This window comes from Sipha flava, unplaced genomic scaffold (genome assembly GCF_003268045.1).
Source record: "Sipha flava isolate LNK unplaced genomic scaffold, YSA_version1 308_pilon_pilon, whole genome shotgun sequence".
Taxonomy (NCBI): Eukaryota; Metazoa; Arthropoda; class Insecta; order Hemiptera; family Aphididae; genus Sipha; species Sipha flava.
In genome coordinates, this window is record NW_020272985.1 from 344,531 (window position 1) to 406,050 (window position 61,520).

The window sequence follows — 61,520 nt, forward strand, 5'->3', positions numbered from 1 at the left end:
GGTGGAGGAGCAATTGAAGGCACAGCGGATTGATCAGAATCACCTGACTCTGTCTTAGGTCTAAAACAAAAAATAAATAATCATTTTTATTATTCATCATAATGTATTTAGGTGAACAAATTAAATACCTTATAAAAACATTAAAATCATTTTCATCTAAAGATTCGCCGGAATTATTTCTTGTAACTTTTGCTGGAGTCGACTGTGGCGCAGCTGGAATTTGATGAGTTGATAAAAATGAATCAAAGTTGTCATCTGCTCCAAAACCGATTGATGAATCTTCAAACGCTCCTTCCGAAACACTACCAAATGCATCAAATCCAGTTGTGTTACAATCTACTTGAGAATCGTCGAATTTAGCAGCAAATGCATCGAAAGCGTCATTTTCAGTAACTGCTGATTCTGGAAACGGTTCAGAAATTGCATTCACGGACGTACTTGTGCAATCTAACTGATGTGGTTCTTGCACATCAAATGGTGAAGTTGCTGTTTTTTCAGGTAATTCAAACACTGCATTAAATGACGTTTCTTGAGAACTTATTTCTTGGAAAGGTGACGGATCAGGCACTGATGGTACAGGTTTCATATCATATGCATCAAAAGGCTTCTCTTTAGCTGTTGTATCATTTTCGGTAAACGGAGGAAATGATTCTGATGGCGGTAACGTTTCATTAATACCAAACGCATTAAAAGATTCGTTTGTCGTCAACTCAACTGGTAACGTTTCAAATGCAGGTGGTGTTGGTTTCTTATCAATTATCGAGGTATCATTTATATCATTATTACTTACTGCAGTTTTATGTATTGCCGTATCAATTTCAAATTGATTAGAAGATTTTACTTGTTGCTGCGAATCAAAATCTAATCCATTTTTTTCTTCATCCCACTCAGTGTTTTTGATTTCCGTAGAATGCGTTGGAATAATGATATCTTGTACTTTCTGCTCTTGCACATTCTGATTTTCTACTTTCTGCTCTTGTACCTTCTGCTCTTGCACTTTATGATCTTGCACATTCTGCTCTTGTATCTTTTGCTCTTGAACATTTTCGGTTGGTACTAGAGTTTCCTCCACTACATTATTGAAGACTTCAACATTTGGTTTCTCTTCGGATTCAGTAATTTCTTGAATCATGCTTTCTGATTTACTTTCTTGTAATGTCTGATCACTTTGACTAGTAGGTTTTTTTGATGGTAATATTGGTGCAAAATGTCCTATATCTGACTTCCTTCGATCAGCCATCTTACTTAAATCTGGCATAATTTTTCTTGATTCTGTAACGTCATGTGATAATCTTCTCACCGGAAGAATAAAATCGTTTGAAGATTTTCTTGATTCCGGTTTAGATCCACCGACTATTGGTTGATTTTCTGGAATCGAGGGTGTTCTATTTTGTATATAACTTTCTTCTGGTTGTATACCCTCACTGATTGGAACATCTTCTAGTAAATCATCCATGAGAAAATCTATTTTCGGTGGAAATTTTGGCCTCTCTGGTTTTGGTCCTGAAGAAAAATCAATGATGTTTGTTTGTTGGTCAAAAACATTAGATGATTGGGACGTAATTGGAGGTTGAAGATCCTCACACCCTAATAGATCAGCGGTCGGTGTTGGACTGGGAGATAGTAAGTCTCTCATTGGCGTAGGACTTGGGGTCTTTGCTAGCCTATCCAGTAAATGTAACGAAGTAGCATCCATTTCTCCTGTTACACTAAGAATCAATTCTTTGGCATTGTGCGAAGGCGGTGGTGTTGGTCTTGGTGGTGGTCTTTTAGGTGGTGCTGGTCTCGGTGGTGGAGGTTTCGTTTTTGATGTATCCTCTGCAGCAGCAGTTTGGGGTTTTTCATTAATACCCAGTAGATCAGCCACTGGCTGAGTTCGTTCTGGTTTTTGCGTGAACGCCAAAAATGGATTTGTATTGTCTTGAGCAGAATTCGAAGCATTAAAATTCGAGAAAAATGGGTTATCATTATGAGATTCCAATTCTGCTGTTGTATTAGTTAAAAATGGATTAAAAGTATTACTATTATCGGTAAAAGTAGCTGTTGCATCTCCGATTAAAAATGGATTAGCCATCTTTATTTATGTATAAATTCAGACTCCAATAATTTTATTTCTGTTTGGCTGGGTACAGCGTCGTTAGCAAATGACGTATCAAAAGGATCGATTTCTTCTGGGACAGCTATTTCTGGCTCAACGGGTGTGTGCAGTACGTGAGGAATAAATTCTTCTTCGGTTAATATATCCGTACACTTGGGTTCGCTTTTCACTAGTTCACTCTCTAACAATTTCAATTCTACTTCTCCGGGTTCGTGTTTCACGTGTGATGTATCGAATGGATCGGTATTTAAATTGTCTTCGTTTAGTTGTTCTTGTGGATAATACGGAGTTAACGGTTTAGCTACATGCAATTCACCGTGATGATCGTTCGTCAACAAATCTTTTTCTAAAGCAAATGTAACTTTTGGTATACTAACTCTCTTTTCTTTTAAATTTAGTTCAGCCGGCCGAGCGATTTCTTCAGCTCTGGGATTGAAATCGTCGTCTTCTTCTATTATTATTTTCTTAATAGGTACTTTGGAGTCTTCTAAAAGTTCTTTTTCGAGTAATTTCAACTCGCTTTTACCGGGCAATAAGCTTTCGGCAATTGACGTATCAAAAGGATCAATTTGTACTGTTTCGTCTGCCGGATTACGAGGTGCAATCGGATGATGACCAATTACCGACAAATCGGTTGTACTGCCACCCAGTAAATCTCTATGTTCTAAACTTAGTGGTCTGACACTTTCAAAAAATTCTTTTTCCGCTGTCTTTTCGTCAATATATGTCTTGGCTTGTTCTGTTTTAATATTTATATTATTTACTGCGGGTACAAGGTGGTCCGCAAAAGATGTATCAAAAGGATCGACGTCCTCGGGTAGAGGAGATTTCGACAAAGACTCTGCAGCTAACGCAGCGAATTCATCATCTATATCGTCGTCTAACTGTAGCTGTGTATTTACGGTTTCCGATAAGATAAGTGGTGAATCAAATTCGTTTATAATTTGACTGATATCTTGTTGGGGAGTTTTTATATCTTCTTTGATTGGTTGTGGTTTGATCTCAATCGGCGTAACAATAGTTAATGGTAATGCGTCAGTTGACAGATCAGGATCGTCATCAAGTAAAGTTTTCACAGGTTTATCATCTACAAGTTGTACACCAGCAGTATTTTCGTCATAACTTTCCAACAATAAATTTACAGGTTTTGGTCTTTTTCGCACAGCCGTAGACCTGAAGACCTCGGGATTGATATCAACTTCTTTACCCGAGAGAACTTCAACCGCACACCCAAGACTTATGTATCTTTTATTTTTTTTCGATGGATTTGGTTGGATAACCTTGTCTACTATAGAAGTATCAAAAGGATCGAATTCTGTGTTTTCTTCGGTTGGGCTTTCTGGAATGTATGCTAGTTTTACCTCGCCACTTGTGATTACATCAACGTATGACGTATCAAATATGTCATCACCATTAACCGATTCTTCTTCTGATGATTCTTCATCAACAGGTGCGCAGGCCGCTGCTTCTTCTTGTACTTTAGCAGAATCAAGCGCTTCGAATTCGGCCTTTATTCGCAATTCTTCTTCTAATTTTGCCCGTTTTTCCGCTTCTAACTTTTCTTCAGCTGCTTTAAGTTCTGTCTGAGTGGGTTTTCTCTGGAAAAAACTGTTTGTTTTAATACGGTCGAGGTCACCTTGTGTTTTTTTTAACACGTCATCAATTCCAGCAGTGATTGCTTTGAACTTCTGCCACTCTTCTTGGCCGTCTTTTTCGCCTTCAGCTTCTTTTCCCTCTTGATGTTCTCGGCGGTATCTCTCAAGTTCTTCTTCGTTGAAAAGTTCTTCTTCTTTATGTTTGTTTTTCTTATTTTTCTTCTTTTTTTTCAAACCCTTGTGTATTTTCAGCATGTTCTGTAAGTGATTGATGGAAGATTCTAAAAAATACAAAAAAAAATTATTCGTCAACCTAAAAAATAAAAATAAAATTATGGATGTATCTTTAATAATGTACAAGAACTATAGCTCTTTTTTTATTTTTAAAATGTCGAGTATTTGCAATATTATCTATATATTAGTATAAATATAAAATAATTGTGGTAAATTGTGAGCGTATAAATATTTATTAAAATTTGTCATTACATAACGAATATTAATTAAGTCGTAATAATCTGTGGGCAAACTCGAGAAATACATTCTCGTTCATCGATTACGTTCCCGAGATTAAGTACTTAAATAATGATTATATACGTGGTACAATGTTAAAAATTGTATAAATTGAATAAATTAAACACACGAAATCAATTTTTAATGTAGTAAGATATAATAAATCACTGTTTACGTATACATTTCATAAAACTTGAATGAACTTGTTTAGATTTTAATATTAATGGTATCTTATAATAATTACTGATTACGCAGGTATACGTATTCATAATGTTCACGATGTACTTGTAATAAATTTAGGTGAAGTGCTTTTTGATCAAATCCTTCATACAGTAAGTATATTAATTTTGTTTGTTGACGTTTTTTCAACACGTGCACCAATAATTATTGATTGCATAAAAACCGGCAAACCTAAACCTCTAGTTATACTACATAAAACTTCAAGCGTTTTATTAGTTGACTTAAATATTTTTTATGCAAATGACGTATTTGTAAAACTTTATTATTATACGGAGTTAGATGTTTGTAAAGAAGAAAATAATAATTTTTGGATTAAAAATATTTATCATTGCAAGTCATTTTTCATCAGTTTTTGATAAATATTTTATTAATACTTGAATAGCACTGTTAATACTTTAATAACTTTGTTGATGTTATAATGCGAACAAATTGTACTTACAGTTTTTTTTATATATTTTATTGCAAAACATTGGTTCGATTTCAATTAGCTTTGATTCATTATCTAATACTGTTGCGGGTATTAGTATTAATCAACGTACGGTGTAATATACTGATCAAAGAATTAAGATTGAATTCGAAATTTGATTATTCGTACATCGAAATAGATGTTTTCGAAAAACGTGGAAGAAATACATTTATTTTCATTAGAAAATAATTTCTCGGTTGAAATATCGATTTGTAAACATTTATTTTTTGCCGTTTTTTTCGTGCAGCTACGAATAAATAGAAAGTTAATATAATTATAGTTTTCGTGCATTTACGTTGTTGTATGAATAAACACGAATCTTCGAATAACACAAGACGTCGTACATTATTCCTTGGATACACATTCGGATACACTGATTTCAAAATTTGTGCGTCGAAATGGTTTTCCTTTTAAGCAATATCGTTTGTTAGGGTATTGTGACTAGAGGGTTTTATTACTATTAATAATAATATAATTGGGATCCCGCATGGTTCAATTCTAGCATGTATAGCAAGTTGAGATATTTTATAATTAAACGAGAGAAAAAGGTATTATTCAAAAGAACTTGTGGAAACAGCAAAACTATAGAAAGGATTATTAATAAACAACTTTTATTCACAAACGGCACGGTTCTCAGGAATAAAAGGAAAATGAGCATCCGCGGATGGAGGGTGGCAAATATTTTATTAACTTAATGATGAATATTTTACATTGTACCATACCGGTATCAAGTGCTCGATACGAAAATATTTGGACTTTAAACACGACGAAGTATGAAAATTAAATGAATGAAAAAAGTTTTATTTATAATGAAATACTCAGACTTATTGGAATTCGGGGTGAATTGACTTGGTGTACAGTCAAATGCTGAATATTTCAGGTTCGGATTGTACTGTATTTACGTTTGGTTGCTAATTATAATAATAATAATAACTAATGATTAGAGAACGAATTTTCAAACATTTTTCAACGATTTTATCCACAGCGAAAATTCGCGTTTCATTTGTTTTATAATAATACAATTTATATTTACTATCGTATAGTTCTTTAACGTTATTTATGTTTTGTTTCTTTAACCGGATAAACATTCTGAATTTTTTAAATTATTGTAAACTGTTGTAAAAATTATTTTAGATAATATTACTTGTAGTGCTTACACACAACTGTATTATTGAATGATATATGAAATCTGTATGTATTACTTATAATGTAAATGAACTTTCGGTGGGTCACCGCTGCTCTATTTTACTCAAAATATTTACATACATATACAATATTTTTTAAATGAAACTAACGACAGTTTTTTTTTAAATATATTTGAGCGCTTGGATTAATGATATACCTACACATTTCATAACGTATTTTAATCAATTATTGTCAAATACCTAAAAAATTTATTCAAAATATGCAAACATTACAAATAATTTACCAATAAAATATGTACTTTGATTTTTATATCTTGTATTTAATTATATTGTTTTTTTTTTTTGTGGTGTTTAATGATTTTTATTAAATTATTAGTGCATTCAACAAAACTGTATTAACATTTTAAAAGTATCGAATCAGTTTTATTTCTTTGTACCTATTTTAATCGATTAAAAAAAGCACAGGCCGTTGGTTTTATGTGCATTTATCATAGGATTGTTCTACGTTCACGGCTTAATTATATTACACATGTGGTGCAATATTGTCGAGCGTTTACGAACAATGACTTCGGTTCGGCCCAGGCACGGACGGCGTTTACGGCGTGGAACAGTTGCGCTTCGAATAGAATCGAATCGCGACCCCGGTGACTCAACGAATCGACTATGTACGTACTACACTGCCTGAAATCGTTTCACATCTGCCACCACGACCGTGCGCAATGCAGAGCTGACGTGTACGCGTAACAGATTTATATTTCTAATTTCCATGCAGACGTCCAGTGATATCATTCAATCGCCATCGTCGATCCGTGTTCGCACATCGGTGTGGTAAGTGACATTTTTGGCAAAAAATCGGTTAGGTTAGGTGTGCTCTACGGTTTTTTCCTCCGTATAAGGCACATACCGGCGCTCATAGAATACGTTAGTATACTATAGAGTATACTATAGGGTTCGGCGTCACTGGCTTTGAAGTACTGGGACTTATTGGAGTGTAAACTCTGAATCACCTGTACTGAACTATTCGTTAAATGTCTCTCGTCACACTTGTGCTCTAAATCATCAAAGCGTTCTATAATAATATATTATGCTAAACGTGTTGATATTACATGATGAAATGTCACGTACACTGCGATCGAAACCGATCGTCTAAGGACGCCGAAAATTTAAGGAATAAACATATATGTTTTTCTCTCTAGGTTCGTAAGCTTGCGGATCTCGTAGACTTTTAAAGTTTTAACCATATCTCCAGAGTTTTTGACGTCAATACGTAAAGTTTCCTGGGATAATCTCAAAAATGAGACACGAATAATGCGCGGAAGGGGGGGGGGGTTATACGATTCGGTGTTTTCGTTTAAATGTACATATGACCTGGAGTCAAATTCGAGCATGACAATGAAATGAGTCGCGGAAGCAGTACCGCAATAACCGGGTGTGTTACGTATATCAAACACACGGCCCCGTGGTCCAAGCCTTTAATAGGGCCCAATGATAATATTTGAAAAATATGTAGAAAACAAGAAAATAAAACCTTTTTGTAAAAATAATTATTAATGGAGATTGAACAATTAATTGATTTTGTTTTTTACACACTATCGTACATCGACGTTTCTTTTGTGGCCTGTATAATCGAAATTCAAAATAGTTTGGTTACAATTGATTAAAGGTACGGTTTCCCTGCAGAGACCGGGCGCGGGTGGGGGGGCTTTCATTTTATTTACACACGGGTCCAAATTAGTGTAGTTGCTGCACTGCGTGGAGGGGAATCTATATATTTTCGATGTGACCTCGTGCCGTACACAATGTTGGTAGAGACGTTTACAAATAATTATATCGTTCCCCAGGAGTCAGATGATCGTCGGTTGGAATAATATCACAACGAATACGGTGTCATTTTTTTTTTTTTAAACTTCATCGTATCGATATTTTCTCATCCGATCGAATGCAATCCACGTCAACGTTATAGCGCGAGCACAATTTATTAAATGGTGTGGTACAATTGCAATATTTGTTTATTCGATTTGCAGAAAACGACTCGTCTTGAAATAGCCTCCATCGGTAATGCGTGGCGTACGAGTTTCAAAGTCAGCCGTTATAATATCTGTGTACAATTTAGGTTCTGTGACAATCTCTGCGGATGCCGGGGCGATCGTAACAGTACACACCAACGATGAAACCTGAGAACGGTATTCTGCACCCGGAATTCCGTACGGATAATCGAGCGGTATTTTATGAGACTTTTTGCGAACACAATAGGTTAACAAGTGCGCAGAACAGAACGAAAAACGGCATAACGCGTATAACTGTACGGACATCGCAAAAAGAGGAGTATACCACGATTCATGAAAAAGATACGTTTGCGACTGACTATAACGTTATTAGTGGTATGTTGGGATATGATAAAAAACGTTTTTTTATACGTCGATGATGAATTAAAACGGGTGGGGTTAGTGTTTAATGTGCTGTCCACGTTCAAAGTGTTTCGGTTAATTATATATAATCGCACAGTATCATATAATATGACGATAGGAGAATCACCAAATGACAAGTGAAAAGTGTGATTACATGGCAAACTGAAGAAACGTTTGAATATGATAAGCAGATGTACATTATCTAACCTCACGGTGGCCCCGAAAAATTGACATAAATCGATAAGCATGTTTGAAATCCTGTTATCTCACATTCGTTTTAAAGATATGGGATTTTCTAATTGCATTTATTTGCTTAGAACAAAAAAAAAAAACAAAAAAAAATTGTTCGGTACATAAAAATTAAAAGGTTATCAGTATGATGCATTCAAGAAGATAGGAAACATCGAGTTTTGTTTAACGAGTTATTTTATTGCATTTGATTGCATATAATTGCAATGAAATTCGTCAATCTTATGCCATCGTCATAATCAAGGCGCGGGAGTTAAAGCATTTGCTTATTTTTATTTATTGACTTAAAACGTAGCAGAGTGCTATAGAAGCGTATGTCAAGTTATAACAAGCACAATTATGAAATTTGAAAGAGCTTTTTTTTGCTTTTTTCAGTAATTTTAAAAAAAAAATGTTTATTTCCAGTTTTTCTGAATATTTTTACTTATTTGACCAGTTCTTTTACGTTTTTATAGTTTTCTCCTGCGAAATCGTTATTGATAGAATTAAAAATTTAAAAATAATTCTTATCTTATCTACGTTGTCACGTAATTCGTCTAAGGTAGAGGTTCCCAATCTTTTTTGACTCATGGCACCCTTTATTATTTTCTAAAAATTTGGAGGCACTCTATAGCCTATGCCCTATACTCTATAGTTTATACTGAATACACAATATTTATATATCGTATATTTAAATTTATATTTTGTAACTTCGGTTTTATTTAGCATTAAAAAACAATAAAGATAAAAGATTAAAGTCACTAGTATTTCACCGTAAATAACTTTAAAACAGTTCACATCAAATCTATAGCATCGAACCAGTATGAAAATTAAAATAGATTGAACATCTCAGTAAAAATTATGTGTTATATAATTAATACATTAAATTATTTTGTATATACCTTATTAATTATACACAATAGGTTTTATATTATATTTATAGAATATAGTCTGTTTTATTACCCACAGTGCTATATTTTTCATGAAGGCATTTAAAAATAAATAAATATATTTCAAACAGTTTACATTTTATTTTTCAGAAAAATCCTTTAGAAAATCCATAAAATGCTTAATGTAAATAAAGTCATAAAGTCTTGAAAGTGTAAATTTATTTTGATTTTTTAATTAGAATTTTATAGTTTTTTTTTTTTAATAAATATTTTTGCTTAATTTTAAATTTTTTAAATGCTTATACATAATGCTATTTTTAATCATTTTAAGTGTTAAAAGTCCCAAGCCCTGGTTATAATAATATTTTTAAAATTTATTGTACCTACTGTAATCGAAATACCTACCCGCGGCCCGTATGTTGCGCACATACGTTTTATTACTTATTTATAAGCACACAATAACGCGCGCAAACATAATACACAGTACACGCAATTGTAGTTCAGTAATTTCAATATGTTGAAGTCGAATAAACGAACCGTTTCCTCGTAAGTTACGTAGTGACCACACGGCAAACGCCCCGTCATGCACGCGTACGTGTTTTTACATACCGTCGGGAATATTGGTGCGACGACGCGTTGTGATGAGCGACGAAACCGTTTCGATATGACAATTTATTTTCCGTGCATCCGCTCCTCGATTTCCTTTCGTCCTGCGAACGCGTGCTGAGTAAACAATGCTATCGCGTACGAACGACTGCGCCGCATACCGTACTATTAATGTAGGATTTATTACCGAATCCGTATCAAATGGTGGCCTACGGGAGCTTCACAACAATACGTTACAGTACACATCGTTGTTCGGCTTTTGTCTGAAATATGTGGTGGACCAATGTGCGTTTATGTGTGTGCGTTAACTTATATCGATCCTACACGTAACGTGTGACCAGGAACACTGACGAACGTGTGCGCCAGCGTGTAGATCGCGTATATTTCGAGATTAATACATATATAAATACATGTGAACAGTATACCGATTTATATGTGTGTATGCGCAAAAAATAGACGTAACTGTGTCTTGCGCATGCGTATGTGTGTGTATATTGTATAATTGTATACATGTATTGACCGCGATCTCGCAGTGGCGGCGGCGGCGGCCTGAAATAGAAAACGGTATAAGACGAGCGGAAGTACGAGGAGTAGAAAAAAAGTAAATTCACATATGGCGCAGAAGGGATAGGTGAACGCGTGAAAACTGAAGGCGGTGGAGTAGGCGCGGACGCGTGCCGAGGTCCAAACTTAACGGACACGTGCGAGACGCACCATCGGCTTTCGCTCAGTCAGGATTATTCCCCGTAAAGAGAAAGTTTCTCCCCGCTTCAATCCAAACAAATACTACCCCGGATAATAATAACTATGACATCATGACGCGATGTTTTGTTCATTCAGGCGGTCTTTGTAGCGCTGACGGTAATCGACATGGTTCTTCACGTCTATTCGGTAGAATATGTGTGTTTTCATTTTTTTGTGTACAAAAAAACTGGTATAGAAAATTAACCACCCTCGGCAGGTACGTGTGAGACGTGTTCGCGTGTTGTTTTAACGTGGTTATAAACGATCAATGTAAAAAGACGTCGACAGCTGAGAAACGTGGTTTTTTGTGCACGAATAAAACGATATAACAACGTGCGTAAACACGAATATGTCAGGACGTGCAATGCGAAAAAAAGCACTGGGCTCCGAGAAAATCGAGTTTAAACGGATGGAAAAAAAAACCGTGTGTTGCAGAATACCCTAATGAAACGTAGTCGTATTCGTGTTATAATCAATAATTTCACGAGGTCGCGTGTATTAACAACGGAGTAGGCAGTAGTCATGTTACGTGAAAATACACGTTATGACCGTCGAAGACCGTGATAACGGCCTTTGGTGCGATTACGACGTAGCAGTGTTCGGTAATGTTATTATAATTGCTCCGGTTGGCGCGTATGTGTTCGAAAGATAACAGCGAACCAAAACCCCCTACCGCCGTCGCTAATCTTTTGCGACGAAAACAGTTAAGCATACCCCCGACGAGGGCTCGTTAGTTAAACAACACGAAAACTCACTCGGTCCAGTAGCCAGAGGTGTACGCAGGGGGGATGATGGGGGATCAAGCGTCTAGTGACAGGGAATCTGAATGGCTGCAAGACGGCCGACTTCGTCATTATCAATTATCACAGGTTTTATTATATCACTTATTATATAATATAACCATAGACCTTATAGTAAGAGTATAAGGTCTATGAATATAACTTATTATTATAAGGGCCATTTTATCAATCACCAGTTAAGAGAATATAACCTTTAGTTAAGATTAATCCCCAGTTAAACTAGAAATGTGATTTTATTATGACTTGGTTAATATTTTACCCTGAGTTTGACTGCAAATTAATTAACCTTAGATATTTGACCAGTTAAAGAGTTAAACTAGAGTTTAGCTGAAATATTATCATATTAATCTTATTTATTTTGGTATGTGAATACATTTGTTTGATTTTACTTTTAATTTCAAAGATTTTTCTTATTCGTAACTTGTAGGTATCTTTATAATTGGTAATTATTTTAATGCAAGTAGGTACCTACTTATTAAAATGACTTACTCGTATTTAAGTAGCAGTAGTAGTAGTGACAGTAGTACTTATTAAAACCTAACAGAATAAAATAAAATTTTGATGCATATTTATTGTATTTACACAAATAATATTTATAATTTTTGAATTTATTAATAAATAGACATTTATTTTGTGATTTTTTTTATTTAATAAATATACACCATAAACATTTTTACAATTCATATTCAAATAACACAACAAAGAAATTTATAGTTTGTACATATGAGAATTATGATTAGATATCTATATCTATATTTATTTATAATATATATATATATATATATATATATATATATATATATATGGGTTCCCCTAATTCAACTATGAAAACACTTAAACAGACATTAAAACACTGAGTTAATTTTACTTGTTTAATATTTAAAATAAGAAAAAGTAATCAGATACTTAACTGTCACTATTAGTATATTAGACTTATAACAAGAATGGCAATACAACTTAGGTGGAAATAAGGTAAGGGAAAGAAATATATTGAGAATAAAGTTATAATAAAATCTGTGATAACTGATAATGATAAAAAAGTCGGCCATCTTGCAGCCATTCGGATTCATATTTCTTCCCCATGGGCTTTTTTTTTTGTCTTAAATGTTTAAAAATGTATTTAAGAAATACGACGGGACAGTCACGGTTAAATGGATTGGCGTTAATGAACATATATATATATATATATGTCTCGTACATCGAGACATTCCATTATCTACAGAGCAAATAATTGATGAATTTAGTGCAAAAGCCCGACGGATGAATTTCCGCCTTGATTGCATTTTTTTTTTTGTATAATAATAAAGAATAAAGATTGAAAATAATAAATTTTTATTTATGACATCCCCATCCCCATACCAAACTATTGCGCACGCCACAGCACGTAGTCCTTGGATTTCATCTCCGTCAATTACAGAATATACCGCGTTATGGGAACCGTTTTATTTTACGCAACCGAAGATTGGTGGTTGATCATTGATGGACTATCGAACGGTCGGTATCGAATTTTATCCGCCGTCAAGTTCGCAAACAGTCCGTGTCGAAATTTTATCGCGTTATCTATCGTATTATACTAGCTGTAACTATCGTCTGTAGTACTCGATGTTGTCCTCTACGAATGTTCAATATTTTATCTCGTGGGCACACGCTCGTGCAAATCGTTCACGTGCACATCGAGTCGTGCGAATCGCGTATATTTTCAAGCTCGTCCAGGTATTGTGAAAATTAAGAATACAATGGTACAAGGGCGGATTGGCTCCTTCATTGCAGCTTGGGTAGTAACGGTAAAACCGTTGTTTAACCTATTACAATATTTTGTCATTTATACTTTAGGTGCCTCAAAAAAATAACGCAGGATTTATACTATCTGCTACAAATTAAATCTATACTTAACGCCGTGCGATTTCTTCTGATGGGGATACTCATCAATCAAAGTCACAAGTTTACCAGAACAAAGTTGGAAATGTCTTGGAACTTAAGAAAAAAATTCGTCGTGTCCTCAACGAACTTGATGGGTCAATGTGCTGTCCAGTGATGGTAAATTTGATGGAAAAAATAATCGCCTGTAGGGCTAGTAGGGAAAGTTATCTGCCCAATATTGTTTTTCACTGTTAAACCTTAACTTCTTACGAAGAGAATGACATATTTGTTATGTTTTTTTCAAAATAAATAAATTAAACTTATTGCAGATTTAAATCCCGTGTTATTTTTGAGACACCCTATAATATAGTACCTTTTATCAGTTAAAAATTCATAACATGAATATCAACTCATAATATAAATACAATGCAAACACTATTTACTTATTTATTGAGAAATTAATAGTTTATGCAAAGTGCCAAGTGGTAAATTAAGTTTTAATAATCATTCTTAGTACGACAAATTTAGTAATATTGAGCATTATTGTAAATGTATTATTTGTAATTTATAGATTTCGAATTAAGTAAAATTATTATTGTACCTATTATAGAAATCGCAGTAAAATATAATTGCAACCAAACGGGCCAAACAATTTGACTTTCCAAACTTTTTTCCAACACATCTGGAAATTTTCCTTTCTCCCGTCTGCCTTGTATTGATATCATCTCTGACTTTAGTGGAATGTTTACTGCTATGACCCGACCGAAAGTTTTGGCGAAATCGATCGGCATGTACTGTAGATAATAAGTGCGAGCATGTGCGGTGTGTGAATAAATATAAAAACTATACCCGACGGATAAAATGCAGAGGGGTGTAAAAAATCAAACTTTGTAATATAAACGTTGTTGCTGTTTTTGCGACCGAATTATGAACCTATTATGAACAAAATGTTGATATGACCGAAAAATCAGCTTCTATTTCAACTTTGAATACTAATATTTACTTTTTTCTGGGCAAAGTCATAACAAATACAATGAATCAACACACGTTTGACGCGTTTATAACGACAAAACTATTTCCCACTTTGTTCCTTTGTGTATTGAACATATTATTAGCGTTGCCTAAAAGTATAATTTGGTACGTACCGACAATGTAAAATGTGAAGTTATATCGACCAACTGACGTCCACGTGTTGCCACGAAAATGTCTCTACACGTATTTTTCTAGACACGTTTAGGCGCAAAATAACAGTATAGTACACACACAAAGCAAAATAATAAAATACGTTTACGGACGTGCGTTTGTTCGTACACATCAGTCACTGTGAAAACGAATAAAAAGCGCATTAAGTGATAATAATTGTATCGTTAACGTTGCGACACGAACCGTGTTTAGTACCTATCGCGCACCTTCGGTTACTGGTAACGACGGACGATTCGGACAACCGAAATGACGGTATTAATTACAATAATAAAATTATTGATAATAAACGCGATTTAGCGTTTGGAATACGATATCAAAAATATGTTGTCCGGGGGAGGGGGAAGGACATTCGATCAACAATACGAACGTTGGGCACATCCGTTGTACTACGTATTTCCGAACGAACGATCACTTCTGAGTAAACCAGATACCGTGATAACAAGCATAATAGCTCGGATAAATGATTTCCTGTTCGGACGCAACGTGACTGCGCGTCCATCACTGCCTAAAACTTTGGCCACGAATAACGCGGGGAAAAATGTCGGGGGAGGGTATTTTGAAAATACTTGAAACGTAAAATATTGATGAAAATAGCGTGCTTTATTAACATGAATGTATATGCTTCACTTGCAAGTTTCACGGGAAAACTTTGAAATAACTATTAGATTTGTTGGTCCAAACTTTGTTGGATGCAAAACGTTAATTGTTTTTAAATGTTGAGTTAAGAAAGTGCATGATAAAATCTTACTTATGGGTGTTACCTATTCATATAAACGATTACTTGTTAACAGTAAACGAATACTGTAGAATCGATTAACGTTAAACACTGTTAATATCCGTTCGAAGAAATTCCGCAGAAAGCATAAGCTCGTATTCAACTGCAGAGTACGTCGTGGATTGCCGAAGTTTATTTAAAATTAAGCGCGTCGTTTGAAAAATCAAACATTTTAGACTCGGGATAAAATATTGTACGCGTAGTACGCGGCAGCCACCGGTGACATTGTTCTGTATTAGGGCTATGAGAATACTATCAACGACGACCCTCAGCAGGGGCGTATACAAGCGGGGGAATGGTAGCAGCGGGCGGAAACGGTGTCGGGATCTTCTCCGGGAATTCGACTTTTCGGAGATGCGCTCGTTTGAACATTTAACGCGTGCAACGTTTAGCGAGTGCCTGAAAGTATTTCATCAACTCGTGTGCACATCGAACTATGTTCGCATTTCAGCAATAGGTACTACGATAACATTATGAGGCTCTTGAGATTATTAGACATGAACGTGAAGCGTTGCGCCGATACAACTCCGATGTGGACGATTCGAATGTGATGTACGCGTTTCGGGAAACGGGTCCGTCCGACGACTTATTTTCGAATGGACGAATCGCGAACGATAGTGTGTGTTCAACGATGAAGAAATATAATATTGTGTTCCGCAGTTGTTCCGCCGAAAGCGGTGGAGGCATGTTGAGAACAAATAAACATGATTTATATTATTAAATAACGCTAGCGGTTTCGATGCTTTTGAAACGTTTGTTTTTGTTTTTTTTTTCGCTCTTCACGTAGTCGACGGCGAAGGCAAGCTAAACGACCTACCATCCCCTGTTCCCTTTAATTTAGTGATATCATTGTTTCCGTTGTCGTCTCGGCTATGGGATCTGATCCAAACGTTTTCGTCGGGGATCGCGGGATACTCGAAATAAATCCCGACGACGTATCCGACACGGTAATGCGAACCGAAGGTCGTGCGCGCAGCACCGCTGTCACACACACACACCTTGCCGAGTGACCCAGATACGGCGACGGCAGCGTAGGCATATCGTCGCCAGCGGCGGTGGCTCGAATTTTTTTTCTCACCCTCCTGTCACTCGACAGTTCCGGTCTTTTCCCGAGACCCTCGAACACACACCACCCGCCCGTCAACCGTTTTTATCACTTTTTTCCGTCATCATTACGTACCGTTGTGGCCGTTGCCCGTGCTTTATCGTCATCGGTTGCGTTTGGATTATAATTACGCGGCGATTGTTGCAGACCCGACGACGGGGTATTCGTACATCACGCGATTCAAACGCGTTCGTTGTTCGTCGTGAACAACAATACAACAACAATAACGATAATAATAATAATGAAAAAAAAAACCCGACTTCTTAGCACCGGTATTTCTTACTTGTGCCGTGGCATTTGCGACGTACCGGACTCGGACCAACGACATCGGAGTGCGGCTACGCGCGTGCAGCAGTGGACTCGCGGTCGAGATCGATTGTCCGGATAGCGGAAGTACAACGAGAAAAAAATCAAGTAAATTACCGTCGGATACGCATTAGCCCGAACGAGTTGCTCGTAGTGGACTTGCACGAGTCGCGGTACTGCGCGGAGGACTCGAACGGACGCGACAGTGTTGTGACACGGGAAACGGCCGTAGGATCGGTTGGGGGCGCGCGTGCGCGCACGACATGGGCACCCTTCGGCGGGGACGGCGATGGGCGCAGGACGGGTGAGAAGAACACGCCGAAGCGAGGCCGATATTCCGCGACGGCCGCCATCGACCGGCCGCTACGGGGCGCGACGTACGCGTGCCCCTCCCTCCCACCCCACATAAGCGGCATCCGTTCGGCAGCGCGCGAGAGGGGGGCGAGCTATTGATTGTCCGACCCCGCCGCGGGAACGGCGTGTGACGCAAGAACAAAAATACCAGCGCGCATTAGTTTCGTCGCGGGGGAAATATTGATTTTTCACCGAGTCGACCGTTTCGCGTCCACGCAGTGTTACGCTGTACGCACACACGCGGCGCTCGCCCACACGCTGTATCTATCTACCTACTTATTTGCCCACCCCTGTGCACCGTCATGGAGAGTTACTCCGGGTAAAGTACGCGGTTCGAATGGGGGTGGAACGTACAACGGCCGTGTTTAATGTTCAATGGTGTCGCATCGCTGTCGGACGAGACAAAGTTCTTCTATAGAAATCTAGTGCGATCTTTTTATTGGATGGTTTTACTTGCAGCCAAACACCCCGTTAACGCCCGTTACCGTGCACTGAAGTTAGCCGACCACCGTTTCACCACGCTTACGGGTTACCGACGGCCGTGTTGACCGAGTAACCAGTGCTTGATCAGTGACTTAATATAAATGTATACTCGTAGGTCCCAATCGTTTTCATCAAAAGCCCAAACGAAATAGATATATTGATTTAGCGCAGGAAACAGCGTGTGACGGTGAAACCGAGTACTGTATACAGCTACGGTCAAATCAGTAGACCGTAGTCATGATCCCCGTAGGAATACGCGTATCGGATACCGAACCCTTTTGCGCCTATAAAGTCGAATACACTTGGATTTGGATGTTGCGGTGGTTTTTCGATTTAGCTTTCGGTCTGCTTTAACATATAAATATTGCAATGCGACGACGGTGAATCGGCTGTTACATTTTGTGTTGAGCTTAACTCGGAAACGGTTCCAGTCACGATGGGACACGTACACATGTGTCGCGGTAGATTATAATTACAACCCTTAAAACGTTAAAATTATAACCGTTTTGAGCGAAATAAGCATATTCTACACATGTTTGTTATTACGACTAGTGCTAGTAGTAGAGATAAACCGTTCGTTTGACGATGATATACAGAAAAGAGCATAATTACATTGTTATAGGTACACTTGCGTGTTACGAAAACTCGAATGTAATCGCTTAGTTTTATTGCGAGCATAAGTCTTGTATTATTGATTGCGAATTACCCATATTCACATTGATGGTGGTTTCGACATTCGATTAAATTTTAATTCGAACATTTCATTAGAATAAACGCCGTTCATTATTTATCTACTGTTGGGTGCGTTATTAGTAAGGGGCGTTTTCGCACAATATTACACGATTTAATTTAAAAGACCAAAACCAACGAATTCATCCGTTTCACTTTAAATGTTTTTTTTTTTTTTTTTAGCACGGGTAATTTAAGTTACCTACACGTAATTTTCCCAAGCGATTTGTTATGTACAGAATCTCAATTTGTGATAATACTGTCAGTGTAACTACCGACTACGTTCATCATTAAAACGTTGTCAAGATAAATATGATGATTCAATAATTTTATAACTTCAGAATAACAAGTTTTTTACTTCGACAAAAGCTGTGTAGTTCCTGAAAATTATATTAATCAAAATTGTTCATTTCTAGTTGAGAATATTTCCAAAACTATAGTTCCTGTTTTTGATAGCTCTCCGGAAAATTGATATCAAGATGACAATCAGTTACCAAACTGAAAATGTATTCAAAATCTATAAAATATAAATCAATGTACAGCTAAAATAATTTATTGTTTAAGAATATTTAAGAAAGATGTAGAATTGAAGAGAACAATTTAAGAACTCTTTATTATATACTTGGTGAATCGACCATAAAAGTTTACTGGTACAATGAATTATATAAAATAATATTTTATATTTGATACCTAATATTGATACACACTCTAGATCCATGCATGTAGTGGCGTGCCCACAGGGTTAGCTTGGTAACGCCCAGGCCTATCCTGTTTTTAAATAGTTATTATTAATATTTTTACATCATTTTTATTTACATTTTAATATCTTAAAATATTATTAACAAGTCAAGCAAAAATAATTGTGTTTTATTATATTTAATTTTAATTTTTAATAATTAAATTTAAAAATGTTATAAACAATTCACAAAATCAAATAAAATAATGTCTGCCTATATAAATTAAAAAAATTATAAGTGGGCCTGTCCTACATTTTGATCCTGGGTACTCCTCTGCGTGCATATATACAGAAGTAAACTACATAAGATGGATTAATGAGGAATCTATAAAATTATCCGTTTATGACAAGTTTTTGACTTATTCAAGATCCGATACAGAGTGTATAGTGCAGTCTTCGCTGTCTGTACATAGTTTATGTTACTTAACTATTGGGAATTGTGTTTAAATTATCTATTAAACAAATGAACAATTTTGTTAAGTATTTTTTATAACATTATACCATTTCCAGATAACTTTGCTCATAAAATATTTACTCAAAATATTGTTTAGGTCCATCGGTCATATTTACATAATACTATGACAGATTTTTCATCTTTTAGGGCAAGAAAACATGTAGATGAAAATGAAAATGTATCTATTCTTAATACTTAAGACAACTTAATTTACTTTTATAATTTTAATAATAAATGCTTAGTAAGGCCGTAACTGGAAAAAAATTTGGAGGGGGGCGGACCCCTGAACCCCCTCAGTTACGGCCTTGTTGCTTAGAATATAATAGTAAATTATTATTTCGTGAAAATTTATTGATAAAATTATATAAATACAACATACGAAAATAAAATAAGCTATGAACACAAAATGTACAGAAATTAAATTCTTGTGTTTTTATTTTAATTTAAAAAACTTTAAAAAACAATGTAATCGTCTCAATAATTTGATATTAAATCTTCTTAATTGGTAATTATAGGCCGTAAAATAAAATAAATGTTAATAATTTTGTATTGAGACAGTCAAATCGTAATATAAAAAATATTAATCAGTTATAATATTGACTGTCACTCTCTATCTTTTAATTAAGTATTTTTGAAATGTTAGAAATTAAAAATGCCTACCATAATAATATTAATGAAATGATAAACGATCGTGTTTGTAAAATATTGATCGATAGTAATTATAACATAATATAGGAGGTAGGTATTAATTTTATAATTGCTATTTAAATATTAAATATAAATATAACATATTTACACTATATTTGTATAAAACCACGAGTTTTGAAACGCTTAATTCGTAATATATTTTATTCGAATATTTAAATGCATGAAAAAAACCATACTTGTAATATATGTATATTAAAAATTCTAAAAACTAGCTACTTAATGAATAATAGTGACCTAACCCTTCTCCTTACATAATGACGGTATTTTTCTTATATTCGAATATCAAAAAATACGTAAATAAACAAGAGGAATCATCGGATTTCACAATAAAAATCCAATCTCAATCGGAGTTAACACTGAATTCATAAAAATAGCGGAACTCTAAAATAAAATATAATACACCACATTGTAAATAATTTTTTTAAATAATTTTTATTTTTATTCTATTAAGTTTATCGTATTCTCCATTAAAAAATGTATAATAAGTAACTGGATGTTTAACTTTAATTTAATTTTGTTTATATGAATAACATGTGACATAATTTAGTCCCAATAGCCAATATTGCAACAGGTAATAAGAAATATAAAAAAAAAATAATCCAAAAATCATAATTTTCTGTTATTATTACTGAAAATTCCAACGTTAGTATGAGTATATTGGGGGGGATAAGATTTTCTGAAAAATTATAAGACTAGATGAATAGTAAAATGCAAGTATAACGTATAACTTTTAAGCAATAAAAACATTTCATTTATATTCAAAACTTTGTAACAAGAAAGGTTTTATGATTATTTTATTATGGTTAAGAAATAGTGGATTAAAATTTTAATAGTAGTCACATATGAGTACTTATAATGTATGTACTGAGTTGTCATACAATTGATCTTCATTTAGATAATTTTTTCGATACCTGATCTAAACACATTTCATCAACAGGATGATGACAGCTATCATATACGGTTTCTAAGAATTTTACATTTTCAAGCCATAGAAAGTCATTTTACGTTACCTGTTACAATCGTCAGTGGCGGAGCTAGGATTTTTAAATGTGAGGGGTTAAAAACTTTTTTTGATAGGTTAGGTAAAAGAGAATTTGAACCATGAATTAAATTGATATGCTATCGTATCGAACCGGAAAATGAAAGTTCCTTTCATTGGGATGAAAAGCAACAAGAAAAACGAACCTTTCCAAGAATATAAAATGAATTTCTGTTAACATCGATGCTAAACAATCGCTAAGGGAATACCATGGAAACAGTGTAGACCGACTGGTTGAATAAAGGATAAAGGACGGGTCGTACTTGGTTTCAGGTCGTTTGACGGAGAAATTGAATTTCGCCCAAGTTTTTCCAATATTGTCAACTGCGCCAAACAGAGCGAAAAACGGAAAGATCTGCTACCGATCTGTTAACGAAATATGCAACGTGAAATCGTTTAATATCACGTCAGCCTTCAACCTATTTCTCTGCGCGTCGGGTGCTACTAATAAAAATTCAAAAAGTTCGGCGACAAAAAACTCTATTATAGTACTACTGTTTTGCGAACAGTCCGTGCTCTCCGGAACGAATGAAAACATTTCCGGCGGTTTTGATGAGACAACCATCAAATATGCCTCGAGCGATCGTTACGTGCAGATTCGCTAAACGTCCTGTGATTATAATTTCGTTCAATTTTTATACATGAATATACAGAAATAATGTTATGACTTCAATGTGAAAATGGTAAGGTATTGTTTTATTTTATTTCATATTTTCTCAACTTAATGTCTTTTAAACGTTTCTTGTTTGTAATTTATTTATTCGTACAACCGTTTTATTAGATAACAAGTCTTACATGACGTTAAATTGGCTTCAGGCTTTAGTTGCTTTGATTGTGCATAAACAAAAATTTAATTATTATAATGCACAATTATATGCTTCAGAAAATCAATACTAAAGGCTGATACTAAGATAATACTATTTAGCCGTATGTGCAATGCTTTATTTGAAATAATTTTGTTTTACTGTGAAGATTGTTTATCAAACAATTTCACTGTGATTTACGTATATATATATATATAGTTTATTTTGGTACCGAGATAATGTTTCTGCGTGTAAAGTGCATCGATTACGTTTTAGGCCGCGCGCATATTGGATTCGTTTTCGTACGATTTTGATTACGAACTATTTTATGGAAAAAAACGTATTCAGTGTACGCTCTCAATTCTTACGTTTTTGTACGAAACAAATTCGTATCCAATGAGCTCGCAGCCTTATAAGTAAACCAAAAAGTGTTAACGAGGTATAGATTCGTACAAATACTCGTATAACATTACTATGACGCGTATAATTTTTGAATTGAACTTTTATAATGGTTAAAATATAATGAAAGTCAAACAGTTTAAATTATTATATTGCATATAATTTAATTTACAATACATCGTTATCGTTTATTAGCTTTACTAAGATTTTTTCTTGTCACACATCTTTGAAGAACGAAGGACATGTGATTAATTATTATCGATTACAATTTATTTATTGTCGTTTTGCTGTACAATATTCCCCGACCGTGTAATAAATAATAATAATAAAGTTTCGATAAATCGTTATTGGGCGGCAATATGATCGTATTGTGTTTTGGACGTGTGGGCCCCAAAAAGAGTGTGAGGGAGAAAGGTAGATCAGGTTTTACTTTTGAAACGTGTACAAAATAGTTCGCGAAAGTAATATGAATTTTACGTTCCGTAGCACTCAAACTCAGATGATAATGTGTTTAGCGTGATCGGCGTGTTTACGATTATTTTTATTTTAGCTTGGAGATGAATACAGAAATGATGAGTATAAAAAAATCGTTTACACGATTTTCGAATTTTTTTATAGTTCAATGTGGAAGATTTATATTAAAAAATCATTGTTAAATAATACAGCATTGTTATCTCACCATCAATATTGATAAAGTTTTGAAGGATGAGACGGCGTTTCATTTTTCCACTGGTCTTGTTTTTTTGTATTATATTGTATTTTGTATCGTTTTAAAAAGCGTTCACGTGTAATAAAAAAGTTTGAAAAAAAATCCTCGAAAGTATTCTCTACCTACATATTATTGTAATTGCAAATAAGTTACTCTCAGGCGACGCATAAATGTGCAACATGCTAATACGTAAAGCATTATTGCTCGTGTATGTGTTACGGTTAATTGTTATAATATTATACCATTTGTATTTATAGTACGACGCATGATTAGTCGTATGTGTGACAAACTTAAAGTTTAATTCTCAGCATCAGGTATGTTTTCCATGTGAATCAAATAGCGATTTATTCACGTTTATATATACTCGTAGTTCATAGGTTCCCAAAGTGTGCACAGCGGCGCCCCGGTGCGCCGTGATGTCTGTATAAAGGCGCCGCGCCATCATGAAATACTATCGGGTCTAACATTTTCCTTATGATTAGTCATGCTATGACTTAGAGAAGGGCGCCTTGAAAAAACTTTAAATCAAAAAGGGCGCCGTGAGTCAAAAAAGTTTGGGAAGCACTGTCGTAGTTGGTAAAATCTATACAGACTGTAACGCGGAAAACTAATCATATTTTAACCAAGGACCAGAACCGTAACCGTAAAGAACTGGTACTAGAACCGGTTAACCTTTAAAATTTATTAACTGTAACTGAAACCGGAACCTTTATTTCCAAAAATGAAAAACCGCAACCATAACCTTAATTATGAAACGGTTAATTTATGTCAGTTATTCAGACCAGTGAAACTATGTTAATGACTATTTTGTTTGTCCATTTGTCGGTTCAGAAAAATAAAAGTCAAATTTTATGATTTTATTATTTTATGTTATAAACTGTAATAGTGTAATTAATATAATAATTATATTAATTACACTATTACTAATTATTAGTAAATTTGTAATATTATTATTATTATTTTTGTATATTTATTAATATATTACAATTTACAATGACTATATCAGCGTTTCTTAAACTTTTTTATCCGTGGAACCCTTTTTAATGTCCACATTTATCGTGGAATTCTTGCTTTTTTTTAACTTTTTAGCTTTTTTTAGGATTATTTGTAAATAAATTATAATCATTTAATAATATTGTGTTAAGAGGACGCCACACCGAAAACAAAACGCATACAACGACCGAGAGAACGCGCTGTTAGGTGTTTTCACGATGCGCATGCACGCGACGTTTAAGCCGCGCCCACCACTCGTCATCGGCGGCCGGCCGACAATTGTGCTCATTCGGGAGCGACGCTTATTATTTTCTCAACCTTCGTCTGTGGCAGATTGCGTAAATATAAAATGCATACACGTAAATGCCGCCGTATTATTTTATGTTCAAGCTTACCCATGATCTACTGATTACAATTTAAGTCACTGCTTACCTTAATATATGTAACATTGTATAGATCATATAAACTATATTATAACAAAGCTTGATTTGTATTTATTGAATAATTACTTTTTCAAGTATAATTAAATAAAAAAACTACAATATTAGCTATTGTAATCATTCGTAAATTCTTTTGGAGTAGATACATATTACTTTTTGTTTAAAAAAATCAAATATAGGTATAATTAATTAAAATTATATTAATACCTATTATATATTATATTATATTATATTTTATATATTTTTTTTATTGAAAGTTACTGCTTAAATAAATTTATGCAGCAATACATTATTATAGATAGTAAAAACGGTAATACAACATAATATATTGACTCACAGTTATCGAATTATTATTGATAATAATGTATATACTGCGTTGATATAAATGTCTACTGCATGTAAATAATTATTTTGCAATATTTTTAATATCTGCACGTATTCACTATACTGTTTGGTCATTATAATGTTATAGACTAGGTAGAATTGTAGAGTGTAAGCATACTATAGGACATAGGTATGTAAAAAAATCTAAAAATTAAATAAATAGTAATATATATTGAATTATATTATAAGCTATACTATTATATAAGCCGTGCTAATTCCGTTTTTTATCTTTTGGTTTTTTCTTTTTTCTTTTTTCTTTTTCATTTAAAATGTATCTGGGTTCTCTGATGTCAGTTAATTCTAGGCGTTTTCCATAAAGTGGACATGCAATTTCGGGTAATAGACAATCCAAATAAAACCTAAATATCACATTAAAATATTAAAATTAATGTTTTTTTTTTTTTTTATCTTATCCATTATCATAGTAAGTAATATTTACGTTTTCAATTTTTCCTCCATTTTTGTTTTCCAAAATATCTCATCAAATTCGATTTTTTGAACGTTTATCCAGTTTGGAGTAAAAATTACAAAATGACATATAGTACGATTAGTTATTCGCAATTGCCCTATAACTTGGAAATAGTATTTATGGTTCTTTTTTAGTTCTACAACATTATTTTCGACTGTGCAGCACTGTAACTAAATATTAAAAATGAACAAGTGGTAATTATTAGTTATAATATGAAATTTACTAAGAGTAATTATTCTTACTAGTTTATTTTCTATGGCTTCAAGGATTGTAGTGGTTTCTCTTGCTACATATGGGCATTTTATTTCTATAATACAATTTTCGTCAATTAGACCATCTAAAAAAAAGCATAATAGTTGATAAAATTATAACTAAAATAAATAATACCAACTATTACCAGGACTTGCAGCTAGAAAAGGGAATTCTATGTCAGCAAACAATCCACATGCTTCAACTGAAACACCATATAATTTTTCATACTTATTTCTGGCAAGACGTTCCATTTCAACACCATATGTCATTTCTTTAGTCATTGTATTTGGTCTATAAAGTAGGGAGTAAACTTTTTTTTGGCAACTTGTACTTGTTCGCATTTTACAAACATCGCCAAAGTTGGATGCAGTTAGCCTTTTTTTTCTTTCAGTGTACCACTCTTGACTATGGCTTTGATCTTTTGTAGTACGTTCTAGCTCATATCGATCAATCTTACCCAACTTGTCCAAAAAAAATTGTTTTTTTATATTTAATTCTTCTTCTGTTGGAATGTTGTCTAAAGGTTCTGCCAAGCCATAGTGTATGTCTGATGCATTAAATCTAACCGCAGTTGATTTATTTCGCTTTATACCTGTTTCAAATAATTTCCTTCTCCGAATTTGTGTATTGCTCCTTATTCTCTCGACGTTTTTTTGAATAACGTTTACCAAATGTACCTGTTAATTGTTGTAAAATTAGCTGTACCTATATTTAATTAGTTATTTTTTTCTAGCAAAATATTCTCTAGAAATAATTTATATGACAAAACAACGTTTGTCGGGTCAGCTAGTAATTAAATAAATAATTAATAATTAAATATTTTTTAATAATTATAATGATTCATTTTTACTTACATAATTGGCGAAGCTATAGTTCTATCGGTTTCTAATAGATCAGTCCCTTGAGTACTAGGTTCCCTGTGTATAAAAATAATATAGGTACGTGTACGTAATAAAATAACCAATAAGTAGGTACAAACTGTATAGTAGTTGAATAAAATAATTAATATTAATAATAATTACTTACCATTTTGATGATTTTTTCCTTAAATTATTTAATCTACATATATTTATTTTTTTACGACTTTTAAGCCTTGACTGTGCTGTTCGCTTTTTTTTGCACTCCAGAAAGTCGTCCATAATTGTATTTAATAAGAATTTTTTAAAAACAGCAAAAAACAAAAAGTATCTTGTCAACTGATGACATAGGATTGACACACATAAAACAATTAGTATTGTCTGTCAAAAGTCTAAACTCGTCAAAATTTTGACGATAAATAATTTCTAGATAAACTGATAATCATCGCAATCATATAAGGGTTAGTAGAATATTATTAGCACCCATCGCTATCGCAGTAGTTTTATTTTTAATTTCTATCAAGATTGTGGTACGAACTCATTATTGCGTTGTAGAGTGGGAATGGACGGGGGTCGCCACTATTGCAATTAACCGCACAGCGTTTAGCTGGCCGCGTGGCAGCGCTACTAGTCGGTGAAAATAATTATAAACTTTCTTGTGAAACCCTTTTCGAACTTCAAGTACTACGACGTATTGAACGATCTGAGACGCATAATTAATACACCGCTGGAAAGAAGATATAATTTACTATGTTTTGTTGGTAACCAATTTTTGAAAAAATGATTCACAAGCGAGCTTTAAGACATTACAAAATAGTACAAAAGAAGTTTTTGATTTGCGAAATTTTGCAGAAAAAAAGTACAATTTAAATAATTTGATTCCAACAAAACATAGTAAATATTATCATCTTTCCAACGGTGTATTAATAATGTCTGTATGTTAATTGAAGACTTCGTAGCACTTGAAATACGAACGCACTATTTTGACTATAAAATGTACATGTGTAGCGTCCTCTTAAAGATATTTAATTCAAAAAATATTTCAAAATAAAAATAAAAATAATAATAATTGTATATACATATATAATAATACTTTAATTAGAGTAAATATAAATTTAGATTATTCCATATGGCTTAGACACTGTTATTTAATATACAAAGATTTTTTTTCTATTATGCAAACATTTTTTCATCATTACTTATCTTTAGTTGGAAATTTTAAAGTAATTTTCTTAACATTTTTAAAGAAATTACTTAAGTTTCGCAGAACCCTGAAGTGATACAAATGATACAATTACAATTTAAATAAGAATAAATAAATAATTTCATATTATTTTTTTGATAAATTTTTAATAATCAAAATTAACCAAAATTACCGGTTCTCGAACCCTTACTCTTTTAAAAAACTGAAATCGGAATCCTTAAAAAATTAATTGAACAACCAAACCCGAGATTGGAACCGAAAAAACCTATAGGTTCCAGTCCCTGACTTTAACACAGTTTCAATCGAATTATTTCAGAAGATTATATGTTTAATTTTTCGTGCTCCGAAGTCCAAAAAACTAACATAAGGTGTCTTTTTTAAAAGATTCTCATTTTTGTTTTTAATTGAATAGTCGGTATAATTACTTACTTTCGGTTTCGGTACTGTTATACGGCAACCTATTATTGTTTAAATTTGAAATCGCTATCTTATAAATATTATCTTATGGGACGTATTTTATTGTACTCAATTTAAATCTGTACGAACTGCGAAATAACTTCAAATCTGATAGCAAAAAAAAAAAATTGATGTGTACTTGCAGTTAATACTTTATATAAAGAGATGGGCAACTCAAATTAACGAAGGCCAATTTATAGAGCTTTAAAATCTGACGGACCAGAATAAAGAAAGTTAAAATTAAAAAAAAAATCATTAAAATTGACAATTAGCATTTATTTTATGTAATTAAATTTAATGACTAAACCAATACAATTCTTACCCAATACCTATAGCTACGTTAGTTATGCCAATATACAAGTATATACCTATTTTATACATTTAATAAATTAGCTGTAGTTCAATACTAGAGAATAAGATAATATTTACATTTTACGATCAACGTGATCAAATTAATTACTGATAAATACTGAAATGTTATTAAGTAATTTGAAAATGTAGCGCGGGCCAGATAAAAAAATTACGCGGATCGAATGCAGCGCGCCAGTTATCCATGATGGGTAACCCATCCCTACCTTATATGATTATAGATAATGAATCTTTGGTCAATTGGTAAATTAGTTCGATACTAAAAACATTTTGAGAAAAATAAGAATCTGTAAATGTAATATACTCATTATGTTACTTAACGCTTGGAAATTAAAAAGTTAATAATGATTTATTTAAACAGAGAGGATAAACGATTTATACAAATAGGCACAAATTTTCCTATATTAAAACCAGAACGTTGCTGTCCTGTATACTGTTACAAGCATAGACTCTGAAGATATTCAAAAACTCTACATGCAAATCATACATAAATATAAATAAATTATACAATGTGCAAAAAAAAAGTCATACCCGTATAAGCAGTTGATATGGTTTTTAGGCCAAACTTTAATTATAATACATGTCGTATGTTCCGAAAAGCTAACAAGATTATTTATTTCATTTCGTGGTCTTTTTAATGAAAAATACTAAAACAAAATGAACTATTTCATTTAATTATAGTTTCCATCATGAAATTATTCTTCATTTAAAAAGTCACGCATCAAATGAAAAACATATTGTTCGATATAATACAAATTTTAAATAATAATTTTAAGTGTTGTGAGTGGGTATATTTTTATCTCAATATTAAAATCACGATAATTTTTAATTAACATTATTGTTTGTAATATTTGTGATACAATTTTTTCAAATATCATTATTTCTCTCTATTTCGTTCGATTGAAAGCCACTGAATAATTTTACTTTAAATATTGTCTTAATGATGCACCTTATTATTTTCATTATTAGTTTATTCGCTAGCATTGTCGCTATAACTTGCACTAACACTATCACCAGCACTAGCACCAGCACTAGCACTATCTCCGTCATGTCTTTCTATCGGACTTCTACCATTTTTTTTTTTACCATTATTTTTTTTTATTTTACTTTTTTCTTCCGACTGCTCTTCGTAGTCGCCACTGTTTTCTCTCTCACTACTCTCTTCGGGAATACTGTCATTTTTAATTTTAGTTTTATTCTTCCTAGGGTTATAATTATTTTTCCTAATGTTTCCTCTGTTTCTAGATTTTTTTGCACTTTGTATTTCTTCTTCTTCTTCTTCTTCTTCTTCTTCTTCTTCTTCTTCTTCTTCTTTCTCTTCTTCCTCTTCATCACCATCGTCATCATCTTCTTCAGTTATTCTTTCTTTATTTGTAATTATTTTCCCCACATTTCCTTGATTGATTCCATTGTCATTATTGACATGAATCATTGGCGACAATTTAGTTGATAAAGGCGACACAACCGTTGAAGCTAAATTTTTAAAAAAATTAGCTCCTTTATTCCAAAGCAAATTCGCTCTTGTAGTCAAAAAGTATTTCTGACCACCAACCGTAGTTACTTTAGGCAATGCTACTGTAATAGGGCCTTGGCCAACAGACGGGTAGCCATAATTTAATGATGGTAAGGTTGTAAGTCCTGAAACAGATTAGAAAAAATATATTTTTTTCGCTTTGAAAATTCATGATTGTAATTAAAAGTTTCTTTCGCTTTAATAATATCTAATAACACATAGTGTTAATAAATAATAATGTATATTTACGTATATATTCTACCATATTATATTATACTATATTATATATTTCATCTACTTGTTATAAATATATTGTGATCTCACAGGCACGGATTCAATGCTAAAGTCTGGGGGAAATTGCTTAAACTACAATAAATCAAATATACACATATATATTATAAATATATGTATATCAGTATCTTATTATATACACATTATATTTTAATAAAACCTTTATTTATTAAAAATTATAATCAACAAAAAATAATTAGGTATAAACTTGCTTGTTAATAGAGTAACACAAGCAGGTATTAAATTACAATATCAACATGCCTATTAGTACTCCTTTAAGTAAAACGAATATTAAGTTAACATTTAATTCCCTACCTCAATGAATATTTAATAAACATAATGAGGTAAAACGGTAAGACGATCTTCTTGCATCCTTAAATGAAGCTAAGTTTTACTCCCCTTAAAGTGGTGATAGTTCTCTCAGAAGTTGCTACAATTATAGATAACATACCAGGTGAGAAGTTTAAATATTGTGGGAAATATATTTTTATCGCATTCACTTAGTGCATCTATTACTGTTGATAGTAACTAATTCATACTATTTAAAACTTTATTACTCTTCCGGTGTTTTATCCAGAGTTCAAGTTCACCTTTGAATAATATCTTAAATTAGTTTTTAATAAAATGTAGTTATTTATTAGTAAAAATTGTTACAAAATAATACCTATCTTGTATATGTAGACCGGCTGCATGATTTGATGGAATAGGCAAACAATGTTTTACCATCTTAATAATTATAATATTAATGAATTAATTTTTTTCTTTTTTAATTTTATAATTAACAGCCTTAAATCAAACGCTTCAATTCACCTGAACAAAAACGAGTTTTAATATCACTTGCTATGCCATCTCATAATGATATGTAAATCGATCGACGATATACTCTTCGACATTTTGTCCAAGAAGATTTGACCCACAGTTTTACGAATATTCAATGGTTCCCAGAATATGTAAATATTATGACGGCTTGTTATAATTAATTATTGGAAAAATCGGGTAAAGGTAGTCTGGTCGAAAAATATAGTATCGACAATTCAAATGATCAAAATGTTATGCAATCGAAATATATTATGGTCAAAAACTATATATTTCAAAGTAATTATTGCCATCAGTTTTACGTACCATATTTTTTTTACATGCAACTACTTATATTTAACAACATTTCTTCATGAGTGTTAAGTACAATATCAATATTCACATTAAAATATAAAAAATTAAAACTAACGCATACTGAACAGTCAATAAACACTCTACCTATTAGTACCTACTACGGTAAATCTACATACGGGCTACATATATTAAAAATATTAAATAAAATAGTCGATAATCTAATTATTATCTTTATTTCGACCGAAAAACCCATTAGACTGCAAAACATTTCGACTGTAAAATAAAATAAAATAAAATATACCATAAAATCCATAAAATATTCGACCATTTGTTTTTCGACTGTAAAAAATTTGATCAATTGATTCGCACCGAGAAAAATTGAATTTTTAACGCGTAAGTACTATATTCATCATCATTCTCATAAAGTTTGAATAATTGAGGCCCCTGGATCTATTCCTGTGATCTCTGAGTATACTATTTTCTTCGGATACACTTCCGATTGGTTTAAAATTAAGATGTACTTTTGAAGATAAGCGTACATCATAACAATAATTTTAAGCAACGTGTTCCAAATACTTATATCAAATTTTATAATTTAATGTTTATACTCTATACAGAGCAGTCCCTGTAGATTTACCAGTTTGAACGTTATACTCCGGAGCAGTGACGTGGTCAGACATTTTTTCAAGGGGAGAGATAGTTTATTAAATAAGTATAACATATTTTTTGTGGTAATAAAAATGATATATTACAATATAACTACATAAATCATATTTTCCTTGAACTTTTATCAAATTCGTTAATTATTTCTTCTGTTGAAAAATCAGTTTTTATCTAATTTTCATATAAGCAAATCTGAAAAATAAATCTACTTTCCATTACATTATACTTTCTTCGCAGGAGAATTTTTTCTCCGACGATTGAATTTTTTTTTTTGTATTCTAAAATGATAAATTTGAGTAACTAATGCATATTTAAAGTTTATTAAACAATTATTGACTAATAATTGTAATAACACAGTTTAATACTTATTTACAATTTACTTACCTCATGTGATACTTATGTAAAAGAAACAATCTTGTTTTCAACAATCACTGGTTCAGTATTATTTTTTTTTATATAATATTGTACTTGTGGATTTCTTTTTGTTATCCATATTAAAAGTGAAAATAAATAAATGCAAACACAATATATTGTGTTTTATTTTACTTGTTATAACAAGCAAAATATCCTCTACATCAGACAGGGTTAGAGTAAGTGCTAATAGTATACATTACATTTATTACAATTATTCTGTAGGTAAGTATATAGAATACTGTGTTTATTTATTTTTCTCCACTAATCATAATAAATTGTATAATTCCAGTAAAATATTTTCCCAGATTTTACCGTCATGCGGACAGTGTAGTGTAATTATATAAATACTACAAGGTAATATTATTATTTTTATTATTTTAGTCTGTTGTCCATTCCTATAAATATTCATGGATAAGTAAAAACGATAACGTAGTACATCTTTTAAATATATTTATTTTGAGTCACGTCTTATTATTGTTATTAAATTTGAGAACTATAATGTTTATATTAAAATAAAATAAGAAAAAAATAAAAATCGATTTTATTACTACATAATGAAAATCAATAACTTTATCAGTACACAATAATTTACCAGCCACCTCAACATTTATTTTTTTTTTAATTTTTTTGAAAGGTGGGTTTGAACCATTAAAACTCCCCTGGCTACATCACTGTTCCGGAGTAATATTCGAACAATTTAAAATTATTTTATATCCCAAATAAAACGACTGGTACCGAATTGGTTCCCAAACACACATGCTGAATTGGTTCCCACCTGAAAAAGGTATTTATATTAGGTATAGTCAAATTGGTTCCCATTTAATTACGCACATTTTCTTTCTCAATTTTACAAGCTTAGGGCTGTCAACTTTAAAGTAGGTTTGGTTAAAAATTAACGTTAATGAGTATTGAAAAATAAAAAATGATAAAATATCTACCATTTTAAATCGATGATTTGGAAGTCAACTTGTCATCACTTTAAATACAAATAATAAAATATAATAAATACAATTTATAACAATTTATTTGTAAATTTGAAGCTAACTTTCTTTAAATATTAATTTCTTGTAATCTTCTTATTAATTTAGTCAATCATACAATTTTCCAAATATTTTTTACTTCTTTCCTATTTGCTGGTAAGTTTCTTTTGATTATTACTTTGAAATTTAATATTATTTAGTGTCTGAATGCTGTTTAAAGTTTCGATAAAATAAAATATATTAAGATATGTACTTATAAATTCTTTATCCAGCTTTGAATGGAACGATTCGCAGCAATATGTTGTCTTGTCAATACAGGGTGAATTGTGGTAAGTTGTGATAAAAATTAAAATTGTCACTATTTTACCTGTACACAAACGGGAATCAATTCGGCTATACCTAATAAAATATCTTTTTCAAACGGGAACTAATTCGGCTATACCTAATTAAATACCTTTTTCAAACGGGAACCAATTCGGCTACTCCCAATAAAACACTTTAGACTATATTAATTAGTTTATAAATGTATTTTATCCCAAATATATACCTCTATTTCCTCCTACCGCATTAGGCGTTAGAGAAACCGGCTGTCCGAATCCATTTGGACTGCCAGATTGAGAAAGTAATTGTTGTAAATACATCGGATTTGTTTGAATCTCTGTAAATTAATAAAAAGTTTTTAACGAACATGGTTATATATAAATATTTCTTAGGTTGAGTTACAACCAGGCATCAGCAACCGTACATTTATCATCGAAATGTCAAATATTTTATGTGAAACTTTGATTACAATATTTTATGATTTAAGAACCGTTAATACAACATTAAAAATTAAAAGTGTTATTTTTTTACCTTGTTTTAAATTATTGATTTGGTCTTTGGGCACTTTTAGTGTAATTGGTTGAGTAGTAAACGTTGATAAACTTTGCACATTGTTAAATGGATCTGAAAAAAAATGCTCATTATATAATTTCAAAATGAATAATTTTTACAACTTTTAAAAAAATAATAATTTACAATAGATTCATGTTTGAAATTCCAAGTGTTGAGTTATTAAGTTTTTCAAAATGTATATCGATATAAAAAATACGTTAATTTTTTTAAATAATTTTAATTAAGTAAATTAGATAACAGATCATGGTTGATTTATTTATTTATCACATACATTATTAGATACATTACTGAAATACACACACGCAACCAGTGGCGTCATTTCAGTTTTTTATATAATAGAGCAGTCGGCAATTGACGATTTAACGATTCATTTTACCAAAATACCGATTAACTTGAGGGGAAGGGGACATGAAACTGGTCTAAAAATATAATGGTTTTTTATTTATACGTGTATAACGACTTAAGTGTTAACAATGGTGTATTTGGCTATTCGGTTGTGGCTTTGTGTTCATTTTTAAAATTTTGAATTTTTCTCATTTACAACGTGCCAATGACTTTAAAAAAGATGTATTTATATTTTGATAATGTATCAAAACTCTGGATTGCGGCAAATGTATAAGTTGTCCTCCCCCAAATGACGGCACTGCACATAATTAAGGTGAGTCTTTTTTCTTGGGATAAATTTTATCTCTTAAATGTCTTATGCCATACATTCACATAGAGTATACAACTTATATATATTTATATGTTATTGGAAAAGATTATCATTTAGGAATTTTCATCATTCCATAGTCATTGTTGACATTTCCTGATGATGTTAGGCATTGTTGAATATTTTGTTGTTGTTTCCAAAATGGTTTTAGGCAATGATGTAAATTGACACTACTGATCGAGTTTATGCAATGTTTAAGAAAAGTGTTTAATTTAAATTTTCAAAAATGAATTTAAATTAAATGCGATATAAAAATATGACAACACAATTTCATTATTAATTGAAAAAAAAAAACCATAATGACAGTAACTTTTTTTCCATTCATAACGAATACTGCGAACGAATCGAAGAAATAAAACAGTCCAACAACGAGTGAAATTCGTGTAATCGAGAAAATTGAATTTACTTACTCGATAAAAAGAAACAGTGCACCGGAGAGCGGCATAAAGTCGTCCACATCAATGCGACGACAACTATTGTTTTAACTGTCATCGGGGAACACATTATCGTGACTAATTTCAACATTATGTATTTGTATGGATTATATTATATAATACAGGGAATGCACACGTATATTGTATCATACACGTTTGATGGTGCAAGTGTTTTTATGTACATAACGTTGTTTACCACAGCAAATTGAAAATGTAATAGTATAATAATAGAGTGTGCACATATGCTGGAATTTCGCGGACCTTAAAAATAAATACGATTATAGTGAACTTTTTGAAATTTGTTAGTTAAGTATATTATTGTTGTAAAAAAATCGCATTGTTGCACGACAGTTTACGCGAAAACCATCGACCGCAGTAATTGAGATATTATACGCGTTTAACGCAAAACAAATGTTTTTTATAGATCTATTATACGAGTAATCTCGATAATAGGTGTTATTAAACATATTTTATCGTTATTCGTATATATATATTTTCACTTTTTGGTAAGGAAAAACTTTACATTAAAAATGTTTTATTTAATTTTTTATTTTGTTAGTTATGTTGATTTTCATACTTAACGATTGAGATATACTTAATTAAATATACTACGGAAAAATAAAAACAAATATCATCAGACAATTGTTCACTTTAATAGTTCGATTTTTTTTTGATTTTTTTTTTTTTTTTGTAACATCGAAATGGTATCCGCTGTGATCTACAATTGTAAAATATCTTCCGGAAAAGACCCGGTAAATCAGCTGATATATACCTGAAATAAATACGTTGTGTAACAGCGTAAGAATCGCGTATTTCGCTACAGCGTCAAAACAATCCATCGCCAATCGGATTCGTTTACAATAATTCAATAATTCTTGCGGTCGAGTGCAAAATGTATTTCACACAATCACGATAAGCAGTATTGATAATACATGTACATCCACTGCGTCCGTGCACACGCGCACATCAACACTATTGAACTACCATCGCCATTCGGTCTACTGCCGCGACGTTAGAAGTGTTTTTATTTTTATTTTTTCAGCACAAACATTGAATTTTACATAATTTTATATACTCGCTAACCATTATCGATTAATGACGTGGAGATCATAAGTAAAACAAATATTGATTTTCGAAACCCAACAGCATTATCAATATAATCATAATACCATTCGTCATACGGTGAAAACCCGTTTTTTTTTTTTTTTTTTTTAATTAAAGCTCTTAGTGTTAATGATTAATAATAATCTAAGCAATCTGAGATCTTATATGGACATAAATCATTTTCGTAGAAGTACCGTTTGAACAAGTGCAGTGATAAATATTTTCCATTCGTAGAAATGGTTTTAAATATTATATTCTTTGCGAAATTGAACGTTTATTTGACGCTTTTTTCGTTTCAGTGCACAGGTAATTATTACGTAACAATAAGTAATGGTTTTCAATATTTAATGAACTTCTGGTGATCAATATTAAACGATCATTTAACCATTTTGTGTTTATTTTGTAAGTACTTATGCTTGTACGTATTACATTCACAAATATAATAAAATTCTAAAAATATTGACGTCATTATTGTACTGTTATAATATATGGTACTTTAAGCTACGTCCACACCTAACAACCAATTAAAAAACGTCTGTTGAACATCTACCAAATGTTCGCTGAGTACCAAAAATATCTAGCAAACTTTGTCAAACATTCAACGAACAATTTTCGACCGTTTGTTTGATATAGACAAAAATGTTTGCTCATTAAGCGAACATTTTGCATGTAGTTTGACTTTTATACCGATGTATATCTATTTAAATAATTATAAATTTGGTTATAAGTAATTTTAAGCAATTTAAACAGTTTTAAATATTAATTTGTTAAGAAATATATTATGTATAAAATATACTTAAATATATTATTATCATGAAATATCAATACGTGAAAAACTATAGTATATAGTAACTAACTAATCTAACTATATATAGTAGGACAAACTACAGACATTTTGAGATTTACGATGGAAACTTTTGTTTATGGATGTTGCTATTAGTTTCAACAACAGGTAACGAATTTAACACAAATTTTGAGACATATAAGAGTTAGGATTTTTAATGGGCTACGAAGTGCACGGGTTCAGCTAGTATAATATTATAAATAATTAACTAATTTATTTTTAATTAATTTCATACTTTTGCTCTCAATAGTTTAGACGTAGGTTAGGTAAGATTTGATTCAAAAATAAAAAAAATTGAGAGCAAATAAAACTATAGACATGTGTGTACATGAAGAAAAGACGAAATATCTAATAATAGCAAGCCTGAGCAAGTTAATGATATTTTTTAACTGAGTTAAGTTTATTGAGTTCACTTTCAATTAAGTTAAAAATTAAGTTAATTCATATGAGAATCACATTAATTAAGTTTAAAATTAAGTTAATCATTTTTGTTAACTTAACTTAACTACAATTAATAAGTTAAGTTAATAAAAAAAAAATACATTAAGCGTTGATATAAGTGATATATATATATATATATATATATATATATATATATAAATTTACAGCAGATCTTAATTATAGTTATTAAATTAAAAAGATAATGAAAATGCATAAAAAATCTAATTTTAAAATATTTTTTATTTAACTCTAATCAGACTAAAAAAATATACATTTCTTCGTTGGAATTGTTTTAATGTACTCAAATGTCAGATTTACAGTAAAGAATATGGTATTTTATTCATTTTTCATGCAAATCACATTTGAAAAGTAGAATTACAAAATTATTATTTTTAATGTTCAATAATAGTATGAAAACTAAAAAGAATAACGTCAGCTGAAAATGTTACTATAAAATTATGTAGATGATAAAGTAGATACAAAACATTAAAATAAATTTATAATACTTATTGACTTAATTAAAATAAAAACAAATAAGGCAGTACAATGAATAGGGTCAATCAAGATATCTAAGTTAGAGAGTTATCTCAACATTTTGGTCAGCTATAAATAATATAACAATATATTACCTAAATTAATTTATTCACTATTTCATCATACTAAAAATATTTCTGGGATAAAAAGATAATTTATAATATAATATAATTAATAATTATGATAGTTAAGATAATAATTCTGAGATAATAGAACTTACTTGGATGTTTATTGTCCATGTTCAATTGTATGACTTCTATAGTGTTGCAACTAACACTTAAAAATTATGCACTACTAAACAAACATACACATAGAAAACGATATATATTATTAGTAGATTTATCACTAATCAGTGTTGTTGTATAGGCAGTGCTAGTCCTAGGCACTACGTTATAGGGGTATACAAATTTAAAATTATCATCAATTATGGAATAATTCTAATAATAATAATTTTATTCTTTAACCAATGATAATATGGAACTATTTATGTAATATGTATATGGCCACTTTTCATGACAATGTAATTCATGGACGGAATGGCTATTCTTACTTAGGTAATAATCTTTAGACGGTTGACTACTTTTCCCACGATTTATTTAGTTAAATAGACCTATTAGTTAATACTATGATCAATATAATGTTCTTATATAAAAATAAAAATACAAAATTCTTCGAAACCCTTTAGATTTTATTTTTTATATTTTTCTAAATTCCATTAATTTGTTATCGAACAAATGATAACGATATTTGACAAAAATATTTTTCTGGTCTTGAAAATCAAAATTAACTTAATTGGGATAAATGAAAAAAAAAATGCGTTAATTTTAAGTTAATCTGTAAAAAAATAAGTTAAGTTAGTAAGTTAAATTAACTTAACTTTTAACTTATTGAATAATAGTAAGAAAAAGCTCAGCCATAGACTATATATTAGTGGATGATTATGATACAAAAAAGTTGAGGTATTTAAATACCTAGGAATTATGCCACGGGTTAAATATTTTATCTTGTATAAAATACAAACGTCTAGAATGGTTTGGTCATTTCTGGATAGCGGACGGACTAGTAATGAAAGAAGTGCTAGTTAATAAAATAAACAAAAAGCGTCCGATAGGAAAGCCAAGGAGCCAATGGGTGAATGTCGTGGTTCAAGACATTAAAGGTATATAAAAGACGACGCATATTAGAGAGATAAGTGGAGAGGTTTTATGATGTGGCCTTTAATGGGCTGACAAGATGATGAAGAAGAAGAAAATTATTAGAACAGTCAAACGGTTACCATTTTGACCGAGTGTGCGTGGGGACTCATAAGGAACACAATGGGAAGATGAAGTGGTTTGAACTAAGGGTTTACCATAGGACATCGTACGTTTCTCACGTCAAGCCTTTATAATTAGGATTTCGCGTATTATACGTATATTTTGATTTGGTTATTAGTTCTGGGAAAATCCTAAAAAACTAATCGAGTGATAGTTTTTTCTTTATCAGGTGTCAACGTTTTGATTCTCAAATACTCGGATTTCAAACCGAAAACATATATATATCGATATTATCGATACAATTTTCGGACATCTGAAAAGCGTGCGGTTAAATTATTGTTCGACACCGTCTCGATGTAAGTGTTCGAAACGGAAATAAAAGACGATCCGAACGCGCGCAGACGTGAAGACGTGAAAACCGTAGCGCAGCCGTACAACAATACATTACCATCGTCGCCGTATGAACGAAACCTAAAGTTAAACAAAAGTATCGCGTTGAGTTGGCGATAACGTCCGTTTGAAACGCTTCATTTACACGTATATGGTAATATTGAAAGAAAAATCAATGTCGTTTCGTTCTGCGCACAAATGAACAACGTACGCACATATATTATTATTATTATTATTATTATTATTATTATTATTATAAAATCGTCTGTACCGACGAATGCTAAATGAAACATTTGCTGCGAGTATTACGCGTTTAAGGCACTGCCGGTAGACATTGTTTCGCTGCGGTATAACATTTATAGTCCGAGCTCCGAACCAAACGGATCTCGATTTAATGACCAATATTCGTAGCTACGTGACCGTACCATGTTATTAAGTGTTTAATCGAATAACAACGATTACGACTGCCGACACGTTAAGTGTCATCGTGTGGTTAACGAGTGCATGTACGGTATATTGGAAACTAAAACGTTTTAGCCAATGTCATTCGAACACTAGATCAACAACTACCATATGTCGAGCGCATCAAACAACTAACACTAAAAAAAAAAAAAAAAAAATTATAATAGCCATGTAAAAACAATTCGATTTCGCATTAAATTCGAGTTGACAAATATTGGCGGTAGATTTTTTTTTTCTCGTTGTTGATTGCGACCGTTTTCAAACGTTATTCGCGTACGAAAAAAAAAATACATATTTAATACCAACCACAAATATATTTGAATTTAAAGGAGCTTAAGCTATATTTTATTCTTGAAAATAAATCGTGAGTTAATTTAATTTTGAAATTATAATATTATTCAATGGTAATCGTAGTGAATAAACATTACCATAAAATGTAGGAAAATAATATTTGATCATGTTGAATATAATTTCGAAGTTGAAGTACAATAACTAATCAATACACGTTCAGAAAAGGAAATGTTTATGCAGAAAATATTACTTATTGTTTTCTGGATTCCTTTGTGCTTAAAAAATAATAATTGTAATATTTCGTAACTGATTTAGACTACCCTTGAAATAACGTGTTTTTTCAAAATTTATTGTATTTTTATGGTAATTTTATAATTTTAATTTCACGAGAAATTTTAAAAGTACGATAAACGTAAAAATATTTTACGAAACGTTGCGAAAAGAATCTTCGCAAGACGAACAAATGGAAATAAACATAACATCCGATTAACTCGTCTGTCCGGCAGCGGGGGGACTTCCATTGATAAAGTTATTTTTTACACAGCACCACATAAAATTTCTGGTTAATAATTATGATATAATTAATAACCGTTGGTCGTGATCGTTCAATATTAACTGGTGTTCATTAATTGGCTCGTCCGTAATCGCTTATTCCGCTGATGAATTTAATTGAACAACTGTAAACCCGATCGCGTATATTAATTTATCGTTATTGTCACTAACTTCGTCTAGGAAATCCGGTGTCAAATAAAAAAAAAAGTGCTTACAACAAATCGCATTACCTCAATCTTTGGAGACGCCGACTTTCATCAGGAGATGATTAGCCCTCCCCCTATAGCAATACCATCTCTAGACCATTGGGTGTCCCGTCATTTCGACACGGTAATCTCGACGCGCATCAAATGAACGCGGTCATTTGGATGAACGACAATTGGGCGCATGCGTCAATTAGACACATGCAACTTTGACGCGGTCACTTTTAGACGCGAGTCAATGTTGACGCAAAACAAAAATAATATAAATATAAAACATACGAGTGGCAGAGTGGTGCGATGGTCACAATGTTGGCCACAACGCACGCAGTCATCAGTTGGAACCCAACTCGATGCAAAAAATATTCTGCAGAGTTTTCTGTAGGTCATTCTGGTTGCCTACACTGCCAACCACCGGACCCACTCCACTGGGAGAGAAGTCCACACACGTGAAAATTCTCTTCTTAGAGAAAGGAGTACAAGTGCCACTTACTACACCCTACCCCTCTCAAGCGAAAAAAAAACATCGATGAAGGCCCGGATGGTCGTTTCGCTACAAAAATGAAAAAAAATATATAACTTACATACAATACTATGTACAGTTACTATGTGCAGTGGCAGGACAGCTACCGAGTACAAAATGTTTGAAAAGAACAATACAGCGGGCTAGCAAAACGGTTGAAGCCAGTCCTGCAAATCCTCAATCACACAATTTTAAAATTCCAAATAATTTTAAAATTACGTTAGACAATGAACAATTTTTATTATATGACAGCGGTGATAATGACATGACAATCGAATCTATTATTTTCAACAGAAAAAAGTTTGACCACACTAAGAAATTTGATCATTGATTTTTGGATGGAACGTTTTCATCTTACCCAAATTTATATGGCCAATTATACACGATTCGTGCAGTTTATTCTGGTGAAATCGTACCCTTAGTGTATGTTTTGTTGCTCGATAAAAAAGAAGTAGCGAATAATAAAATGTTTCAAGCATTAAAATCGCTTAAGTTTGATTTATGTCCAAAGTCATTTACAACGGATTTTAAAAAAGCAGTAATTAACTCCATAAAAAATGAATTTCCAAGTACAGAAATACATGGATGTTTTTTTAATTTTAGTCAAGCGGTTTTGCGAAAAATTCAAAATTACGTATTAACAATAAAATATATAGAAGATGTAAATTTTGCATTACAGGTTCGAAAATTAATATCGCTCGCTTTTATATCTGTTGACAAAGTAATAAATTATTTTGAAGTTTTGTTAGAGAGCGAGTTTTATATTGAAAACGAAAATATGTTATATCCACTAATCACCTATTTAGAAGGTACGTGGATCGGAATTTTGGACTTGCGAGGTCGACGTAGACAACCAAAATATCCTATTGAAATATGGAACTGTTCAGAATGTCTTCAACATGATTTACCGAGGACCAATAACAGTATTGAGGGCTGGCATAATGCATTTTGAACATTAATTACATGTAAAAAACCAGTCATATGGAGATTTATAAGTGCATTGCAAAGTGATGAAAGTTTAACAAAAATAACGAAAAAGCAATTAATTACTTGTTATGCACCAACTAAAAAAAAAGTATAAAGATTCATCAAAAAGATTGTTTCAAATATGTACTAATTCAAATAATTTAACGACCGACAAAGTGCTTCAAGGTATTGCGCACAATTTACAATTTTTAATAAATAGTAAATAAAAAATTAATAATAAATTTTTATTTTATAAATTTCATGATTATTATTTATTTAAATTATTCTACATGTACCTATTATTAAATTGAATAGTATTTTTTATTATTCTATATATTAATTAAATAGAATGGTATGTTTTATTAATGATTTAGGTTTAATTGAACAGCAAACCGTAATAAAAATAATGATAAAATGTGTTCAAATATTCGAATAATTCCCATCACTAATACAGATACCAGATTTTTACGTTGAAATTACCTAATAATATATATATATTTTATTTTTGTTTTGCGTCAACATTGACTCACGTCTAAAAGTGATCACGTCAAAATTGACTCATGTGCCCAATTGTAGTTTGTTGTCCAAATGACCGCGTCCATTTGACGCGCGTCGATATTACTGCGTCAAAATGACGTATATTCAAACCAGTGCAACATGCCATTTATCGGCGTGGGAACCTCTCCAAGTAACACATTTCCAACCGCATTTTCTTTTCAAATATGAGTCAATGGAATTTACAAATTTTTTGTAGCAACATTTCTAAAAAAAAAAAAAATTGTATACAACATCCTTGGAACGGAATATCATGCACGAAAATTATTTTCTACAAATGTGCCATCACCTGGATAGTAATCAATATCGTTGTTGCAAACAGAAATACATCTCTTGCCGATCTCGAATAAAATTGAAATCTTACTGCGCTCAATAATATGCATTGCATACGTAAGCGTTCTGTGAGGCGGACGATGGTTTTGGAATCTTTCAATAAAAATAAGATGTATCGTTTCCATTTCGTAAACATCACAAACATTTTTTCCATAGTGTATTATAATTTATTCACGTTTTGTACAATTTAACTCAGATTCGTAGTATAATTTATGCATATTACGTACATCAAATAATATAAGTATGGTAACTATTAAATTGTATAAAACAAAAATAGCTACACCTGGATAAGCTTTTAAACTTACTGCAATTAGGCCCGTGAAAAATTAATCACGTGCGTGAAAACTGATTCGTATTGATGAATGGTAAATTATTCTGTTAGATCGCGGTGACCAACTTCACGCGGTTGTGTGATATTAACACCTTTCTCCGGGGACGCAAGCAAACCATACCTCTGCGTGCACATTATTTGGGAACATAATATAAGTTCAATCCGGTTTTTTAAGTCGATAATGAAGCTTTATTATAATATTCTACAAAAACCAATAATAATTATAAAGTTAATTAAACTTATAAAACTAAATAAAACTTTTTATATTTCAATCATCAATGTTTTTTTTTTCTGTTCATAGTGAATTAATTTTTACTTATAATTTATTCAAATAAACTATCCAAATCAGATTCTTTTGTCGATTGTCTTCCATTTTGTATTCTCTCAGGAACGTTGTTTTCTTCGTTATCACCTTCGCTACTACTTTGAACAGATTCAACTGGGTATTCGTCGCTTACATCATCATTCCTATTAATTTTTCTGCGTTTCGATCTTCTCCTATTTTCCTCAATATTACGGTTCAATGGATTTTTATTTTGAAACTGAATAACAAAACCTAATCGTTTCGTAATATTTTTATTGTTGAGTAACAGATCTTTTAATGTTCTTCCAGTTTTCGCATCTCTGTAAAACGACGGATCAAATATTTTCGAAATAGCTTTCGTGAAATAATTTCTGAAACTCCTCCATTTCTTAACAATTCTGTTACTATAACTACTCTCATCGAGCGTCTGTTGAATCTTATGCTGTTTAATCAGAGCGTCTACGACAATATGTCGGAGTTCGGTTGGTTCAATCTGATAATAAAATATAGACAAATGATATGTACCTGAAATCCAAATATTTTTATAGTTTAAACATTTTTTTTTTTTTTTTTAATATTTTTTCGCAAACAAACACTAAGATAAATCATCGAATGTATAATTTCATTTTAATTTGAACAATTATTTCATATTTAATAAGACACAAAAACTATACTTGAATTTTTTTTCTTTGCAAAAATTTATTTACATTAACTTAAATATCGTTGAGAATAGTTCAAGACAATAATTGAAATTGATTTACATAAATACTTTATTTAACAAAAATGCTTCACTAAATAGTAACAATTGTATTGACGCGTGTACTTTAATTTTTAATAAAAAAGAATTAATGTGTTATTTTATTCCATAATTATTCTTAAATTAAAATTGATTTGGTATTTCAATTTGTCGAAATCATTGTGACTAACCTTTGAGGTAAATCTTGTCATTCCCGCTTATTATGGACGAGAAACTCACGACAACAGCAAAACTAACAAAAAACTTCAATTTTCCGTCCATCGAATAAATTATAAAATATAAATATTGTGTATAAATTAATGATAAAAAACGTAATCACAAAAAAACATACCAACTTCATTTAAAAGCGACCACCTTATAATACAATTGCTTTACACTCGTCGCCCATTTCTACATGACGTATTTTAGTTAATGATGACAATTATTTTTCATTAATATTTCATTACGAAAAATGTAACAAACAAAATATGTGTTGTGCAAGTGTAAAACTCAAAAGATGGTTTTTGTGTGCCAAACATACGAATTGTATTGTTGTTGTGTTTGGATCCGAATGAAAAGAATAATGTATTGGTTTTTTTTTCGATCAAAACGAGTGCTCTGATAATTACCAAATACAAAGAACAAGATAGGAAATGGGTTCTTGTTGGTATTTTGAAAAGGTCATATTTTTAATTTATCTAAAATCTTTGGAATAATTGAGAAAATTAGAAAAATAATTGCAAAAACTAGAAAACAATTTTTTGTGGATTCTTTTTTTTTGGATTCGAACATCTACTATGAATAATCACATATTATTTTTTCACGCACTATTTTTTTTTTTGAGTCTTTATACCTACATTATTTCTATCAGATGGATAGCTCGAATTGTCGCTACCATGAACATTTTTTAAATAAAAAAGCTAACTAATAGTTCTTTTCGAACAAGTTATTTTACGAATTTTGAAACAGTCTTCTTCATAACTAAAAATTGACGAAAAATATGACATAAATTACGGAATACCGGTTTTCGATACAAACACATTTTTTCATCGCAATTCATAAAATTGTAATCGCAGAAACATGAAATTTGAATAAAAAAAAAATTCAAGCTAAGTATAAAAAAAAAAAAAAAATTAATATAAAATATTATCAAAATAAAACAAATTATGAAATCCCGTCACATGTTTGTAGTAAATAATTCATAAATTGTTAAATTTTGTACTCAAGACCTGAAAATTAAATAGAAAATTTTTATATAATATTCTTTATTGTAATAAAACAAAAAAATAAATTAATAAATAACGAGAAAGTCGTAAAAATAATTTATAAGCATTAAAAAATAAAAATTTGACGAAATCACATATTTCAATAAAATTCCAGTAACGATATTAGTTATTTAATTAAAGACATTTCATAGATTTGAAACATTTTAATGCATCTTTTGCTGTTTATTGGCACTTGAAATGTTCTATTATCCCTAATTTCAGATACTTTATTTCCATCAAAATTTATAATAATAAAAATATTCTAAAATATAATAAAATGTAATCAACTTTATTAAGAAATTTGGTTCTTTTACTATATTAACCATCGTTAAAAATATAAACCTATCTATTCGAACTCATTAATTCAAAATAGTGTTTCTAAGTACTTTGCTTTCAAGTTTAAAGACCAATACCGTAATATCATTTAACTATCCGTGTATTTCAGTCGACCATCGTGTTTCGTCCGACCTACGAATCTTTTTTTTCTCTTTTTTTTATAACATAAGTTTCCAGGTAAAATAATTATAATTTACTTTTGCTAAACGTGATTATTTGTTATAAAATAACACCGGTTAACTTTATACATATCAAAAGAAACGTATGTAATGATTTAAAATTAGGACTTTAATGGCTAAAAATTCTTATAATTACGTACTCGTATATCATTACACGTATATTACACGTATATGAATATAAAAACAAAAATCACGGTAAAAACTCGTTTCGCTTAGAATCTAAAAAAAACACCGTTGTTGATGAATATACGTAATATAATATTACAGTTGCCTTTGCCGTAAATCTTTGAACAATTTCGGTCCCACGACAGGCCACTCGAACTAGAAGCAAACTTCCCACTGAGAACTTATGTCGGCTGAGCTGAACAAAACATATCGACAACGAGTGCCTCGTGAAACACAAGAATCACTAATTAATAATTAGTCACTAATAATCCCTCATTAATTATAGAATTTCAGACGATGCAATTTAATATTGAAGACGACGAAGAGGGTAGTTTTAGTTGTTATAATTTTTTTCGACAAGTCATCGCTAATCTTGAATTTAAGCTAGTCCAGCAGTTTTGTTCATCATTTGTGTTTACACTAAAGGCGTATATATATAGAGTATTTCATCAAGTCTTACCGATTTTGATATCGGCAGTTAATATTGACAATTTTTATTTTTTATTTGTTCAATTGTATATTGTGTTAGGGAGAAACATATATAACTACAAATACAATTACTATTTTCAACCCTTAGTCGATTAAAAAAATTAACTTTGTAGTTGTTCTCAATATACAAATGTCAATAAAGTTACGCAGTGTGAGGAATTATTCTAAAAACTTACAAACAATAACATACGTAAATATCCGATGAATCTATCTTGAGTAATAGTTATTTTAATTTCCAACGAAGGGGTATAGAAAATTTTTTAGTTGAATATTTATTAACAGTTATAAATTTAGTTTAATAGTTACTGGCAGCTTTTACACTACACCTTAGATTACTACAGTCGTTAACTTCCGATACGAATAGTTATTATTCCAGATTATTTGTATTTTTGAACAAAATAGTTCTGATTATCAAATGTATAAAATGTATAGTGAAATAGTACATGAATTACTACCTATTACTTATTACCTATTACTTATTATTATTTATATTTATTGCTAACACAATATGGCTATATTAAATTTTATATAATGAGATTGAAAGTAATTATTTTAAAGTGATTTAGGGGTGAAAATAAAAACTTTATAGTTTATAATTATAACACAATATACAATTAAAAAATAAAAAACTAAAAAGATTTCAATATTAATTGCCGAAGTAAAAATCGGTAAAACACGATGACACTCATTTTATGTATATTTATATACATTTAAACTGCTAAGGACCTTTATGGGTCTAGTGCGGTTCGCTTTTATTGCAAATAGAACACGTACTGCGGAGATTGATGAGCAGTGCATTAAGAAAAATGGCATGTGTACACGAACGAATGAAAATGCAGAAAAAGTTGAACGCCGCGAAGACGAGTACCTACACGTGAACGTCAGAAACTGGCAACATATAAAGGTGTTTGAGATGTCGAAAATGATTGATGGACTGGTTCAAACACTCGCGTATCGCTTTTCGTCAACAATAAAATATTTTTCGGTGGTTCAAATATCGTTGTAACATTTCCTAGTGTAAAATCGAGACGGCAACAGTTTTGTTATTATTGTAAAAAGTGTTCGGAGCACACTGCACGCCACTCGTACGCTTTTCAAAAGAAAGTGATGGTAGCAAGGTGTTGATAATCAAGCCGTGCGTCAATCCGGTGCCCTCCGCGATAATAAATATTATATTCACCACACCCAGCTATGAATTTATTTTCGGATTGTCTTTTTAATAATTCAACTTTACCGGTGTAAAAAATCGTTGGAACGTAGTGCCTCCCCGGGAGCTTTCTACAATCCATCATATTATTTATTCACTTTCCCCTTCCCCCCTCTCGATATGATCATAAAATGTTTTTATCGTTATACCGCGTAACGGATCGGTAGAAAACCCGATTTAAAAAATACGAATTTTTGAAAAAACGGAAGATTTAACAAAAATCTATTGCAAATCATTCCAAACCAATATTATATAAGTTGTACGTGTATGGAGTAAATTAAAATATATAAGAACAAATGCATACGGCGTAGGCAATGCAATAAAATAGTAACGAATATAAATAAATTTAAATTTTTTGTTCAATCGATGATCTCGCCGTGTCGCGTACGTGACGGATAATCAAGACTACGCGCTGTATTCGAAACACTTTAAACGCAGAAATCTATTCGAATAACTGGCTGACATGTAACACGGGGGAGACGAAGAAAAGGAAGGGAAAAAAAAAGTGATTTCCTTCGCGTACACGTGGATTTTGTGCTCAACACGCAATTCCATCGTATTGTGTGCGGGACGCGAACCGTTGACCATTTTCGTCGCGCGGACGAGCGAGACGAAACTGTTATCGTTTCACGGAAGACGTACGGCACACGACGATTAGTACAATGTAATATAAACGTAGAAGTAAACGGAGAAGTTTAATAAACTGCGTCGCGTTACGATTTCGCGCGTTGTACGCGACCGGTTTCGAATGAAAACGTTCGTCATCGGATAAAATGCGCAGTCGGGAAAAAATTCGCGACACGTGATATCGCATAACAATGTAGAGATTTGAGCAGCTGACGCGATGGCCAGTAAACGTCGGGTTCGTAACACCGGTCTGGCAACAGATTTCTCGACGATGTCGTGCGCCCGTAGGCCACCCGGACGACGTGCTCCGCGGCGGGCACGACCGGACGAGTCGGACTTTACGGCTGAGTTTAGACGACAAATGTCAGGAAAACTTTATAATAATTAAAACAAGACGACCGGCTCATCGTGGCGACGCGCAAATACCCGTTTAGTTGTCAACGAGGCCGTATCGAGCGGAAAATAAACAACTCGGCCGCCATCGCTACACGGGCCCGTCGCGTAACAGTGCATCATAACACCGGTGCGCCGCGTCGCCGATTCCCGTTGCTGTTGGACTGATATTCGCCGACGACGTGTGTCCAACGTGTGCGCGCGAACAACGAAACTGCGAACGGGTCGGCAAGATGCGCGGAAAACCCGTGGCGGACACGACGGGTAAACGAAAATCCGATGTGATGGCTAACGTGCAATTGATTTACGAACGAGCCAAGGTAAAAGATCAACAAAAACCACCCCTTTCGCGACCGTCGCGTCGCCGATCGCGTGCTGTTCGTACTTTTTACGCGTTCAAGGGACACTGACGTAGTCGCGCGGACCACGTGAAAACCGTTCAAACGCACAGCGCTCGTTCGGGAACGTTGGTGGGCCGGTTTTCAATGTACAACTATCTACCCACAAGTCCGCTTTTAGAACTCCGTCGGGGCTCGTTTATTTTTCTGATCGACCGCGCTATTCCGTGTAATATAAAAGCACCGCGTTTACCACGATTACGTCCACTCATCCATCAATCATCTGGTCCGCGTCAATGACCGCGAGATTTCGTAGTCCCCGTCAATTCTTTGGTTTAGGTTTTTTGTAATATTTTGTTACACAAACGCTATGTTATTTTCGTTGAGAGGCAACAGCAGCAACGATTTCTTAGGTCTCGTCCGTACCGGCGATTCGTATACAAATTATTATCTAATGTGATTTTATTATTCGCTGAAGTGCAATTATTCGAATAATATTAGCTAAACCCAATAGTGAGTACAATTTTATAAAAACTACGATTGAAACAAAACAATTGAAGTTAAAGAATGGACTTTAATGAGATATGAAAGAAAAAAAATGGCAGTACGTACGAAAAAATAATATGTAAATCGAGTGTCTGTGTGATTAGTTTTTCGGTTGTGAAGCAACTGTAAAAAAAGTGGAGACTGCTCAACGAAATCGACATTAACACGACGACGACCCAGTGACGTCTGCGGAAAATTAAATATTTCTTTTAACGTGCGCGTCAATGGGTTTGGGGATTACGATAGATACGCGTAGGAGTGAATACGCAAACCGTCGCCGGCGGCAAGCTTCACGACGTCGAGACACGCTCGCTGCTCGTTCGATTTCATGTAATATAATATCCCAACCACATTGACGGGCAAGGGTGAAGCGGCGATTGATAGATTTCTTCTCCTCTCTCTACCGCCCACACCCCTGTTACGGGACGGTCTAGTATTTTGATCACATAGCCGGTCGGGGAAAATTGGATGTTATGCCCCTGATAGCTTAATTTATATTACCTCTTGTGAATGGATATGTTTCCCGATATTTTAAAGGAAATTCCAATATATTAGATATTTCGAATTCAAATAAAACACGATTTATTTTATTTTTCTAAAACAAAAATAAATAGACCGATGCATCGAAATGGACGGTGGGTATCGTGTTCCGAATGAAATCCCCGTGCGCAATTGATGTGCTAGCTAGACAATGCGGCTGCTCTCATTGTTAAATTTGCACTTTTCCATCCTATTCGGAATGAAAGCAACCTGACCATTACAAACGTCGTTATCTATGAACTATACGCACGTATACGGGATGGGAGGGAAGTTTGTAGCCATATCGACGTTTTATTTATAACCTATTCGTACGTGCAGTTTTTCATTATACACTTATCAAATAATCGATTGGCACTGGATGGGCGGTGCACGCCCGATAGTTGCTTAAGAATATGCAACGCGAACTCTAGTAAATTTGATTTTAAAGGGCGCTTTCGAAGGGATGAACGGTACGAGGTTGTCGATCGAGAACTACAGGGCCGTCACGGACCGACCCATGGAGGTAGACTTGAGCTTTTCGGACGATGGCGGCGACGACGAAAAAAATGACGATCAGATGTATCGCGTGCCGTCCACACCGCGTTATTCTGAATCGTCTTTTAAGCAGTTCATAAAACACCCGACCTACGTCCCGGGACGCGAGGACCGAGTGTTCGTCGTCATTTTGGTATCCTTGACGTTCCTAGTGCAGGTACGTACAATGAATAATACACGATATTCAAGTGGTCGGTACTATCAAGACGGGGATCTTTCGCATTCGATCTGCGTGTTGTAATATTTTAACGTTTTTATTACTTGGTAACGGGTTTGTTCGCGATAAAAAACCTCACTAGGACTTCCAGCGGCGAGCGACTTCGTAACTATGAGCTTCTTGGTCTTACGCTACAGCGAGGATTTCGTCAATATTTTCTACGTTATCGAATTTATGTTATTTATTTATATTTATCGTATCGTTATACGATTTATTATTTTTATTCATTAAGAATTACGTCACCGCCATCGTCGGTTTACTCGTTAAAAACACGCAATGGGTAATAAGTGACGCGAGTTCCGAACATAGGCATGTCGTATCATAATGCATTCGCGTCGGTTACGGTACGTCACTATAGTTTTACCGTTATAAAATATGACTTTAACAAACCTTTGAAAAAAAAAAAAAGAAAAAGTAATAAAATGTAAATGTAAATCATATCGTGTTTCGAAAATTACGGAAAAAGTTTTAAAATTAATAAAGTATTCTATGTTCGGGAGTGCTGTCAAAAAGTTTTAACGCTTTCTTTTTCTCGAACCGAAATTACGAATTCTTATTCAAGTCGGAATTGATCCAAGGAAAAAATAATGGTTATGATTGATTGTGATCGAAAACGTAAGCCGAATTACTGCGATCGGTTCGATAATGAAACGACAAAAAACGATGGTTTACAGATGTTTTCACGTGACATTTGGGTACCGCTTTTCGGACCAGCTCTAACAGCTTTTCCGGCGTGGTCGCAGACGTCATTGGCATTGATACCTTTTTGGAACACCTTTACGGGCGTATTGTTGATGATCCCGGCCAGCATCGGTATCAACAAATATGGTGAGATTATTTATTGTTATCGAAGTAAGATTGTACATAGCGAATCGTTGTAATAACGTCCTATCGGAAGATGATAATTTCGAGAAGCCCATCCATTGTCGAAAGGCAATCATAACCAACGCAAATCGAATTATTCCATTTAATTGATCGTCAAATATTATTCAGGCATGAAGACCAGCCTCTTGTGTTCGTGTGCAGTGACTACTTGCGGCACGGCCATACGGTGTTTGCCGTTCTTCGAAGAATCGATGTTGTGAGTATAAATAATAACATATGAAGGCTACACCGGAGGAAAAGATAGTAGTCCATTTGTAACATTTTTTCGATAGAACAAAAACAAAATTTGCCAAAAAAAAATCAATAATTTCAATGATTAGACCCTTCTTTCCCTGTACCCATCACGCGTTATAGGAACAGTGAAACTGCAATGAGTGCGTGTAGGGTATAAGATTGTTTTCGGTCCCGTCATAATAATCCTAAGCCGAATAGAGATATACTGTACAGGCACTACTACGAAGAATTCGTCAGGTATGAATTTTAATGCGCCATGTTATTGTCTAAAATGGTATATATTATATCGGTTTTGCCCGCGCAATTTCATCAGGAACGTCTGTCGGGGTGGTCGGGACACCATTACGAAAAAACTGATAGTATATTAAAATATTTCGTCACCTACGTCAATATTTTGCAGTGCGGTCCACGCATCCGCCGTGTTCTTGTCCATTGGTTCGATCATCGCGAAACCTCTGACGGTGACCATATCTACTTGTTGTTTTCGGATCGGTGAGAGGAACATGGCAACAGGTAAGAGAATGGTAAAAATTGTATACATAAAAACATAAAACGTACCTACGTTTAGTATATATACCTATATACTATATATTATATATACCTACGCATAGTAGAACGAACATAATATTCCATTTCATCATTTACTTCTATTACGTCCTCAGGAATTCTGACCATCGCGACTATGATGGGCTCGGCCGCGGGTCTCTTAGTGACCATTGAACTTCGAGAACCGTCATTTTTCGTGCCCATGACCAACGTTCAGTGGAAAATCATCATCGAGTACATCATGTACGGCTGTGAGTGCGTGGCGAAATCCACGAGTGTACTCAGTGGCATACTGACGGTTTTTCAAAGGGAGAATAACTATAATATTATGTCAAATAATTTTTTTCAATTAAAAAAAAAAAAGGACACCAATTTAACAAATTTCATAAATACTCGTATACGTCGAATTACTAATGTATAATGAATTATAAGTTTCTAAAGTTTCGGGGATGGAATCGACTCCTAAGTCTCTCTTAGATACGCCACTGCGTGTACCAATTTGTAATCAATTATACTTCAACGCGTCCTACCCTACCCCGCCCTTGCATCGTTTGTTTGCAGGTTTTACCGCGAATATCATCTGCACGCTGTTGGTGATGGTGTTTTTCCCGCAGGAATCGTCGTCATCGGAATTAAGCTACTCAGTGAACCGACAACAATTATTGCCGTCAAAATCATTTATGACGAACGCCAGTTTTGAGTAAGGTTAAAAAAAAAAATTTCACCACGAAGTGGAAAAATATTCGAACGAGGTATACTCGTTTGGTTTTTAATAATGTGTATATGTATATATATATATATATATATACACTTACCTTATTATACTAACCTATATTCACGAACTAATTGTTTTATACGGTATGCTGTCTGTATATGCTCTTTTTTGAATTCGTATAAATGGTAAGGATAAATTGCATTAAATTGTACACTAAAAAAAATAGACGAAATATTGGGTATAGAACTACGAGTTGAAGAAATTGTCAAGTATTTTTTTTCCAAATATTTCTACCAATATAGACTGAAAACATACTTTTCGAGATTTCATATTAGTAAATTATGTACGAGTATTTGTTATTATTATAATAGTTATTTGTTTTATTTCGATTGAAATGTTTTTGATACGAATCGTACCCCGGAAATTAGTAAATACGTATCGAAAAAATGATGTAAATGTAATTCAACTGCAATTGCATTAAAATGTTCAGCTAGGAAGGACCTTGTAAGCCACCAAAGCCATCGCTTGGTCAAACGTCTGTCAACGCAATAAATTTTATCGAATATTGTACAGAAGATATTTGTATTTTCGGTAGTTTCACGGCGAAGCAATACACAAGAGTGGTTGTTTTCATAAAATAAAATACTAGACAACTACACTAATATTAGTATTAATATATTAGTATATAATAATACTAGACAGCATTCCAAATTAAATTAATTTCCCGTGCGCCGTAATGCAATATGTATATACTTGTATAAGTATATATCAAACGAATATCCGCTGCATCATAACATGATTGGCCGTTGATTGTAATTATTAATTTTTCCTCCTCCCGCAGCAACGTCGGTCTTCTGTACATCGCCTTATCCTACGCGCTTTCCAATGCGTTTTCGTGGCCTTGGTACCAAATGATCGACGTCACCTATTCCTCGATGGACTTTCCACAGGTGAGGACAAGACTCCTTTGTCGAATTCACCCTATAATCCATTCCCGCCATTATCGTGACGATATCCTTTTGCAGAATCGGTCGGACTCGTCGTTTTCTCGCATCCCGACGACTTTGACAGTCGAAGTAATTGCGCAATACAATATTCTTATAATAATTTAACAACACGACCGATTCGATAACTCGATTTCGACGAGGAAGTGATAAAAACGGTTTTTGACGTTTTAAAGCCACACCCACGCACGTGTATCGTAATTTAAAATTTAAATAACATGCCTGCGCCGTGATCGTTCTTCGGGTCGCTAGTGTTCATAGGTAGCGGGATTGAAATTTGTACGCAGAATCGTTTTTGGTTGTTCGTTTCCGCCGTCAAAAGGTTGACGACAAACGACCACCCGAACATAATAAATGCGCATAACGGTGGTGGTAGTAGCTTCTAACAGGCATATTTCATTATATAAGTTAAAATGATATTATTATTTGCTATCGTGTAACTGTGGGTTCAAACGGTGATCCCGGTCGAGCGTGAAACGGTTATACGTAACACGCGTTATACGTAAACGTCATCGTATATTATTATAATATTACCTAATCTGCGTGCACTGCCGTCCGAAATGAGTTAGAGAAATTCTGCAATCGCAGTCCGTATAATCAAATCCGAACAGAGTAAAATCGCATACAGGTATCGAGTAACCGATTCTGTAAAAACATCCCGCGTTTTCTGGTTTACAATCGGTTTCTTTCATTCAATATAATATTTCCCGATATTTGCATTAATTGCGTTGAATTCTGATGCGAGAGTTTCAAGTTAAGTTCTCGTTAAACGTTGAACGTTGACGGTACGATATTCTGGTCGCAATAACGATTTTGGGATAAGTATTGATTTTTCATATTTTTAACCGCATAGTCATTACAGTCTGGCCCTTAAAGATTAGCTGTTTTTCGTGTAAACATTTGATTTGTACGATTTTTTTTTCGGTTTCGGTCTCATTTCGTTCGCAGTGCATCTTCGTCGAATACGTTCCATATAACGCGAAATCCGACCGTTTCACTTTCCCGACCGAAACGATAATCACTTCGTAAGCGAAAAAAAATAAAAAAGAAAACGACGATCCGAAAAATTATTACATAATGTTTTAATCGCGCGTTCTTGTTGTGCCGTTGTTGCGCAGTCGATCGGCGTGGATTGCCGGTTCTGGATGATCGTTCACACGTGTTCGCTCACTCTATCCGCGTGCTGGTTCGCCGATCAATTCACCGGTTCCAACAAGCTCATTGGACTGACGTGCTTATTGCTCGGCTCGGTGTGCACCCTGTGGTTCGTGTCGGTGATGAGACGCATCCGGCGGAATTTGGGTAAAAACGTACATACAATACCATTTGCGTCGTAATCGTTTTCGTACCGCGAGCTTGCGTAAATGTTATAAACCGACCGTGGGGATGAATATCAGAGTCGGATCAGGTTTTAGAGTAACTGGTAGTGGGGGATTGTATCTTTTTGAACGGAGCGAACGATACTCCAAGGATCGCGTCAGACGATGACGTGTACTTTTCGAAAAGTCTACACTCGTTTTACACGCAAATGCGCAGGACGATAGTCTACTTAAAAATTTTCACGCACCCACTTACGCGTTGCAACAAAGTACATTTCATCTAGTCGATACTTAGGAGAGCGATCGTTTTCAGGTTTTCAGAATAATTTAAAATTCATTTCTGAAAAAAGTTTTGGCCCCGATTCTTATAATTAAACAAAGTTTAACATTTTCAATTAAAACCAATGAAATAATTTAGAACTAACTCATTCCTACAACGAGTGATGGTACCTACGGAGCGCACTTCAAAAATCGCCAAAGGCACTTATTATTTTTTAACTTGTACGGTTGGAATTTCTAAAATAATATTCACAAAAATCGTAATTATTCTTTAAAATTATAATCGCAATTTAATTTAATGTCATTAAATAGTTATGATCATTTTTAAGTTTTTCAAAATGATCTACTTTATCTCAACAATAATTTACAAAACTTGTAAATCGTGTGGTTCAATAAAACTTAAAAACTATGTGATATTCCTGGTCAAACTGTCGATTGCGTGCGGCGTAAAAATCGTTTGTCGCCCACAAATGCACCTGGATTGCCTATTCGGAGCGCCGTCCGATAATTAGGGGAATCCGAAAATGTTGTTAGAATACGCTCATTTTCCAAATAAATATAACCTCGTTTCGAACCAGTCACCGGTATGATTTAATGCCTGGGCTGTGTTCATTTAACCGGTAAACGCTTGTCGAAAATAAATATTTATTGAATATTCTAAACCGTTGGTCCGTGTAATCCGTTTTCTATACGAATTGTTGTATTGATTTTGTTTTATCTTCATAATGTCATCGGTCGACGCGCGACCACTAACGTAATAAATCGCTCATTCGGTGAGCAATGAACGTGAGCCTCGTAGAAGATAACATATTTTAAAATAAATAAAACCTTTAAAGAAAGTGTCTTACATTATATTAATGTCCTTACAATGGTAAGTTTCGTTGGACTTACGGGCGTGATATGTTTAGACCTCATGATGCACCTGATCGTTGCCGTCTTGTTCGCGTTCCCGTTGTCGTGGTCCGCCAACAGTTTGCTGTACGAGCTGGCCGCCGACCACGCGCACCCGTTCCCGGAGAACGTGGCCGTCAGCCTGGTCGAGTCGCTGAGAATCATCTTGGAGAGTTGCTTGTACGTGCTGTTGGCTATTTTTCCAGAACTCCGTATGTATCTACAATTGTACCATATAATATTACGAATATCACGCGCTCGCCGCAGGGTTAGATGAGTAAATGACTTCGGGTTTCCGTAAAAAAAAAAAAAAAAATACAAAACAAAACACGGATGGATCCAGATGGAAGATCTAGGGGATTTTAAAATTCAAAGAGCACACTTTTAACACGTTACACTTTCAATACGTTACCTGGTTCGTAACACGGTTTAAAATAGATTTAATTATTTTAAACATTTTTAAATATATATTTTAAAGTTCAAAACGTGACTGGTACGTCTTAAAAGCCGTTTTATAAAATTTAAGTTTTAAAATACGATTTATATAATTGTAACAAGACTATCAATAATATAAATTACACGAACACTCAGTACCACCTCACCGTGATATGCCTTTTACGTAAACCTGATCGATTTGGAACTACATACAGCGCGGTCGTAATCATGTGGGCTTACGATTTGGCATACGATGAAAAAATATAATAAATAGCAGCAATTATAAAATATAACTGAATACGAGAGCTATAAAACAATTTATATTGAATCTATGACTCACATATACCCACACGTATAAATATAATTAAATGTAAAATTGTTTTCTTTAAACCGAGCATTTTTCATAGTTCTAATTCATATCTTTAATTGTGTTGTTCCACATGGATTTGAAACAATTTATTTTGAGCCTTCCAAAATAATTGTATTCGATCATTCCTCTATACTGTATACACTAGTTCAGTCAACTCGTGTTAGGCAAACGTGAAATATTACTATAGATGGAAACAACGAACGTTTTTACGAAATAATATATATAAGAACAACGCAGTCTATTGAAATATAATACATTAATGATTGAATATACAACGCCCTGAGGAGTAAAAAAATAACGTCAGGTATTCTTATTTTTGTATGTAAAATATAACTGAATTCAGTTGTATTAAATCAGAGTTCAATGTTCATATGTTAAGGGTTCATTTGATAATAGAATTTCTAAAAGTTAATCTTTATTTCATCATCCTCCGATAGAGTTTCAAAGAATAATCGTATTTTCACGTCATCTAACATATTTTTCTTATTTCCGTTTTTGCTTTCGACGTGCTTTACAAAAACGATTACTAGAAGAATTTGTACGATATGTGTACTATAATCATTTTTATGAGACGAAATACGTTATGGTTTTTTTTTTTTTTTTTTTTACTGGAACGATATGTTACCACAAATGGACTTTTCTTTTCCACTGTGTGCAACAGACAGCATAAAACGATAACATCATCACCGTACATCATATAATTCGATACGTGATCGGTTTTTTTTCCAAACAGTTCGGAAACTCAGTTGGGATACGTTGCGAAACGTATATGGTTGAAAACGATTTAAATTTTGAGATTATTTTTGGATAGAAAGAGAAAAAAATTATCGATAAATAACGTTTAAAACCTATAAACTTTCCAATTATACATGGAATAGAAACGACCGAGCGTGTAAAGAGTTAAATTTTTATTTCCCCCGACAACAAATCGAAATCGATTCTCATTGACTGTTCAGTACTTTTAAGGGGAAAAAACGTAAGACTTCAGGACCGATTGTTTTTGTTTTCTTTTCGACTACGGTCGAAGCGCTATTTTATTTGACTTGCGACTATAACGCGTGATATCGAATTAGGATGAATAATTATGATTGCATTAATTACACTTTTTCTTTCAGATATCGACTGGTTACACGTGTTCACACTCGTGGCCGGACTGATGGGTTTCATATTCCTGTTGTTACTGAAGGAGATCCCGTGCAACAGATAGATATTAAACGTCGGTTAGAAAACCGCAATTAGAAATATTACAGTTTCGCCTTATTGTTGAATAATCTATGTTTGTGAAATATTAAATATAATCTTGATCGACACGTATCACGTTATGTACTGCGATCTACGTCCGTTACGTCGCGGCAGGATGCACGTAGGATGGCCGTGTATAGAGAGCGCTAACGCACCGAGTAAAAACATTAATCGTCGTGTCGTCTCGTTCAACTACACCAGTTAGTACCAACGTTAAAGGGTACATATCATTCACATTTCATTTGTATTGTTTGTAACTGATTGTGATGAAATGTATAACTGCATAGAATACGATATAAATGTGATATACAGAATTATGTAGGTAAAATATTATATATCCTCAATTTTGGAAAGAAGTGGAATTATTTATTATGGCTTTTCCGTCCTAACCTGGTCGAAAAAGGCTTTAGTGTGGTTTAACAACTTTTGACCAAATCAAGAAAAAAATTAAAAATATGTGAAAGAGGAGATAATGAAGTCTAATGCTGACTTCTTTTGAGCCAGATATAATTTCGTTAGCGGGACCATTTCAAGCGGTTAACTTAACCATCAATCTCAATGCAGTCATTGGTCATATAAGTATTTTTGTGTTATTATTTTATATTAGCAATTTCGAAATCAAATTATATAATTCATAATAATAATAGGTATTTAAATAAAAAATTAAATTGTAGCGTTAAAATGCTAAATTATATTTTTCCAATAATTAAATAACTTATTAAAAATAAAATGTTAATCTTTTAAAAATATTAATTAGGAGGGGGTGTATGAGATTTTTAAAATCTAAAAAGGGCATTAAGTACAAAAAGGTTGGGAAACACTGAACTACACAAAAAACGTCATTCTCAAACCGAAACTCCCTGAATTTGGCGGTATGATTTTCGAAACAGTGGACGCATTTAGCTGGAAAGAAGAAATTCATGATACAGCCGACTGACCCATGAGCCTCGCCACATGTAACGTATTTAAAATAGGTAAATTTATTAGATAAAAATATAAAAATAGTTAGATTGAATCTAACCAAAAGTTTCATAATGCATTTTAGCCAATCCTTGGATAAATAAAATTTAAACAAGAGGTCTCTGATACGATCATAAAAGGACGCAAAAAGCGA

General features: G+C 32.8%; 6 protein-coding genes across 10 annotated transcripts in view; 1 reads left to right on the plus strand and 5 right to left on the minus strand.

The window, feature by feature from the left end:
* LOC112686436 (protein stoned-B) overlaps positions 1-2,099 on the minus strand; it is a 7,776-nt gene extending 5,677 nt beyond the window's left edge. The window contains exons 1-2 of the mRNA XM_025558698.1: positions 129-2,099; positions 1-60 (exon numbers count right to left, since the gene is read on the minus strand). The exon at positions 1-60 is cut by the window's left edge and continues 92 nt beyond it. Of these exons, the coding sequence (XP_025414483.1) occupies positions 1-60; positions 129-2,074 (2,006 nt within the window). The 5' untranslated portion in view covers positions 2,075-2,099. The remainder of the gene's footprint in view (positions 61-128) is intronic.
* On the minus strand, positions 2,056-17,199 carry LOC112686437 (protein stoned-A). 4 transcript variants are annotated; one of them, XM_025558699.1, is made up of 2 exons: positions 16,957-17,199; positions 2,056-3,974 (listed from the first exon to the last, which is right to left on the minus strand). In XM_025558699.1, exon 2 carries the CDS (start codon positions 3,946-3,948, stop codon positions 2,077-2,079), a length of 1,872 nt encoding a protein of 623 aa, XP_025414484.1. In that variant the 5' UTR covers positions 3,949-3,974; positions 16,957-17,199; the 3' UTR covers positions 2,056-2,076. The 4 variants fall into 4 exon arrangements, with proteins under 4 accessions (XP_025414484.1, XP_025414487.1, XP_025414488.1 ...); XM_025558702.1 differs by lacking the exon at positions 16,957-17,199 and adding an exon at positions 16,749-16,910; XM_025558703.1 differs by lacking the exon at positions 16,957-17,199 and adding an exon at positions 14,736-14,831.
* An 8,065-nt stretch (positions 17,200-25,264) lies between these two features.
* LOC112686453 lies at positions 25,265-27,070 on the minus strand. The gene is made up of 5 exons (XM_025558725.1): positions 27,013-27,070; positions 26,077-26,523; positions 25,922-26,016; positions 25,650-25,849; positions 25,265-25,569 (listed from the first exon to the last, which is right to left on the minus strand). Exons 1-5 carry the CDS (start codon positions 27,068-27,070, stop codon positions 25,422-25,424), a joined length of 948 nt encoding a protein of 315 aa, XP_025414510.1. The 3' UTR covers positions 25,265-25,421.
* Positions 27,071-29,630: 2,560 nt separating this feature from the next.
* Positions 29,631-36,822, minus strand: LOC112686439 (armadillo-like helical domain-containing protein 4). Of its 2 annotated transcripts, none has more exons than XM_025558706.1 (4): positions 36,601-36,822; positions 34,641-34,733; positions 34,336-34,446; positions 29,631-30,455 (listed from the first exon to the last, which is right to left on the minus strand). In XM_025558706.1, the coding sequence occupies exons 1-4, from the start codon at positions 36,665-36,667 to the stop codon at positions 29,788-29,790; spliced, it is 939 nt and encodes a 312-aa protein (XP_025414491.1). In that variant the 5' UTR covers positions 36,668-36,822; the 3' UTR covers positions 29,631-29,787. The 2 variants fall into 2 exon arrangements, with proteins under 2 accessions (XP_025414491.1, XP_025414490.1); XM_025558705.1 differs by lacking the exon at positions 36,601-36,822 and adding an exon at positions 35,805-36,041.
* LOC112686438 lies at positions 35,170-60,590 on the plus strand. Its single transcript, XM_025558704.1, has 11 exons — positions 35,170-35,340; positions 52,163-52,426; positions 53,161-53,314; positions 53,480-53,567; positions 54,006-54,118; positions 54,268-54,402; positions 54,713-54,851; positions 55,708-55,816; positions 56,989-57,172; positions 58,377-58,571; positions 60,280-60,590. The coding sequence occupies exons 1-11, from the start codon at positions 35,317-35,319 to the stop codon at positions 60,369-60,371; spliced, it is 1,497 nt and encodes a 498-aa protein (XP_025414489.1). The 5' UTR covers positions 35,170-35,316; the 3' UTR covers positions 60,372-60,590.
* On the minus strand, positions 44,893-46,012 carry LOC112686440. Its single transcript, XM_025558707.1, has 2 exons — positions 45,842-46,012; positions 44,893-45,439 (listed from the first exon to the last, which is right to left on the minus strand). Exons 1-2 carry the CDS (start codon positions 45,930-45,932, stop codon positions 44,934-44,936), a joined length of 597 nt encoding a protein of 198 aa, XP_025414492.1. The 5' UTR covers positions 45,933-46,012; the 3' UTR covers positions 44,893-44,933.
* Positions 60,591-61,520: the final 930 nt, after the last annotated feature.

What these genes read in the sequence shown, in the direction of transcription:
- LOC112686453 (XM_025558725.1), bottom strand. Translation starts at nt 27,070, where the DNA reads ATGGACGACTTTCTGGAGTGCAAAAAAAAGCGAACAGCACAGTCAAGG. An exon ending in ACAGTCAAGGCTTAAAAGTC is followed by an intron (nt 26,524 to 27,012) that starts GTAAAAAAATAA and finishes TATTTGAAACAG; the next exon opens with GTATAAAGCGAAATAAATCA. An exon ending in AAGCCATAGAAAATAAACTA is followed by an intron (nt 25,850 to 25,921) that starts GTAAGAATAATT and finishes TTTAATATTTAG; the next exon opens with TTACAGTGCTGCACAGTCGA.
- LOC112686437 (XM_025558699.1), bottom strand. Translation starts at nt 3,948, where the DNA reads ATGCTGAAAATACACAAGGGTTTGAAAAAAAAGAAGAAAAATAAGAAA.
- LOC112686440 (XM_025558707.1), bottom strand. Translation starts at nt 45,932, where the DNA reads ATGGACGGAAAATTGAAGTTTTTTGTTAGTTTTGCTGTTGTCGTGAGT. An exon ending in TGACAAGATTTACCTCAAAG is followed by an intron (nt 45,440 to 45,841) that starts GTTAGTCACAAT and finishes TTTGGATTTCAG; the next exon opens with GTACATATCATTTGTCTATA.
- LOC112686439 (XM_025558705.1), bottom strand. Translation starts at nt 35,919, where the DNA reads ATGTTGAAATTAGTCACGATAATGTGTTCCCCGATGACAGTTAAAACA. An exon ending in GCACTGTTTCTTTTTATCGA is followed by an intron (nt 34,734 to 35,804) that starts GTAAGTAAATTC and finishes ATTTTTTTTCAG; the next exon opens with ATCCATTTAACAATGTGCAA. An exon ending in AATCAATAATTTAAAACAAG is followed by an intron (nt 34,447 to 34,640) that starts GTAAAAAAATAA and finishes ATTAATTTACAG; the next exon opens with AGATTCAAACAAATCCGATG.
- LOC112686438 (XM_025558704.1), top strand. Translation starts at nt 35,317, where the DNA reads ATGACGGCACTGCACATAATTAAG. An exon ending in CGGCACTGCACATAATTAAG is followed by an intron (nt 35,341 to 52,162) that starts GTGAGTCTTTTT and finishes TTGATTTTAAAG; the next exon opens with GGCGCTTTCGAAGGGATGAA. An exon ending in GGCTATTTTTCCAGAACTCC is followed by an intron (nt 58,572 to 60,279) that starts GTATGTATCTAC and finishes TTTTTCTTTCAG; the next exon opens with ATATCGACTGGTTACACGTG.